The sequence below is a fragment of the Zingiber officinale genome, chromosome 8A (assembly GCF_018446385.1).
Source record: "Zingiber officinale cultivar Zhangliang chromosome 8A, Zo_v1.1, whole genome shotgun sequence".
Classification (NCBI taxonomy): Eukaryota; Viridiplantae; Streptophyta; class Magnoliopsida; order Zingiberales; family Zingiberaceae; genus Zingiber; species Zingiber officinale.
In genome coordinates, this window is record NC_056000.1 from 127,097,542 (window position 1) to 127,169,630 (window position 72,089).

Consider the following 72,089-nt stretch of genomic DNA (forward strand, 5'->3'; position numbering starts at 1 on the left):
AAGTTTATTCATGTGTTCAATGAGTCTAATTTAGATTATGACTCATTGAATCAATTTAATTAAATGAATTAGATTCATTATATTAAATTGGCTTGAATTAAATAGTTGGATTAGATCAACCATGAGAGAGATTAAGTCAAGTTTGACTTGACTTGGGAGGAAGAGGAAGAGTCAAGTTTGACTTGACTATTTGCCACATCATTAGTGATTTGGCATTAGGAGGACTAATGATGATGTGCCACATCATCAAAGTGTGCCACCTCATGGGGGTTACAAATCTATTCTCTTTAATGGCCACATTTAATGAGAATGGGGGTTACCTTTTTGGTTTTGAATGAGAATGAATTTTTCATTCACATCATCTTCTTCCTCAAGCTCTCTTTTTGCTCCTTCTCTTCTCTTAGTCGTGGGTTTCAAGCAAGGGAGAAGAAAGGAGAGTGAATCTAATCCAAGAAGAAAGGTTAGTGAAAGTCACATAGAGATTTTAGAGGAGTGTGTTCTCTTCTTTTTCTTTCTTCTTCTTCCAATCCCATCCGAGAGCTTCAAGAAGTGCTAGCACACTTGTGGTGTTCTCTTCTCCATCCTTGTGTGTTAGAGAACACATCTTGTTCGTGTGGATACTTATAGAGAGTTGTCTACTTTGACAACTAGAGATCTGGCATCTCCTTGGACAAGCGGGACTCGCGAAGGGCACGCATCGAAGGTATAAGATTTTCTCCATGTAGATCTAAGTGTAGATCTAGGTAAACTCGTACTCGTAGTTTTTTTCAAAAATTTTTCTTTGCATGGATCCGTTGGCTAGGGAGTTTCAGGGTTTCCGCGACGCGAAAAAGCGGTTTTCGCGGCCCAAAAAACCCAACACATAAATGAGCATATTTTACCTCTGTACAGTGAGGGACTGCGAGGTCACAGATTGTCTAGTACGCAGGGGGTAGCACTATTTTAGGTGGTCATCACTGAGGAAATACTGGCTACGATTTTTAGCATTGGGAGTCATAAAGCCCCAGGTCTGGATGGATACAATGTCAAAATCTACACCTCCACTTGGCACACAATGGGTGTCGAAGTCATAAATGCAATGCATGAATTTTTTTCTACATGAGCAACTACTCAAACAATTGAACCATACGCTGATAGCCTTGGTTCCAAGATCTAATCATGCATCTGGTATGTGTAAGTGATTATCGACCAATATCTTGTTGTATAATTTTCTATAAAGTGATCTCCAAAGTACTAACAGGGTATCTAGGGGGAGTCATGGATTGTTTATTGGATCCGACACAAGCATCTTTTCTCCAAGGTCATTCCATAGGTGAGAACAATCATCTAGCTCAAGAGTTACTTTAGAAATATACACACTTACGGATTTCTCCTCGATGCATGATCAAGGTGGACTTGATAAAGACTTTTGATACTGTGGATTGGGGTTTTCTTATGACAGCTCTTGTTGGTTATGGTTTTCCCCAATAATTCTATGCTTGGATTCATGAATGTGTTACTACATTAGCATACTCTATTAGACTTAATGGTGGCTTATATGACTTCTTTAGTAGGCGGCTTGGCTTGTAGCAAAGTGACCCACTTTCTCTTTTGTTATTCAAGCTTTGTCTTGAGATATTCTCATGGCAATTGAAGGTAGCATCAGATCAATAGGATTTGCACTTCCATCCTATGTGTGAAGCAATCTAAGTCACTTATTTAACATATGTCGATGATCTTTTGATGTTTACAAGGGCAGATGTTGTTGGTGCATGGAGCACTATAATCGAACCTATATTTTGATGTTATCAAAGGTTCAAGTTAAGTCTTATTTTTATATAATAAATTGATCAAGTGTGCAGGAAGCTCAACTTGAAAAGTCCTAATAAGTCAGTTGGACATGATACTAGGCAAGTGAAGTCTCAGCAGATTGTGGAACCAGGTAAGAAGTCTAAATGGGTTAAATGGACCTGACATCTAGCAGGTGGACTCGATAGGTTTGGAGGATCCGATATCGAGTCAAGTGGAAGCCATAGCAGCTGATCCAATATTGAGCGGTTAAGTCCAAACAGGTCTAGAGGACCCAATGTTTGATTGGTATGTTGAGGTAAGCTACTGGTGGTAGTGTAGTGAGGTAGTATCCCAGTAGGGACAAACCTTAGGTACTGATCTAACTAAAGAGACCAAAGGAGATTTCTAAGTTGAGATCAACATAGTCATTATTGTCTCATTCATGCATACTATATTTGCATTAATCTTGCACTATATGTTTATGTTCTAACTCTATTTTACAGGATAATTATTGTTTATGTTACTAATGTTGTTTTGCATAAAATAAGATTCCATCGACGAAACAAATGTGTTCAGTCGATGAATCGATGAAATCTCATAACAGTGAAATTTGAATCAGAGCACAAAAAGAAAAAATTATTCAGTTGATGGATAAAGTCTGATCAGTCGAAAAAACAATGTGATCTCAAGGATTGGGTGGATCAGATATGAGCAAATAGGGAAAGCAAGATTCAGTCGACGAATAAAGTCTGATCAGTAAATGGAACAACATGATCTCAGGGATGGGCGGATCAGATCTAAGCAAAAAAGGGAAACCAAGGTTCAGTCGATGAAAAGATCTTGATCCATCGACGGAACAACGAGATTTCTATAATCGAACAGATCGGATCACCGCAAACAAGGAAGGAACAGAGGATCCATTGACAAATAGAAGGATTAGACGATAGATAGGTTCAGTCGACAGAACCCTTTATTAATCGACGGAATGAGGCCTATAAAAGATGCCCTCGAGCTCCAAGCCAAAAATAACTTTCACCTTCTGATTTTCTTCTACGCTCATTTATTGCTCATGCAAGCTACGATTACTACAACGTCGAGAGGCTTCCGACAATCTACTCTTTATCTTGTATTTATTTGTTATTGGTATAATACTTGCATATTGTACTTATTGTAATATTATTTGATCATTTAGTGGATTGTTCAACAAAAGTAATCGACGATCATAGGCCTTAGAGTAGGAGTTGTCAAAGTCTCCGAACTAAATGAAAATAGACACTTTATTCCACTATGTACTCTAAGCTTTTATGAAAGAAAAACAAAAGTTTTTAAAGCTACGAGATTAAATCCCCCCCCCCCCTCCCGTTCTCTTATGATTCAACAGATGCATCCACCATCTCTATGATCGCCGATTGTTTGAAGGAATCTAGGGACAAAACGGGGTTTCAAGCTAACCCGTTGAAGTCCAATATGTATATGGTGAGTGTCGATGAAAGAACAAAGGGTGAGCTTCTACAATTACGGGTTTTCAATAGGGTACCTTCTTCTTTAGGTACCTTGGTGTTCCTTTAGTTGCGTCTAAGCTTTGGATTGCAAATTACGGATACTTTCTTGATGCGGTAACTAAGAAGATTATCTTTTGATCGAAACACACTTTATTTTATGCGGGACGTTTGGAGCTAGTTTGATTAGTGTTACAAGGCTTTGAATGCTATTGGTTATCTATTCTTCCCATTCCAAGTGGGATGATTGACAAGCTCTCTAAAATTTGTTAGTCTTTTGTTTGGTCCACCAAACATCAGTTAATCTCATGGGCAATTATTTGCTTATCTAAAGATGAAGGAGGCTATGACATTCGGGACTTGCATGTATGAAACAATGTTTTACCGTGTCAGACATTATGGAACATCCAAACTAAGAAGGATTCTCTATGGATTCATTGGATGCATCAACATTACTTCAGGAGTGTAGATTTTTAGCAGTGACAATGCAAAGCGTCGATCTCCCCTTTGATCAAGAAGTTGGTCTACATTTGTGACCAAATTATGCAGCGAGAAGGAGGCCAACATAAAGCTTTTGGAATGGTTTGTAGCAGAAAAGAATGACACAACTAATGTCTACCAATTTTTCCAAATCACGGCAGTGACTATCTCTCGAGCACCAATTGTATGGAAAGTTGGCTTGTTGCCCAATCACCGACTTTGCTATTGGATGCTTGCTCACCGACGATTGCGGACAATGGATAGATTGACGTTTAAACGTCACAAGCAGTGTTCCCTATTCCAACAAGATGTGAAGTCAAATGATTATATGTTCTTCCGTTGTCCTATCATGAGATAACTTGGGGACAAGGTTCCAAAATGATTGGGCATCTAACTGACCATCTAAGTAGTGGGAAGTTTGTTTAAAATTTTTCAAAGATAATATCGAGGTAAAGATTAGCTGATGAAGACTCACTATTTAATAGCAACTTATGTGACCTGTTTTTATCATAAATTCGAAATCAATTTTGTTTTCGAAGTCGAGGTAGAGGATGTTTCTCAAATTCATATTTATCTTTCTGTAGACATTTAGGTTACGTTTGGTATGGTGTAATCTACCTTATAATATAATCAGGATTGTATTACAAGATTGATTATTTTATTTGGTTTAATTTTAAACTTGTAATGTAATGTAATTTGGATTACAAAAGATAGTGAAGTTTTGTAATCTGGATTACAAAACAAATACTATGTAATCCGATTATATTACGAGATCACCGTTTAATCAAAATTTATATGTCAAATATATCCATAGTCTACTACGGCCGCCGCCCGTCGTCGCCCACCACCATCGGTTGTTGTCACCCACCGCCGTCGGCCGTCGCCGCCATCGGTCGCCGCCACCCATCGTCGTCGACCGTCGCCGCCCATCGTCGTCGACCGTCGTCGCCCACCGCCGTCGTCGGTCGCCGTTAGCCGCCGCCGCCCACCATCGTCGCCACCGCCTGCCACCCACCGCCGTTGGCCGCCGCCGCCCACCGTCACCGCCGCCGGCGGACATCGCCACCGCCGTCGGTGGACACCGTCCTCCACTGCCGCCTGTCTACGACCATCGCCGACCATCGCCCGTTGCCCGACGGCCGGCGGAGGAGGCCAACGGCGGCGACGACTGGTTGCCGCAAGTTCCGGCAGAGGTACGGCGATCGTCGGTAGAGGTCGCAGGATATTTTTGTCATTTTATAATAATATGAATTACATTGCTTATAAAAAATAATGGACAGCAAACAAAAGAATGTAATGACCTTTGTAATCAAATATTACATACATTACATTATCAAACGTAGTAATATAATCAAGATTATATTATATTATATTACAAATTTAATTACATTACAAGATAGATTACATTATATCCAACTAAACATATTTTTAGTACATGTAATATTCATATAATTTTTTTTTAATTTTGTTTCGAAGTCGAGGTACAGTATATTTCTCAAATTTATATATACCATTTCATAGATATTTAATACAAGTACTATTCATTTTTTTTTAATATCTGTATATTTTAAAATAGGTTCTTTATTATCTTTATTTTTTCAAATAAAAATATCAAATATTTTGTGAGAAAAATTAAAGTTTTAAGGAAGGAAGCCGTCCGCCCCATCTGGTCCCGATTCCATTCTCATCCGCCAATAGAAATATATAAATTACATAGAAGGGACAGACAAATAAAACAGCAGCCACGCGTAGTTTGAATCGGGCAACGCGGCGTATTAGGATCAGGGGCCCACACAAGACCCCGGCCAACCTGCCATGCAGCGTGCCAGCTGCCCACCACCAACGGCTATTCTGTTTCCTTCATCTCTCCGAGCGCATGTGCTTGTGTTTGAATTAGTACGTAAAGTTTCGCATTAAAGATTTTCATTTTCCCCCTTAACGTCCAATCAATTACATTTTACGTATAGACTATTAAAAATTGGAATGGACAAAAACAAAAATCCAAAAGAACGCTCCTTGACGCTTTTCCTATTAGAAATCAAAGTCATCTTTCAGTTTAAAAATACTCTTATTCAAATGCGATTATAACAATTATACCACTGTAACATATTAAAATAAATTATTTTTAATTCAATATTACAAAAAAAAAATACTTTCATATAAAACAATTAAATGGATATCCATCATTTACGTCTTCATCATATGGCCTTGAAATAAGTTATATGGACCTCTCATTTAAAGCGACCTATCCAAAATCATTTTACATTATTTGATCATTTGTTCATTCGTTTAAAAACTAATTACTATCTTTTTCATGTGTAGAAGCTAAATGTTATTATCTACATCTAGCTTCTATAACGTGTAGATGCAATCCACTCGGAGTGGACAATTACCTAGTGCATGAGGTGTACCCAACATAAGATCTAAGGGTTAATTCTTGACTAATAGTCAAGTTCTTGTCCTCCCTCGTGCATTGATCATTGCTTGAACTAGTAGTCATCATTAATTTACCTATTTTCATATAACTTGGGAATGAACCGATTCACATGGGATGAGTGTTATCATCTTTTGCCAAAATGAGTTGCTAACTTCTATAATATATTATCTGATCTTTCGGGCATCTAAAAGCTATATGCTAACTTCTCATTAATAACTTTAATATCATTTTGCTTTTGTTTATTTAAATGATATACTATATTAAAACAATATTTCAATGAGCAAATAAAAGATTGAGTCTTCATGATACTTATTATATTTCAAATAAATATTATGTAATCATGATCGACTGTATAGAAATTAGCATGTAGCTTCTACAACATGCATGAACTAGTTGTTATCTTCTATAACATGTAAAAGCTAGTTGTTAACTTTTACAACAATGACTTTTTATGATTTTGATTTTATTTTTTTTTAGTGATAACCTGATTAAAATAATATTTCACTGAGTAAATCAAATGTTGAATACTCCATAATACTCATTACATTTTAAATGAATATAATTTAATAATGATCAAACGTGTAGAAATTAGCATGTACTTTCACAGCATGTAGCAATCACCGACTAATTTTTACAATAACGTTGAATTTAATGATATTTTTGAAATAAAATTATAAGAGGAATGCTTATTTAACTTTTTTTTTTTTTTTGTTAAGAGAGCTAATATACTATTTCTTTTAATTTAAGGTGCCCTTTTAATTTTTTATTAAATTTTTTTTGTTAAATTATTTAATATTGCATAAAATTTGATCAAAATTACTCTTAAAAAATTAAAATTATAGTTAAATGATATAGTCTCTCAATAGCTGTTATAACTATTGTATTTGTAACCATTATTATTTGGCTATTACAAATATAATAGTTACTTAATGGTGGTTATAATACGTTTAATAATTATTATTTGATTACTATAATTATAATGTAGCACCACTTGATAATTTTAAATGATTTTAATGAAATTTTGACAACTTAATATAATATATTTTTAACTAAGTTGAATCAATTTATTTTAAAAATACACTAAAGCGTTGTTTCCACTTTTTAGTATAAAAATAAATAGAATGTAATTTTTTTTAATTATGAGGTCGAAGTGTAAAATAATAATAAATTCTGGTGCAAAGTATAAATTTTTTCCAAAATTAATTAAAGAGAGCTCTTTTCAACACGCCAATGCCTCAGCACCATTTCGAGTTTTGAAATAGTCCAAAAGCCTCTCTCTCTCCTAAAATTACGCCTCCATTGAGCTCCCGGTTCGCCCTTTCCCCAAATCCACAGCGCTCTCTCTCTCCCCTCCTGCTTTCTTCTACTGCATCCTAGTGACCAAACTCGTTGGGAACCTAACGGGCTTCTGCTTTCTTCCTCGGCACTCGCAACAATCGTCTGCACGAATCGTGCGTTTGTGTTCACGATGGATTGCTCACGTTCTCGGCCTCCGATTTTGGTACTTCTGCTGGTTTTCTTGCTTTCCGTTGAGAGCTCTTGGTCGCAGCAAGTCATGCCGCCGGCGCCGACGGCCGCTCCCACCCCTGCGCCTGCCCCTGCTCCGTCGCCGGAGTCCTTATGCAATGGGATATTCCTCTCTTACGTCCTCGAGCAGCGGGAGAGGATACACCCCTTCACAAGCAACCCAGCGGACCAGCCCTACTCCTTCCGCGCCACCGCCACCGTCCTCAACCACGGCACCGCTGACCTCGTCGCCTGGACGCTCCTCGTCCCGTTCCGTCACCGCGAGCTCCTCGTTTCCGTCGACGGCGGTGTTCTCGCCAACGCTTCTAGCTCCGTTCTACCCTACAACACCACTCTCGATGCTAATGTTACTGCCTTCTCCGGCTACCCCAACGCCGATCTGAAGACCCCGATCGAGACGGCCAACGATCTGTCGCAGATCCAAACTAAGATTTCCTTCGTCGGGACCCTCTTTGGCTCTCCGTCCCCGGCAGTGCCTCTGCCGGAGTTTCTTGATCTTGATGACCCCTCTTACATTTGCGCGCAGCTGCCCGGCTTCAATGACTCCGGCTCCGTCCAGAGGTGCTGCCGCCCGGACCCTAATTATGTTCCCAAGCCAGTGAACGCCACCGGCTTCCTAGAGCGCCAATCCGGGGACCTGACCATCACCTACGATGTGCTGCAGTCCTACGGTGACAGCTACCTCGCCCTCGTCACCATCGAAAACCATAACCCCCTCGGCCGCCTCGACAACTGGGAGCTCTCATGGGAGTGGGCTCGCGACGAGTTCATCCTCTCCATGAAGGGCGCGTACCCGACCGTCGTTGACGCTTCCGGTTGCATCTTCGGCAAGCAGGGACAATACTACCAGAACTTTGACTTCACCAAGGTGCTCAGCTGCAAGCAGAAACCCACCATCTCTGACCTATCGCCGTGGCGGTACAACGACACCGATCTTGGCCGCATCCCTCACTGCTGCCGCAACGGGACCCTTCTTCCACCAGAGATGGACCCTGAGCAGTCCGTCTCGGCCTTCCAGATCCAGGTGCAAAAGATGCCACCCGATGTCAACCGCTCCGTCCTCTTCCCTCCGGTCAACTGGAACATCTCCGGCTCCGGTCTCAACCCCAACTACCAGTGCGGTCAGCCAATTCGTGTCAGCCCTGCTCAGTTCCCCGATCCGAGCGGCATCGACTCGGAGAGCCTCGCGCTCGCCAGTTGGCAGGTGGTCTGCAACATCACCCGGCCCAAGAGCGCCAGTCCCAAGTGCTGCGTCTCCTTCTCCGCCTTCTACAACGACTCCGTCGTCCCCTGCAAAACCTGCGCCTGCGGGTGCTCCGCCAGTAGCCGCGCCCAGACCTGCAACGTCTCCGCCCCGGGGATCCTCCTCCCGCCCGAATCCCTCCTGGTGCCATTCGATAACCGGACGGAAAAAGCCCTCGCCTGGGCGCAGATCAAGCACTACAACGTTCCCTCCCCCTTGCCCTGCGCCGACAACTGCGGCCTCAGCATCAACTGGCACGTCCTCACCAACTACCAGAAGGGGTGGTCGGCCAGGGTGACGCTGTTCAACTGGGGCGAGGACCAGTTCGCAGACTGGTTCATGGCCGCCAAATTGGACAAGGCATATCCAGGTTACGAGCAGTTGTACTCCTTCAACGGGACCAAGATGGACGACGACACCATCTTCATCGTGGGCAATCCCGGACTCAACTATCTGAACGGGGAAACGAACGGCAACAGCTACAGCGACCCCAGAGTGCCGGGAAAGCAACAGTCTGTGATATCATTCACGAAGAAGTCAACACCGGGCATCGAAATCCTAGCTGGGGACGGCTACCCTTCGAAGGTCTACTTCAACGGGGAGGAGTGCTCAATGCCGGACATGTTTCCTACCAGTTGGGCATTCAGGAGTCGCCGTCCTGGAACCTTCACTGCTTTGGGCTTCCTTCTCCTCGTTGCATCTCTCCTTTTCTTGCTTCAGTAGCTACCACTTCCAGCTGCCATTTCCTTGATTCTTTCAGTGACCTCGCACCCAATTGCCCGTTTGACAATTGGAACAGACCACAGGTACAAACGCATACAAAAGGTTAGATTTTTCTCATACAATTGTTGCACGATATCTATTTTGTCAGAAGATTATGTATTGTGTGGCCCCTTATGGTCACTGTTGTAACTAGACTTGATTGTTTTAGTTTATGGACTTCACTCGTTTTGCTCCATTAATTGTTGTTTTGTTTGCTATTAATACAATGCGTGTGTCACATTTGCAATTGCTGAAGCAAACTTGGTAAGATAAGGGACATTTTTTTTTTTCTGTGAAGACTTTGTCAAACTGTTGATGCATGCCGGGATTGCTAGTTTCCTCACCAAATGCTGACCTTTTTTCATTTTATGTAATTTGACAAAGGTTTCTTGTAGCAATCTTCCAATCCATTTTCAGGTTTTGTTGAAATTACCTATGACAAAATGTTTGAGTGATTCAACTGCACAGGTTGATTGTTCATTCAATAATTTCAGAAGCACGCTCATTTCACACCTCTATATTTTTCAACCTACTACTATTCAGCCAGCTTTTTTTGCGCTGCATAGCAACACAGTAATGTACTTTGTCCATTCTCTCCGTCCATGTACACTTTTTGATTATATTCTACAAAAAATATTAATTTAACTTTGTTGATTCTATCAAATTTGGATGGTCGGGATTTGGTATTCTGACTCAGCTTTCTCAAATATAAAATTTATTTTAAATTTTATATTTTATATTAAAAAGTCTTTATATTAATGATAAATTAGAGAAAAATCTTCAATCACAATGTTAATTTTGCATGTAATTTTCATATCCAAAAAATTTTATTTTCACTTTTTGCATACAAAGTATTATTTATTTCAACTCCCTCATGCAAATATTGTTATCTAAATTGCCCCTCATATTTTTTTAAGTACAAAAAGTCTAAAATTGAATACAAAAAGTCCAAAAACGAGTATATTTCTTCTTAAAGTCAGTACTTTATATTAAAATCGAGTATATTTTCTATTAAAATTGTCTCTCTTATTTTTTAGGTATAAAAAGTCTAAAAACAAGTATAATTTCTGTTAAATTCAGCACTTTACACTAGAATCTAGCACTCTATACTAAGATCGAATATATTTTCTATCGAAATTAACCCTCATATTTTTCGCTATAAATAGTCTAAAAATGAGTATAATTTCTATTAAATTCAATACATTAAACTAAAATCGAGTATATTTTGAGATGAAAAAAGAATCGTACTCAATTTGATAGAAAATATACTAGATTCTAAGTTAATATACTCAATTTAAGAGGATTTATACTGATTTTTAGACTTTTTGTACCTAAAAATATCATGAGCAATTAGGTAAAGATGTTTGACTGGGAAGTGAAAACAAAGATTTTCATGGATGGGAACTGCATGCAAAGATTTGTTTGACAATTGTAAAATTATCCTTATATTAACGGTCTTAATTGGCTCTTTAAATTTAGATTTTATTAATAATATTTCTCTAAATTTAATAAATGAAATTTAATTTTTAAATATTAAAATATTATTTAATTTGAGAGAGAAAAATAAAGAGAATGAATTGGGTAATGAAAAATAAGATTGCTATAATATTTAAATTATGGTAGATTGTGGGGTTGATACAAATTTATGAGAATGAATCAATCTTATATAATTAAGTAGATTTTATTTTTGTTTTTCATTCTATTTTATTATCAAATTTATATTCATAATCATTGCAGTCATTCCAAGTAAATATTATATAGGGAGAGAAAAATAATTAAAAAAAAAAGAAGAAATAATAAAGATAATAGAAATTTTAGGATAGTTGATATAATGGATAGTAAAAAATAAGTTTTAAAATTTAATAAACTGGATGATTTATTTTAAATCTTAGAAATAAACTGATGTGTATACTGAGTGGTTAAGCACTCCCTCTGTATCTTAGAATTATGATACGCACAAGGAGAAATCTCAATCAAATGCTTAAAGATAGATACAAAATTCATAGTTCACTATTTCATTTTACGTGTCTATCTTTAAATATTTTATTAAAATTCTTTCCGTGAGCATATCAAGAAAATTATAATGGACAAAGTTAGCGTCGATTTTGAGATGAATAAACGAGAATGTTGATAAAAGGGGCGGATTGATGAATTAGAAATTGGGCTGGACTTTAGATGCGGAAAGGGTGATTTTTAATGGATTAAATAAGTATACAGATGTACAATTGAACCGGACAAGACAACCTTTACTTATGGCCGATAAGAAAGACCTTCCTTTTGATTACTTATTACCTTTTATAATCTCCATCGAGTAAGGCTCCTCCATTTTGATTTTTCTTCAGCAACGGTCCATGATTAGAGTTTTAAATATTTTTGTTTAATATGCCATATCATATACATACCGCAATTAAAATTTTTTCCTATAAATTTTAAGTCTCCTTGTTAATTAATTACTGGTTCCTCACATTCTTAATTTTGAGAGGAAAACTCATGTTTAAATTTTCACTATTACCTTTAAATTAAAAATCTCAAACTTCATGCCCACAATTATTTAAGCTTTTTTATTTACCTTTTTGGTTTGACAAACTTTTTCAAAAATCTTAATCTCACATTAGAAATGCTCTTATCTGTTTGTTTAATAGCAGTTTTGAGATCTCCTCTTTCAATAACACTTTATTATTAATGAGTATTAACGCTCGTCACTATTGACCGCAATTATTTCACTTGGCCTTCTTTCGAAACTTCACTTTTTTTTCTCATAACCCTCATTGCTAATGCTACGAGTCATTCATAAAGCTGTCAAACGGGTCAACTCGTGATGAAACAGATCGGTCCATGGCGGGCTAATCATTTGGCAGGACAGGACGGGCTAATCCACCAACTTGACGGATTGAGAAATTTCCAACCTAATCCATTCTAAGGCAGGTTGCGGGTTTGACGGGCCAACCCGCGGATCCATCAAATTTTTTAAAAAAAAATTAAAAAATATTTCATATATTCACCATTTTATTTCGAAAAAGTTTTCTACAATTAAATGTATACATAAACATGTATTTTAAATATAAATGAATACAAACGAGTACTTATGTTGGATGAAAAATATTATTTTTATTTCAAAATTATAATAAAGAAAGATAATAAATTGACCTAAAACTTAGCTTACATATGTTTTTCAACCCGCGGACCAACCCAAGCCCGAGCGGGCCGACCCGCGCGGGTCGCGGGCCTAGACAGGTCGGCCCATGGTGGTCCATCAAATAAAAATAAACGGTCTAATAACTTCACATTTAGCTAGCTCATCAGGCAAATCCAGGCACTCTAACTTGTCTGTATCACAATCAGATAGCTATTTAACTGAATAATAAACATACTTCCCCTCTATTATTCATTCCCTTGTCAAAACGAGCGATAGCGTTCTTTTCGGAATATTGTTATAAAACCTTTTAGAATATTTTCTATTTTTTAAAACAAAATAAATTAATTAATTAAATTGCCCTTCTAATACGTTAATAACATGCTTATTAATTAATTTAAACATGCAATGATTGCTGGGTTCGAGCAGTACCCTAAATCTCGATATTACTGATGGACATTTATGTCCATTGCTATTTTAGATATAGAGTTTATAATCTCGATATAGCGATAGACTAATTTATGTCGTCACTAATTATTAACATATATTTTTAAATATATTAGCGATGAAATAAATAATTCGTGGTTATATAGATACCGAATTTAAACTCGGTCTCTCTATATAGTGATAGATTGATTTATTTCATCATTAATATTTAAATACAACAATAATATTGGTAATGGAATATATAAGTCATCTAAGGAATGATGGAATTTAAAAGTCCATCTCTATTTTGAGACGGATAATATATTTCTGTCATTATTAATTCCATATTAAGTCTGTTTTTTATTATTAGCTATCAAATTAGAGACGGAAGAATAGTTATGTCTCTATTTAGAGATGGAATTTTAAGGCTTAGTTTGGAAGTTGGAAGGGAAAAGAAAATAAGAGAAAAGAAAGAAAGGAGAGAGAAAGGAAGAAAAGAGAAATGATGTGTTATTTTATTTGGGAGCGGAGGAAAGAAAAGAAAGAAAATTATTTTTTTTTGTTTGGAAGTTGTAAGGAATTGAAAGGAAAATACTTAATAATATATTCATTTGACTTTTATAATCTTTAATTTATTTTATAGCTCTAATTGTATGTTTGATATGGTGTATATCACCAATAAATTTATTAATCATGAACTAGTGAGAAAGAGGTAAATGATTAAATAAATCAATAAATAACTATGAACGAGTGAGAAAGAGGTAAATGATATCAACAAAATGAAAAGTAAAGGAAAATATTACCTGTTAATTGATTATGGTAGAAGATGTGCATTTTTCAATCTACCTCAACTAGTGAAGCTTTGTGCTCTTGAAGTCTTTGGAAAAGAAAGCAACTTTATCAAAGGATATATTTATTTTGTATTAACGTTTGAATGACATATTTGGAATAAAAATGAATGATTTTTCCTCCAACAAAAGTTTTCCACCATTTCCTCTCATTTTTTGGTGGAAAATCTTTTAATTATGAAAGGAAAACTTTCCCTTCCCTCACTTTCTTTTCCTTTACATAAAAAAACTCCCAAACGGTATTTTTTTTCATTATTCAATTCAAATCTTTTTCTTTCTCTCCAATTTAAAACTCTCAAACAAAGCCTAAGTCCATCTTAAATTTGAGACAAAATATTAATTCCGTTTCTAATACAGAGACGGAAATATATTTCCATCACTAGAAAACTGATTTTTTTAGTGTACTTATTACCTTTTATAATCTCCATCTAATAATTCTCCTCCATTATGATTTTCCTTCGACAACGATCCAATGTTTAAGGTTCTAAATATATTTTTTTTATAATTTTCAATATGTCACATTATTGATATAAAATTCTATTATTCTTCTCGCAATCAAAAAAAAAAAATTCTCCCTATAAACCTTAAGCCTTATTGTTAATTAATTACTGATTTTACTCATATTCTTAATTTCAAGAGAAAAAAATAAAAGCATCTTTTGAATTTGCACTATTGCTTTGAACTAAAAACCTCAAATTTCATGCCCACATTTCTGTTCAGCTTTTTGTTTTGACAAACTTGTCCAAAAATCTTACATTAAAGATGCTCTTACCCGTTCGTTTAATAATGATTTCAGAATCTTCTCTTTCATATAATTAATATGTACATATGATATTATTAGAGTAAATTTTATTAGAGTAAGTCTTATTCATATACATACATGTATGTATTTTAGGTGGCCAAATTCTAACCATTTAACATTACTCATTATTAGAGTAAATCTTATTGGCCAGAATCTGACCGTCTAGTCATTTAATATTATCCATATTATTAATGAGTATTAACCCTCATCATTATTATTGACCACTATTATTTCAATTACCTCCTTTCGAAACTTCACTTCTTTTTCTCGTAACCCTCATTTTTAATGCTATGAGTCATTCGGCTTCGAGCCCAATAACATCCGTGCCCCTTCTTTCTGGGCGCGATCCATCTAGACCCGATCTATGCTCAATTATCATGCTCTCTCCATATATCAAATTAGTCCTATCTATCTATTGCCCAGCTCTCCCAACTCTAACTTGTCTTTTATTTTTTTAATCAGATATCCAATAAACTATACGAACGATCTCATATTCCATCCATCAAATAAAAATAAACGGTCTAACTTTACATCTTGCTCCTCAGGTAAATCGAGACATTCTAATTTGTCTGTGATATATTCGTCCCTACTATTTTCATTAATCCATCCTAAGGTCAACACAAAAATAAATAATTTATCTGTATCATGAGCATATAACTATTTCACTGAATGATAAGTATACTTTCCCTCTATATTCATTCCCTTGTCAAAGCTAGCAATAGCCGTTCTTTTCTGAATGTTGTTATAAAACCTTTTATAATATTTTCTATTTTTTCAAGCAGAATAAATAAATTAATTAAATTACCCTCATAATGCGTTTAAGACATGCTCATTAATTAATTTAGACATATCTTGTACGTCCAAAACATGTAAAGATAGATTTGGGTAATGATGTAGTATTGTAGTGATATGTGTGTTAGGGATGTCAAAAATGGATCCGAATTTGAATTGATTGGAAAAAAAAAATTAAGTTCAGGTTGGACATTTTCAGGTTCAGGTCCGGTTCGGATTAGAGGGTTATAAATTTTCGAGTTAAGTCGGATCGGGTTTGGATTGATCTAAATATAGAGTTTAGTGTGTTTTTTAGGGTTAAATCGAATTTTATTTTAAAAATTAAGATATTTTTATAATATTAATATAATGTTTATATGATAATGATGGAGTATTAAGATAAAAGTGAAGAATTATAGGAAAAATAGTAAAAAAAAAATCGTTTTGAATCGAATTTTCGAATTATCCGAGTCAGGTTCGAGTTGGTCGGGTTGGTTGGATTTAGATTCGAGTTTAGGAATTTTAAGTTGAACTCGAATTCGAGATGGATTAAAAAAAAAATTCAATCTGATCCAATCCAATCTGACTCATCTGAATTGACACATTTAGATATGTATTTAGTTTTTAAAGCATTAAAGATGGAATCTTAATAAATTAAAATTTTCTTAATGGGTAGCTGTTATAAGAATGCTGATTTAATGGAGTGCCGTGAATATTTTTTTGATTTATTATAATGATCGATAAAATTTTTTATTAAGATCAGATTAATTACTTCGCGGGTATTTGATACCAATTTAAAAAATAATGATATTATACAATTAATATGAAAAAAAAACTATATATCTAGTTCGTATTATTGAATTTGTGTTTAAACAAATTATTAAAACATTCAATTGCAAACGAAGGAGGGTGGAAATTTAAGAATATTTTAAAAAATGATAAGTTATCTTTAAAAGACAAAAAGAGGGCGTGATTTAAATATTTAAAAAACTTAGGTGTCCGGTCCAAAAATTGGCGTATTTGTACTACATTTCAGAGTCGCCGACGGCCGTGTGTTCTTGCATTCTGAACGTTTGTGATCTTGATGGAAGCTGATGAAAAATTTGGCTCAAAATTCAAGTTTTAAAGCTCCATGATCCCATCCCGAAGCTGAATAAATGGACAGTCGGTGAGATAGTAAGAATATTGATAGAGAAAAGATTTCGAACTGGGAGTTACGAATCTAGAATTAGGAGTTGTGAACCTATGCATAACACAGGCAGAGCCAATGAAAATATTAGAGTGAGAATCAGGGAGAAATCTCTAGCGCATGCATTCTGATGCTCAAGTTAGACAGTAGCTAAGCGAAATAAAGAAGAAGATGAACGGTAGAATAATAATGTGGATGTATGTACATACACACGTCTCTAGGTAACAGAGAGGACACTTTTTTATACCGTCTCTTATAACCTCCACCATAATGAGGTGTCAGAGAATATCTGATGTCTAAATATGTCGGATAATTGAGGATATATGACAACCTTCCCTTAAGCATAGGAAGGTTTTGTTGCATGCATCTGTCAAGAGTAGCGGGAAATTCTCTGATGAATAAACTATTATTCTCTTTATGATACTCTGGTAATGTTGTCTCTTAGAGGGAATCCGATCGGCTTGAAGTCGATCGGATTTATACTAGGATCTGTATCTAACAGAAAGTGGGGAGCTAATCCCCGTAGGTTCGACCAGCTTTGGGGCCGATCGGGTTTATGTTGAAAGTCTTGCTTATGAGAAGTGAGGAGTTGAGTCCTGTAGATTCGACCGACTCTAGAGCCGATCGGGTTTATGCTAAGAACTTTGCCCATGAAAAGTAGGGAACTGAGCCCCGTAAGTCCAATAGACTCTAAGTCGATCGAGTTTATGCTGGGAGCTTTTTTTATAAGAAGTGAGAAGTTGAGTCCTATAAGTTCGACTGATTTTAAGGCTGATCGGGTTTATGCTTTAAGTCTTGCCCATGAAGAGTCGGGAACTGAATCTCGAAAGTCCGACCAACTTTAGAGTCAATCGGGTTTATGTTGGTAGTCTTGCCCAATAGAAGTAGAAGTCTGAACGACTCTATGACCGTATAAGTTTATATTGGAAGTCATGTCCATGAGAAGTGTAGAACTGAGCCTTGGAGGTCCGACCAACTTTAAGGCCGACTGAGTTTATGTTGGGAGTCTTGCCCATTATAAGTGGGAAGTTAAGCCTTGAAAGTCTGACTGACTCTGAAGTTGATCGGATTTATGCTAGGAGTCTTGCCTATAAGAAGTGAGGAGCTGGTCTTTGTAGGTCCAACCAATTTTGGGGCTGATCAGATTTTTGTTGGAAGCCTTACCCATGAAGAGTGGGAAACTGATCGAGCCTCGAATGCCCGACTGACTTTGGGGTTGATCAGATTTATGTTGGGAGTCATGTCCATGAGAAGTTAGAACTGAGCTCCAGAGGTCCGATGGTTCTAGGGCCAGTCGAATTTATGTTAGAAGTCATACATATAAGAAGTGGAGAACTCAGTCCCGGAGGTCCAACTAACTCTAAGGTCGGTCAAGTTAATTATGTTGAGAGTCTTGCCCATTAGAAGTAGGAAGCTAAGCCCCAGAAATTCGACCGACTCTAGGACCAATCAAATTTATAGTATGAGTTATACCTATGAAAAATAAAAATTTAGTCCCGAAGTCCGACCGACTTGTCGGTCGAATTAATATTGGGAGCTTTATCCATTATAAATAGAAAGCTATGCTTTAGCGGTTCAACCGGTACTAGAACAATCAAATTTATATTAAAAATTATGTCAATAAAAAAAAACGTAAGAAACTGAATTCTGAAAATCCGACTGACCCTAAAATCAGTTGAGCTTGTATTAGAAATCATGCTCTTAACTCTTACGTCATTTAAATTTAGACTGTCAAGTCAACTTGGTTATTAACCCACGTTACTTTTAGGTCACTCACAGCACACGCCGCCGTATCACTCCAGTTCGCACTTTATCCGATTTCGACACTCAATTAGTAACCATTTAGAAATTCATCAACAAACATGAAAGCATCCACGCCTAGAACTTCGTTTCAGAAATAGCCGCCTTTTCCCCGGTCCACGCCTTCACCTGTTCGTCTTTGGCTTCAGCAATCGATCGCTGGATTCGAGAGATCTACGAACGCGAAAAGGAAAAAAAAAAAAAGCAATCTTTTTGATAATTCCAGAGAAGGGGAAGAAGGAAGGATCTTTGATTCATTCAGGTGACGATGTAGATGGGCGCCGCAGCTGCCGCCCGGTGATCACCACCGGCGTCCCTAAGTCTCTGATAGGCCACCCCTGCCGCGGCCGCCGCTCCGACCTCCGCTGCAGCTAGCAGCATCGCCGCCCTCGGCCGCCTGGCTCCGCTGCTGCTCTCAGTGGTGTACACGGGCCACAACTGCGCGGTACGGGAGCGCCACCGCACGCTGGACTCCCCGCTGCCCTGGTGGCTCTGCTTCCAGAAGAGGAGGGCGGACCTCCACCACCACCCAGCGCCGCCGCCGCGGCGCACCCTGGCGTATCCCTTGAACAGGGGTTTTTTCAGCTTGCGGCGGAGCGAATCGAGCGGCCGCTGCAGCGCCAAAGCGAAAGGTCATCCCACGAGCGACCAAAAAAGAAAGGGAAGAGAACACGAGAAGCGTACCTGGAAGCAGATCTTCGCCGCCGCCATGACCAGAAAATTGGATCTTTGTCGGTGTTCTGCTGAAGATGAGGGAGGGAGAAGGGAGCAGCATTCAAATAGGCCTATAATTAGCTCGCACGAAGTGGAACGCATTAGATTAGATTCGTTGGTGGGCGGATCGCGTCTGACGTAGTCTCCTTGTCAGGGCGGCTCATGACCGTTGCGAAGATCCAACGCTCCTGCTGGACAAAAGGGATCTTCGTTAGATCCGCGGCCTAATGCTTAAATGGATCGATGAGGAATTGAATTTCCACACGTGGCATTCATTTATAATCACTGAAGAATCTAAAAGAGGATTAAAAGACAGATTATTTTCATGGACTATTTCTCTATGTTTTATTATTTAGAGCTTCGCCCGTGATAATTTAGTCATGACCGATTATAAATCTGGATAAAATAGAAGAATTATATTAGGTTATTAACTAATGTTAAAATTATAATAAATATTCAATAAATTAATTTATTAAATTATTGGGTTAATGTTAGATTATTTTTCGGAAGGAACGCATTGCAGGGTACAGTGTTAAATATCTTGGTAAGGACTGTTATCTCTCTATAACTCGGGTGTAGTGTTAAATATACGAGAGTTTATGTTGTAGGGTCCAACTGTAATGTATTGACAATGACCGCTACATCCCCATGAGAACTTGGGTCAGTTGGGTGTAGTGTTAAATAGACAAGAGTTCTCACACCAGAGGTTGGATAAGAACAAATATAATAGAAAATTAATAATCTAAGATTTAGAACATGGAACATAGAACATGAAACATAGAAACCCTTACTGGTAAATCAATAAAAGTAGTAGATATGATGATTAGAAGAAGAATTAGTATTTTGTATGTACAATAAACAAAATGGGTAAGTGAGAAGGCATAACTGATAGAAAACTCCAGTTTTAAGTTAATTATGATACACAGGAAAGAGTAAAGCAAGAAATGGATTAGATATTATTGTAGATAGTTCGTTAAAGAATGAGGTTGTAGCAGTAGTTAAAAAAGGGGATAAAATTATAGCCCTTAAGATAATAGTGGCAAAAAAATTATGAACATAATTAATGTATATTCACTGTAAGTAGGATTAGATGAAGTTATCAAATCAAGGTTTTGGGACGATTTAGATGAAATATTACAAAACATTTTATCAAATGAAATGATTTTAATAGGAGATGATCTAAATGAGCATGTCGGAGTGAAAAATGAGAAATATGAGAGAGTACATGAGGGTTATGAGCATGGAATGAGAAATGAGAAAGGGAAAACTATATTAGATTTTGCGATAGCATATAATCTTATATTAGCTAATACGTTTTTTAAGAAAAGAGAAGAACACTTAGTCATGTTCAAAAGTGGAAATACTAAATACTAAATTGATTTTCTTATAGTTAGAAGAATGATAGAAAGATTTGAAAAGATTGCAAAGTCATCCCTAAAGAAAATTTAACTACCCAACATAGGTTATGTAGGACCGTTGGGCCGGCTAGAAGGGGGGGTTGAATAGCCCTGAATAAAACATAACCCTTTCTCGAACGATTAAGCTAACACTTGAAAATAGATTAAGCAGAAAATAAAGCATAAAGACGAGGCACCGGATTTGGCTTGGTTACAATAGGGGAGGTTGTTAATCCAAGGAAGATGGTCGCACTAAGAACTCCTTCTAGCGGAGAAGCCTCATTTACAGCAGTGTAGGCACAGAAAGACAAAAGCTTATCTAAACAGTGGAAGCGCACAAGTGTTGTTTACAATTTCTGAATTGATGAAGAGCTTCTGGACCAAGGCTATATTTATAGCTTTGGTTGGGGCGCCTGGAAGGGTTCCGGGTGCCCTGGGGGGGATAAATTTTATCCCCCAACGTTCAGATCGAGTCAAAACTCGATCTGGTCAAAAACTCACTTCCGGGCACCCGGAAGGGTTCCAGGCACCCCGGGCTGGTCCGGGCGCCCCGGGCTGGTCCGGGCGCCCCGGGCTGGTCCGGGCGCCCCGGGCTGGTCCGGGCGCCCCGGGCTGGTCCGGGCGCCCCGGACTGGTCCGGGCGCCCCGGACTGGTCCGGGCGCCCCGGATGCTTAGTCAACTCCAGTTGACTTTCGTCCGAGTCCTCTGCTTGGTTGGGTGATCTCTGCTATCCGGAATAGGGCTCACCCGAACCCAAGTTCCGGTCTTCTCGAGCGGGCTTCCCTCCGGCTTCTCGTCCCTCGGAATTGTCGCGTATTTCCTTCTCGTCCGTCGGCGTACTCATCCGCAGTTTTCGTCCCTCGGACGCACCGCATGCCATCCTTCTTGATAGCTGAGTCTCTTGCTTCCCGAGCAATCTTCCGCTCCGGCTTTCGTCCCTCGGAACCACCGCACACTTCCTTCTCGTCTGCCGGTGTACTCTTTCGCAGCACCTCGTCCCTCGGACTGCCTTCTTACTCGATAGTTGCGTCTTCCGCTCGACTACCTGTGCTCCTAAGCTACTGCACACTTAGACACAAGGTTAGAAACACACATGACCTAACTAACACCAAAACAACTTTGGGGTTCCAACAATCTCCCCCTTTTTGGTGTGATCAACCCAAGTTAAGCTAGGGTAAAAATCGACATAAAATAAGATTAAGTAAATTAACTTAATTTTCAATTTAAGGGCAAAAAGATAGACAAGAAAAAAAATTAAATCTATCTACCTCCCCCTAGACTTATACTTTTCCTTCTCCCCCTTTGATCACAAAAAAATGGGGTTCCAAGAAAAACAATCAAGGGTTAAAAATTTAGTAAATTTGAAAAAAATATTTAAAAGAAATTCTAAGTTAATAACAATTCTAAGTTTTTGCAAAAATTATTTTGAGAAATAATTCTAAGTAAAGTTTTAAAAATCTGACTTAGGCAATTTTTTAAAAAAATTTCTAAGTAATTTGAGCATAAATTTCTAATTTCAGAAAATCTTTTAACTTAAGAAAAACACAAAAAAAAATTTCTAAGTTAAAGATTATTTTTGAAAGAAAATTTTCTAACTTAATCATTTGAAAATTTTTAATAAATTTTTTCCAAAAAAAAATGACTTAGTCAATTTAAAAAAAATTTAAGTAAGTAAATTTCTAAATTAAAAAAATATTTTGAATAACCTTTTTAAAGCATTAATTAATTCTTGCATTAATGCTTTATTAGTAAAATAATTAAACATTTATTTCAATATTTTGGCTTCCAGGTCGTGGCGAGGTACTAAGCCTTCTTAGTTATTGGAGCAACAACCACTTCCTTGACAAAGCCTCATAAAGAAATTCTTTGTTTAATTTTCTCACTTAAAGCGCTAAATTTAATTTTAAAATTAATTTAAGCATGACTATGGAACCCAATATAGGTTCCAGCCTACTGGATTAACCAAAAAAATTTTAGGGATATATTTTCTTGAAATGTTCTTAATTTGTCCCGGGTGATATTTAAAGTACCAATTTAAATTATTAAATCTTCTAAAATTGGTTTTAGATGAACATGCATAATTTTTCAAGTTATTTACTTGAATTTTCAAATCATCATTTTCAAGTTTCAATTTTTCATTTGCTAGTTTTAATTTATCTAATTCTTCTAAGGGACAAGACTTAGCTAAAATTACTTTTAATTTTTTATTTTCACTTTCTAATTTGCAACAATCTTTTGTTAAAAGTTTAATGAACTTAAACATTTTATCGGGAGGAAGAGATCGTACCTGACTTACCTTGTAAAATACGGTAATAAATAATAATTAAATAATAAGGTTTAATTGACAAAAAATCTTAACAAAATTTTTAGAAATTTTCTGGGATTTAATTGGAGCTCGTATGACGCATTTAGAGGGGATACACTAATGGACCCGATAAAAGCCTGTTAGGAATACCCGGAAGTAGGAATTGATTAAGGAATCAACTTAGGGTTTAATTGCACTAAACCTAAGTTTTTTTATAAAAACCCTCCAACCCTAAATTACGTACCCAACACCTCCTTCTTCGCTTCAGCGCCGAGCTTCTTCTCCCGAGCCACCTCGCGACACCGCCGACTTCATCTTTCCCCTCTCCCTAAACTCGTGCCCTAGCTTTCCCTCGCCGAACCTCCCCTTCCCGAGCCCTCATCCTTGCGACACCGTCGGACTCCATCTTCCCTGAGCACCGCGCAACCGCCGACCTCCTCTCTTCCCGAGCTCTCACCTAGCGTCGCCGATCCTCTCCCTCACACGAGCACCACAGCAGCCGCCGGTCTCCTCTCTGTGGGTTGTGCCCTAACTGATCTGGCAGGTAAATTCTCCCAAGTAGATATGAGATTTGCTTGTAAACCGAAACCAAAGTTGACCTTGATTTAGGGCAATAGGGTGTGCTAGATTTCTTCTTTGATCTAGCATTTCTTCTTCCCTTTGCTTCGTTCCGGATTTTTGAGTTGTAGGATGTTTCTTCTAGATGATTCATCGTTTCTAGTATTGGATGTGTTCTTTCCTATTGCTACAGAATCAGAACATTACTGGACAGATTGAAGTTGAGAATTGGGAGATTGAACATCGATGTCGATTTTATTTTCTTGCACTATCGTCGCGAGTTTTCAGTATGAATGTGGTATTTTGTGGTGCCAGATTTCTTGTAGTTCATGCCACTTGAAAGGGTTGTAGTTTTCTGGATAGATAGGAGATGCCGGATGGTTTGCATTGTGTTCAGTTGTTTTGGGTTGGTGTTGATTTAGTTGAGCAGATTGGTAGCGAGGTGCTGAATGGAATTGATGTTCTGATCTAGGCGTGGGCTTTGATTTGTGCATGACAGAATTGGTATTTTACTCTGTCACGCCCCAAAGGAGTCTCTGCCAGACAAAAATCCGGCAGCATCTCCCCTGTACCGGTGACAATCTGAAGCATCAATACAAGCAAAATACATCAGCCACATGCGGCTGGAATATTTATATACACAACCACGCAGTTATAATAACAGCCCACACGGCTGGAATGAAACAATCACAACCACGCAGTTATATATAAAACAGCCCACACGGCTGTATTAAAACACAGCAGAAAAACATAAAATAAGCTCATACAAAACACATCAAGACATTGCTAGCCGGCTAGGCTTTATACAACAACCACAACAACACAAATACAATAACAACACCAAATACACCAAATACACCAAATAACGAATACAAGTAAAACATAAGCGGAAACCCGAACGCTCTTCGGATGTGACGTAGGACCCGGCAGACAGGATACTCCGAGCGATACTCCAATCATCTACCTGAAAACATAAAAATATACATGCGGTGGTGAGTATAGGTAACTCAGCGGGTAATAGAAAAGATAGTGCATGGTCTATTCATAAACATAGAGATTAAAGGTATACAGTCTCAGTAGGAAATCAAAGAACATGATCCTACTATCATAATCAATGCATCTGAACATATCAGACCTACTAACCTGACATACATACTGTACAAACCACAACCGACATAATCATAGATACATACCCAATCTGGAATCAACACCTGGTACAATGGTCAGTAAACTCACCATATCTGCAACAGACCTACTCGTGACACCTGTGCAATATAAATACGACTGCAAATACATGTAAAATAAATGACATGTATGCAGCATGACAACCATATGCAACAATCATATCGCAAACAAATGCAACATACCACAAACACATGCAACTAGTATCTACTAGGCATGTATGCAAATATATCTCCAACGATGCACCGCGCATCAAATGCAAATGTGCATGCATGCTCCATGGTCACCCCCGCCACCTCTCTAGATACCACGACCCCTGTATGGCCGAGAGGCTTGGGTCCGTGACAAACCGTACTAGCCTCCAGTACATGCACCGCTATAGGCGGCCGAAGCGAACGGTCAGCTAAGCAGTTATATAACTACATAGCTAAGGGTCCCTGACCACTCACAACTCAAGCCCTATAACTACTGTACCCTCAAGACCCACTGCTTCAGAGTGGTCGAGGCTGACAGAACACTGAGCGGCTGAATGAGCACGACAGGACTAGCTCCACTCCTAGTTACCACTCTCCAACAGTGGCCGAATGGACAGCTATAAACTACTGACGACTCTCTCAATCACAAGGGGGACACTAGTCGTCAGCAATGCAATGAATGATGAACATGATATATATATATAATCATGATACGAACAACATCATCATCCATGCCACCCCCAAATCCACATAAGTACCCCACAACATGAATATAATCGTAATGATATATCCACATATCCCACCAACACATATATACAACTACACATGTATAATCAACCAAGAATCTCCAACAATCCCCCTAGATACATGCACACAGAACATAGGTACAATCAACATGTATCCTCCAGTAAACACATCAGACACGTGTATATACAACAAACATACAATCAACACAACTCCTCCAATCATCTCATCAGACAAAAGTATACACGACATACCAATGGACAAACCTCATATGAAGACCACCACCAAAGTATCCCCTACCATGCATACTCTACATGTAAAAATACCACAGAGTATAGATAACCAAAGTGCAGACTGTATAAGAATTAAATAGATCATCACAAGGGTCAAGCATAAGTATCAAGCAGGAAAGTAACCAACAAACACGATATAAGGTAAAGCAGCCTAAACCATCACATAATAACCATGCACTAAGCTCAATAAAAATCTACATAAAGCCAAGGAAGAAATACCCGCCTTTATACGTAGCTCGTGTCAAATACTCCAACGTCGAGACGCTCGTCCCGACCCCAAGTCTTGCGATCACATAATATATTGAGCTAATTACACAGGTAGCAAATAGCTAAATAAAACTCCCCAATCTAATTAGGGAACCCCTTAATCAAAATAATTAACCTAACCCTTTAATCCAATTCCGAATTAGATGATTTCTCCATCAACTCCCAGCTGAAGAGATTCACTGCCGAATCATTTGATCTCTGCCATCTAAACAATCACCTAAATCAGTACTAAATAAGGGATCAAATGTCCTAAAACAAAATCAATACATCCACAGCTAAGCATTAGATCCAATATTGATGCATAACCTCTAAACCAGCAACTTACCCCTGAGTCAATCTCTGGTTTCTGACCAAAACCATGTTGTTTCGTTGATACAATGCGGTTTGGAGGAGTTCTGGCCGAGAGCTTCACGTCAAACAAGAGGAGAGTCCCACACCAATCCTAGCAAGTAGAAGGATAGCCGGAAAGAAAAATTTGGTAGCTACAGCTAGCCACTAATGGTCCAAATCCTTGCCGAAGCTACAAAGATCGATCACACACCTAATCTTGACATCCAAACAAAACATGAATCAAATCTTGCTAATCCAATACGTTATAACACTCACCACAAATCCAGATCTACAGCTTCCTTTCCGACAACTTTGGTGTCGATCTAAGACAGAGGAAATCGGTGACCACACTAGGGCATCGAAAAGCAGTGGCGATGTCAAGCGCAGATCCGACACAATGGGCGACCTCCAGCAGATATCCAGCACCCCCGGTCGGTTGTGGATCGCCGACTAGGGCATCAGCTGAAGAGGTGAAATTGAGTGCTCGGCTCCTAGCAATGGCTTGATGTCCGCGACCAAGAATAGGAAAGCGACAGCCAACGTCGACAATCGGATGGAGGTTGCCTCAGATGACGCTCGCCCTAGCATCGGCTGCTCACGGATGTCCGGCGATCGGTGCGAAGCAAGCATCCCGCGATGCCCTAGTCGCAAAGCCTCCGCCGATCATGAGCAAGAACCCATCGAAGTGGCGATCACTCTGTCGGAGATGGTCGGAGCCGTCGAGATCCAACACCGCTTCCTCAGGCGATGCGGCGAGGATGAAATCACCGGAGAAAAATCGCTCCCCGTCGACGTCGGGTCGACTGCTCTCGTGAGAGAAAGGGGAAATCAACAGAGTTACAGAGAGGGAGAGGAAGAAAGACTCCATGCCTCGGGAGGGAGAGGGAAGAGGGAGGCTCGGCCGGTGGTTGTTCAAATGGCGCCGGCGATCGCGAGCCCGACGTCGGCAGTGGAGATGAATCGAGGAAGGTGGAGATGGCGCAAGAAATGGGAATCGGGAGAGGAAATCAAAAATTTAGGGCTTAAGTTTTTAATTAAATACCTTGGTTAACTTAATTAAATCTTAAGTTAACTTCTTAATTTACTCCCAACTTAAATGGGTATTTCAAATCGGCCTCCACTGTACCCCAAATTCATCCGCTCAAAATGAGTCATACGGACTCCGTTTAATTCCCGAAAAATCTCTAAAAATTCTAGAAAAATCCAATAAGATTTTTCGTCCAGTAATATTTATTATTTAATTTTTCTGGTATCTTATATTCTCCCCCACCAATAAAAATTTGGTCCCCAAATTTACTGGTCAACTTAGGGATCCTCATTCAAGGGTAACATCCAAGTAACAAAATCATATACCACTCACTCCAAGTATCATGAACAAATCTCTACCCCTAGAGGATGACTCTGTGGGTTATTAGCTCACCCTGCATCTGCTACTCCCACACTATCATCTAACCCACTGTGGATAAATCAGCTACCTCTGAAATCCATAATCCACTATCAGCAGATCCTCCAACATCTATATAAAGCGCTCCAACTATCCATCAGTCTGAGGGTAAAATTCTCTATTAAAGTAAAGCTCCTAATCCAAAGTCTGCTATGACCACAGTCAAAACCATGATGTAAAATCACTGATCTCCATCCAATACAACACTCAGAGATATACCATAAGGTCCGGTAATCTCTCTACCGTATAATCCTGCTACTCGATCCAAAGAATGCGTCCTACAAATCGATAAATAGGGAGCAAAATCATCACCCAACAATGATTACCCAAACCAAAATATTCTCTCCATGTCCTGGATAATCCCACAACAAAATCCGTCAAACATGCTCCCAACTCCACTCTAGTACCTGAGTCAACAGAGACAATCCTGCTAGTCTCTGATATTCAGCCTTCACGCGCTGACACACTAGACATCAAGCTACAAAATCCGTGATGTCTTCATTCATAATAATCCACAAATAAGAACACTCCAAATCTCTAAACATCGAGTGCCACCTGGGTGCATCTGTGAGATCTCGGAAAAATAAAATAAATAGGGTTATTTTGGAAATAGCCTTATAAAATTTTTTTGGAATTTTTAGAAATTTTCTGGGAATTTTTTGAAGCTCGTACGGAGGGTTTTGAGGGGATCGATCGACGGGTTCAGATAAAGCCTGTTTGGATACCCGTTTAAGGGAAGAAATATTTTTATTATATAATTCTTTTCTTTTATTTCCTCCCCAAATCGAAGTTTTCCCCAAACACTGCCAATCCCGACCCTCTCTTCCCCGACTCCTCTCTGCCCTATCCTCGTCTCTGCTCCGACGACGCCGACGCCAAGGAGTAGATCGCCGGCAACAATCTTCCTCTTCGGAGCTCCGTCGAACTCAAGCGCTGACCTTTCCCTCGCGTTGCCCTCGGTTGCTATGGCCGACATCAGATGCCAACCAACGAGCCGATCCTCTCTCGCGTGGACGACACGACGCCGATGATCGCCGGTGTAGACCTATCCTCGGAGCTTGCCGGAGATCAACCAAGGAGACACGGCTCATCTTGATTTTCTCTTCTCAACCCTTCCCTGATCTTGCCTCCCGGTTCTGCCGATCCTTTCTTCCCCGATTTGATGCCGGCTTGAAGATGCCCTAGGGTTTCGAAGGTAAGCTATTAAACCTAGCTGTGGATTTTAGAGCTTCGATTTTCTTCTCTGTTTACTGATCCTCATCTTCTTGGCGGTGGAATTAGGTCACGGATTTGGAGAAGTTGGTATCAGGGAGGTGTTGTTGGATTAGGGGAAGGAATCAGATCAGACTCGTGCTAGGTTTTCCCTTGATCGGATCAGTGAACCTCCACCTCCTTGCTGTTGACTGAGGTCCCGGTTTGAGGTGAGTTCTTGTTGGAATTTGGGTATTGCTTGATTAGAGATCTCCATTTCTTGTTGATCTGTGATCTCCTTGTTTGATTCCTTCTTGATCCTATTGATTTCCAGTGAGGTTCGGTTCTGATCAGTGAGGTGTGCTCAGGATTTCAGCAAGGTTGAGTGTTGTGAACTTTCTTGGGTTCCAACAGCAACTACCCTAACTGGCAGCAACATCTTGGGTGGTGATCTACTGGTGATCACCTTGGATTTGGATAAGTTTTTGGAGGTCAATTGTTACCTTGTTTTAATGATACGAATTAGGGTTATATTTAGTTGTTTATGTGTAGATTTAGGTATCATTTGGATTACATGATTACTAGAGGTTATAAGTAGTGGTTGATTGTGATTAGATTTGGTTGCTTAGATTAAACTAATGGAATGATTAGGGTTAAGGCAATTAACCCTAGTCAACTATTGGATTTAATCTAAGTTTAGATTTCTAATCTAAATGGTGATTAGGGTTTTGCCCTAATTTAGTTTTGAAGATTTTATTTAGCCATTCATTTGGATTTAGCTAAATAAAATATATATATTATTTGACACAGGACTCTAATTCCAGACAGGCGTCTCGACGTTGGATTTGGCGTGATTGTACCTTCTATTTGAGGCGGGTACCCTTTGACTTATCTTTTTGATATTGTCTTATGATATGTGTAGTTTATATATAATTAGTAGTGATTGGTAGATTTAACATTTCCCTGGTGTTAGCTTAGTTGATACCTGATACATGCTGCTACTGTTGTCTGCTATATGTTAGTCTAGTATATATATGACTAGTGGTATTGGTAGCTTTAGCACCTCCCTGGTTTAGTTATTTGATACTTGATACATGTTGCTACTGTTATCTGCTATACTTTCATCTGGTATACCTTTACTGCTTACCATGTGTACGTATGTTTATAGAGATGGATATTTATAGTGCTTATCTACACAGGATTAGTTGATGGAGATACTTGTTATATGTTGTTGGATTTGCGTTGCTTATATCATTGTTATACATATGCGTTTGTTTTATTGACACCTACGCATATGGAGGAGGATATGTTCAGGTATGACATACTGTAGCCGCACGCACCATATCGCATGATTGCATGCTGGGCGATTGACGACTCCATTGTTGTTGAGCTCGTCGGCCGGCTACATGGACCTCTACACACGTGACCACTGCATGGGTAGTGGCACAACACTTAGGGTGTGTATGGTAGGTTGCTCGGTGGTGCACCGCCGGGGTGCTCATGGGTAGCACGATACAGCAGGGTTGCAGCCGGGGTCCCTCCCCGTCATTGTGTACCGGGAGATGAGAGCATTGCGCTCCCTCACTATGTCTGAGGTAGGAGGATAGATGTACTCCGATAGCATCCCGTCCACTCGGTCACTCTTCAGGGGCAGTGATGGCAGAGTGCACGGTGTCACAACCCTACCCACTCGGTCTCATCATTGTGTGTGAGATGGCTGACTGGCTGACAGGGGTGACCATGCCATATTGCATCATATGCACATATTGCATTTATTGTGATTGTTGCATATTGGATGATGCACTTGGGTGACTACATATGATTGACATGCATACAGGATACATGCTTATTTGCTCTGACTATCTTTGTCTGTGTATGTCCACAGTCATTTGCCCAAGCCTCGCAGGTGAGTACAGTTTATTTCAGTTATGCATTTTCTTATTATTCTTGCTATAGACTGTACTTTATGCCTATTGCTGGTTATTACAGTTTATTTCAGCTATGCATATCTGTTATACTGTTAGGAGACTGTACCGTAGGTTGTACTGTTAGGAAACTGTACTGTAGGCTCTATGATTTAGTGTACTGTACCATAGGATGTTACTGGTGATTATATGTTGCTATACATATCTATTGGATTACCTGCTGAGTTCTTTGAACTCACCCCGTTGTTACTATTTTTCAGGTTGAGGCCGTCAGGAGAGATTCCAGTCGCTAGCCCCTTTATCGCCAGACTTTCCTGTTGTCGGGATCTGTTTTGCTTTTGTATCTTATATACTTGTGATGTGGGTTTTGTATTGTGGACTTTATATCGAACACTTGGGTTTACTACTTTCGGTTTTCCGCTGCGGATATATTTTCATTACTTCAGAGATTTTGTCTTTCTTCGTTGTAGTGGAGTAGGATGTCTACATATATCTTCGAGGATTCTATATTGTTCATTCTTTATATAACTGCGTGGATTGTTCATATTATATCTGTGTGGAAATGTTGAATATAACTGCGTGGATTGTTTCTTATTTGTATTGTATTATTCCGGCCGTGTGTGGACGAGGTATAGAGATATATGTATTCTGGATTCATATTGTCACCCGTACAGGGGAGATACTGCTGAAATTTCTTCTGGCAGGGACTACCTGGGGCGTGACAGCATCGCAAATCCAGATCAATGTATTTCTTGCGGTCACTCCTCCCGGATAAGAAGTAACTCGGAAACACGCATAATCTCCCACGGAAATAAAGAATCCAATTCTCATTACACGAGAATTCTAACCACTGGCACGAAACTACTCCGCTCATGCTACATCGAAACTGCACCAAACCCCATGTACAATACATCTGTGTAGAGTACAAATCCGTCTACACAAGAAAGCATAACTAAGACGGTGCAGTTAACAACTTTTCGTCCAACTCCCAAAACTAATCTCATAAGCATCCATCCAGGAAAGTTTTATTCCCTTCCTAGCCAGTCCAGTCAACGACATAATGCTGAATAAACCCTCAACTAATCTCTAATAATATCCAGCCAGACCACGAAAGGAACATCGAACCTCTAGTATAGACTACACCTACTCCCAACTGATAATAGCCTCTATCTCCTGTGGATCTACGGTATACTCCTACTGGTCACCACGTGTCCCAGTAATCTCATAGAAGACAATCACAATACCCGCTACTGAACTTCACATATAGATGTCCCCGTCAAAACATCTCTATATCTATGCTAAGATAGTGTACGTAAACCACCTCGGATCAGGAATAGATCACAACATCGTCAATGGAGACAATGAAAACTGATCTAAACACCCTAATAATACCAAATACATCGAGTCCATGAAAACATAACGTCTAGGGTACTGTAAGCCTAAGCGATAAAACCATAACCTCATAATATCCGTACAACAAGCACACCCAACCGTAAGATCCTCGACAAACCTATGATCTGATCATGCACTACAAATCAACAAATACAACACCAATACCATAGATATCACAGACATATCACTCCATATCACTATCAACATCAAACACCATATAATAGATCATCAAGTCAAATATCCACTAATAGATCATCAAAAGACAATCTATCACCACATCTGATCTCCCAATAACTACCAATCATAATCATCCTCAATATCAATTAATCATACTAGATAGTCTCCTAAACAATGATAGAGAAAAATGAAAGCATCCAACCCTCAACACCTACTGCCAACAAACTAAATGTATCCAAAAAGTCTATCAAATCTCATCATCTCATCTTTTATAATAATCAAATATCTACAGTAAAAGAATGTCAATCCCAAGTCAAAGGGTCCCACAACCTGTTGACTAAGAGTCTACCCATCAAGAAAGTATCTCCATAGCTCACATAATCATCCTATAAACATCCCTCGACAAATATATCGATAAAAGGTCGAACCCTCCAATCTGAAATATAGCCTACAAGACATGGTAAAATGATCATGGAGTCAAGGTCTTGAGTTACTTGATAGAGACAATGTTAGCTGAGTCGTCTAATCATTGTCTTGTACCCAATCGTACTGTGATTGCTCCACCCTGAGGTTCAGTAACCTCCAGTATCGAGCAATGAACACAAAGATAGAAGAACGCTACAACTAAATAGATGATCAGAATATCCGTCGGACCTCCTAGGTATTACTCAACTAACACTACTTCCTCCGCACCATTGTGGGGTATATATCCCTAAGTATATCATGGATATCTAATCATATCCAATAGTTCCATGAGTCAGGATCTCCCATGGAACAACATTAGGCGAGTCGACTGATCATCACCTTATAATCCATCATGCTAACGAAGAAGTAGAGAACTACTCTCTCTCCAAACACCTCAAGGAAATCACTAAGTGATGACCTGATCTCCAAAAACATTCTCTGCTTCTTCCTTCACGTGGTACCGGGTCACGTAAAGGTTAAGCAGCTAACTTCAACCCTCTCATGTCAGTACAAATCATATATCCAAATGTTCTCTCCAACTCATACACCCTAGTAATGGATGTATCTCATAAGTGTTAAGCAGGTAGCTTTACACTTTTCCACATCAGTGGAGGTATTCTATCCGAATGTACCTTCTAAGTCAATCAACTAGGTGCAGACAGTCCATGGTCAACGTCCCCATGAAATAGGATACGATAATCCTCTACAGGCTGACCCAGCCGATAATGGTATACGGCTAATTCAGTCTTTTCCACGATGGTACAAGTCATGTACTCAAATGTATCTCCCAAATATCTAACCAAGCACAAATAACCCCAACTATACCAGTCAACCATGTAAAACAATCCTCAACTAATCGAGCCAACAAGAGTAAACCGATACTCTACTAACTGAATCAATATGAGTACATAGATACCCTCCACTATCCGGCTAATAATAACAGAGACTGGTATGTGACTCTAAATCTCAACCAACTAGTAGTAGCAAACACCAAGACTACTAGTAGTATGATATGATGAATCCCCTGAGACTGTAATCCTTGATCTCCAGTAGTTCAACCATGATCAGTGATTGACCCAACACATGCAATGCATGCTACAAATAATAAGACAAGTACTAGCAGAAGAGTACTAACACATGTCATAACAACTATCATGGACAACAGTATATATACCAACAGAAATGTATGATAACAATATGCATGCATACCACCTATAGCCTGGAGATGTCCTACTGCTGCCTAGTCCCAAAACTCGAAAAGTCACATCAAGAAAATCGAATCACGAAATTCAAAACACGAATAACAGGCATCGAAAACCTACTCTGATACCAAAAATTAGTATCAGATAAATCTCGAAAATCCAGAACACATAGCAATGATCGTATACCTGCTCTGATACCACTAAATTGTCACGCCCCCAAAGGAGTCTCTACCAGACAAAAATCCGACAGCATCTGTCTCCCCTGTACCGGTGACAATATGAAGCATCAATACAAGCAAAATACATCAGCCATATGCGGCTGGAATATTTATATACACAACCACGCAGTTATAATAACAACCCACATGGCTGGAATGAAATAATCACAACCACGCAGTTATATATAAAACAGCCCACACGGCTGTACTAAAACACAGCGGAAAAACATAAAACAAGCTCATACAAAACACATCAAGACATTGCTAGCCGGCTAGGCTTTATACAACAACTACAACAACACAAATACAATAACAACAGCAAATACACCAAATACACCAAATGCACCAAATGCACCAAATAACGAATACAAGTAAAACATAAGCGGAAACCCGAAACGCTCTTCGGATGTGACGTAGGACCCGACAGACAGGATACTCCGAGCGACACTCCAACCATCTACCTGAAAATATAAAAATATACATGCGGTGGTGAGTATAGGTAACTCAGCGGGTAATAGAAAAAATAATGCATGGTCTATTCATAAACATAGAGATCAAAGGTATATAGTCTCAGTAGGGAATCAAAGAACATGATCCTACTATCATAATCAATGCATCTGAACATATCAGACCTACTAACCTGACATACATACTGTACAAACCACAACCGACATAATCATAGATACATACCCAATTTAGAATCAACACCTGGTACAATGGTCAGTAAACTCACCATATCTGCAACAGACCTATACGTGACACCTGTGCAATATAAATACGACTGCAAATACATGTAAAATAAATGACATGTATGCATCATGACAACCATATGCAACAATCATATCGCAAACAAATGCAACATACCACAAACACATGCAACTAGTATCTACTAGGCATGTATGCAAATATATCTCCAACGATGCACCGCGCATCAAATGCAAATGTGCATGCATGCTCCATGGTCACCCCGCCATCTCTCTAGACACCACGACCCCTGTATGGCCGAGAGGCTTGGGTCCATGACAAACCGTACTAGCCTCCAGTACATGCACCGCTATAGGCGGCCGAAGCGGACGGTCAGCTAAGCAGTTATATAACTACATAGCTAAGGGTCCATGACCTCTCACAACTCAAGCCCTCTAACTACTGTACCCTCAAGACCCACTGCTCTAGAGTGGTCGAGGCTGACAGAACACTGAGCGATTGAATGAGCACGACAGGACTAGCTCCACTCCTAGCTACCACTCTCCAACAGTGGCCGAATGGACAGCTATAAATGACTGACGACTCTCTCGACCACAAGGGAGACACTAGTCGTCAGCAATGCAATGAATGATGAACATGATATATATATAATCATGACACGAACAACATCATCATCCATGCCACCCCCAAATCCACATAAGTACCCCACAACATGAATATAATCGTAATGATATATCCACATATCCCACCAACACATATATACAACTACACATGTATAATCAACCAAGAATCTCCAACAATCCCCCTAGATACATGCACACAGAACATAGGTACAATCAACATGTATCCTCCAGTAAACACATCAGACACGTGTATATACAACAAATATATAATCAACACAACTCCTCCAATCATCTCATCAGACAAAAGTATACACGACATACCAATGGACAAACCTCATATGAAGACCACCACCAAAGTATCCCCTACCATGCATACTCTACATGTAAAAATACCACAGAGTATAGATAACCAAAGTGCAGACTGTATAAGAATTAAATAGATCATCACAAGGGTCAAGCATAAGTATCAAGCAGGAAAGTAACCAACAAACACGATATAAGGTAAAGCAGCCTAAACCATCACATAATAACCATGCACTAAGCTCAATAAAAATCTACATAAAGCCAAGGAAGAAATACCCGCCTTTATACGTAGCTCGTGTCAAATACTCCAACGTCGAGACGCTCGTCCCGATCCCAAGTCTTGCGATCACATAATATATTGAGCTAATTACACAGGTAACAAATAGCTAAATAAAACTCCCCAATCTAATTAGGGAACCCCTTAATCGAAATAATTAACCTAACCCTTTAATCCAATTCCGAATTAGATGATTTCTCCATCAACTCCCAGCTGAAGAGATTCACTACCGAATCATTTGATCTCTGCCATCTAAACAATCACCTAAATCAGTACTAAATAAGGGATCAAATGTCCTAAAACAAAATCAATACATCCACAGCTAAGCATTAGATCCAATATTGATGCATAACCTCTAAACCAACAACTTACCCCTGAGTCAATCTCTGGTTTCTGACCAAAACCATGTTGTTTGGTTGATACAATGCGGTTTGGAGGAGTTCTGGCCGAGAGCTTCACGTCAAAGCAAGAGGAGAGTCCCACACCAATCCTAGCAAGTAGAAGGATAGCCGGAAAGAAAAATTTGGTAGCTATAGCCAGCCACCAGTGGTCCAAATCCTTGCCGAAGCTACAAAGATCGATCACACACTATCTTGACATCCAAACAAAACATGAATCAAATCTTGCTAATCCAATACGTTATAACACTCACCACAAATCCAGATCTACAGCTTCCTTTCCGACCAATTTGGTGTCGATCTAAGACAGGGGAAATCGGTGACCACACTAGGGCATCGGAAACCTTTGAGTTATTCGTTCTTATATCCATACAGTCTCTTGTTGTCATGTATGATATTTAGCAGATACTAGATACCATGTTCGCATATTTTGATTGTTGTTTAGTTATGTTTTGTATTGGTCATGCTGGCTTCCTGTAGCATACCTGATTCTTGTTTATATAGATATATATGATAACTGTTGCATTTTGGGCATCATATCATGGCAGACATGTCAATGACCAATTCTCCCTTGTGGTCGAGGGAGTCGTTGACCAGGGTCGCATCCTTGGCCACTTGACAGAGTGGTAGCTGGAGTTGATGCCGCTTGTCCTGTCGTGCCGCACTCGGCCACTTGCAGTTGGTAGTAGCTGGAGTTGCGAGCAGCAAGGACCCCCTTCGCTGTGTAGCTAGTTAGCTACTCAGCACCTGCCCATCCGGTCACTCGAGAGAGTGGCGGCCTTTGGGTGGTACAGTTGTCATCGATCCGGCCTCTTGACCATACAGGGGTCGTGGTGCAGAGAGGTGGGTGGGGTGACCATCCGTGCATACGCTGTTATTATACTTGCTGTGGCTGCTGCTGTTTACATATGCTGTTATTGCTTACTTATGCTGCTGTGGTATATATATGCTGCCGTTGTTTCTTGTTGTTGTTCATTTATGCTGATATGTTGCCTTATGTTGAGATATATTATCATTGTAGGTGTTTAGACATTGGTTTATTTATTGGAAATGTTTATATATCTTACACATTATCTTTGTAGTTATGGGCAGTATTGTAGCAGATTAGTACCATTTCTGACCTTCTATATCTAGCTTAGGATATGGTTTCAGGTATGAGCATCTATTATCATTCTGTTTTAGTATCTGCTATTTCTTGTATGAGACTGTACACTCTTGGCTCACTTTCTAGTGGTATGTTATGTTCATGCACTATCTTTCTTTACCCGCTGAGTTCCAATACTCACCACCCCATGAAATGGTTTTTTTTCGCCAGGTAGCAGTAGATGAGTCATGGATGCTTGGAGAGATGCCGGCTGCCAATCCTGGATCCTGCGTTATATTAGTTTTATTTATGCGTTACTTGTATTTTTAGTATACAACAATTTTAGTATTGTATGAATCGGTTTGTGTTTTGGAGTTTGATTCGTAGTGTTTTGATTTCGTGATCTTGTGGTTGTGTCAGCCTAATTGGTTAGTAAGGTTTAGTCGTGGATTGTGGGTTCTCTCTTCGTTTTTCCGCTGTGCTTATATCCATCCGTGTGGGTTGTTGAATATATTATTATGTGGTGTATGTATGTATTTATTAAATATTAACTGCGTGGTTGTGTTTATGCTCCTATTTGTGCATGTATTCCAGCCGAGTGTGGCTGATGTATATTTTGTATGTAGTGATGTTTCAGATTGTCACCCGTACAGGGGAGATGCTGCAGGATTTTTGTCTGGCAGGGACTCCTCTGGGGCGTGACATACCTTGTCGATCTCGTTGTTCGTTTCTCCCCCTGAGTTGTTGCTTTCTTCCGACGTGTCTCCCCCTTCATCGATGCTCTCGATGCTCATTTCGGAAGAGCTTGAATCGCAGTCGTCGTCTTGATGACTCGCCATCAGTGTGAGTCCGGAGAATGCTTCGACTTCCGATTCGGACGACGTATCGTCCCACGTCGCCTTCAGGGCCTTTCGTTTTTGGATTGGCTTCTTACCCTTTCCCTTGTCTTTGTTCTTCAGCTTGGGGCAGTTGTCCTTGACATGCCCTTCTTCGTCGCAGTGGTAGCAGCGGATTACCCTTTTCTTTTTCCCTTGTAGATGGTTAGTAGATCTAGATTTACAAAGTTTCTTGAATCTTCTTAACATCATTACCATTTCCTCGTCATCGAGAGAAGATTCCGACTCAGGTTCGTCTCTCGAAGCTTTGAGGGCGACATTGTTCTTGGGCTCCTTCATTCCTGCACATCTTGACTCATGCACTTCAAATGTTGAAAAAAATTCTTCTAATGAAATTTTTTCTAAGTCCTTCGAAATGTAAAAAGCATCTACTAGTGATGCCCATTTTGAATTTCTTGAAAATGAATTTAACGCGTACCTGAGCGAATCTCGGTTACTTACCTTTTCTCCGAGATTCGTGAGTCCGGTGATGATTTCTTTTATTCTGGAGTGCAGATGTGAGGCTGTCTCGTCTTACCCAAGTCGCAGGCTGGTGAGCTGATTGCGAAACAGATCTCGTCTAGCGAGCTTGGCTTCGGACGTTCCTTCGTGCAGCTCAAGGAATTTCTCCCAAAGTTCCTTTGCGGAGTTATAGTTCCCGATCCGGTTGACTTCTTGAGGAGGAAGAACGCTTAGCAGATGGTATTCTGCCTTATCGTTCGCCACGAAGTCGGCCTGCTCCTTTTTTGTCCATTGATATATTTCCTTGTTCTCTGGAGCTTCAAAGCTAAGTTTCATTGTTAAAGTTAATTCAATATCGGTGGTAAAGAATACCTGCATATGCTTTTTCCAAGTGGCGAAAACCCCTTCGAATTTCGGCGGGTGGATGCTTGGTCCGGCCATATCTTTGTTGCTTCAGACGACGGTTAGTCCTTTTGAGGCGTCTCGACTCTGATACCACTTGTAGGACCGTTGGGCCGGCTAGAAGGGGGGGTTGAATAGCCCTGAATAAAACACAACCCTTTCTCAAACGATTAAGCTAACACTTGAAAAATAGATTAAGCAGAAAATAAAGCATAAAGACGAGGCACCGGATTTGACTTGGTTACAACCGGGGAGATTGTTAATCCAAGGAAGATGGTCGCACTAAGAACTCCTTCTGGCGGAGAAGCCTCGTTTACAGCAGTGTAGGCACAGAAAGACAGAAGCTTATCTAAATAGTGGAAGCACACAAGTGTTGTTTATAATTTCTGAATTGATGAAGAGCTTCTGGACCAAGGCTATATTTATAGCCTTGGTCGGGGCGCCTGGAAGGGTTCCGGGTGCCCTGGGGGGATAAATTTTATCCCCCAACGTTCATATCAAGTCAAAGTTCGATCTGGTCAAAAACTCACTTCCGGGCACCCCGAGCTGGTCCGGGCGCCCCAGACTGGTCCGGGCACCCCGGGCTAGTCCGGGCGCCCCGGACAGTTCTGGGTGCCCCGGATGCTTAGTCAACTCTAGTTGACTTTCGTCCGGGTCCTCTACTTGGTTGGGTGATCTCTGCCATCCGGAATAGGGCTCACCCGAACCCAAGTTCCGGTCTTCTCGAGCGGGCTTCCCTCCGGCTTCTCGTCCCTTGGAATTGCCGTGTGTTTCCTTCTCATCCGCTGGCGTACTCATCCGCAGTCTTCATCCCTCAGACGCACCGCGTGCCGTTCTTCTCGCTAGCTGCGTCTCTTGCTCCCCGAGCAATATTCCGCTCCGGCTTTCATCCCTCGGAACCACCACACGCTTCCTTCTCGTCCGCCGGTGTACTCTTCCTCAGCACCTCGTCCCTCGGACTGCGGTCCTTCTCGCTAGCTGCGTCTTCTGCTCGACTACCTGTGCTCCTAAGTTCCTGCACACTTAGACACAAGGTTAGAAACACACAGGACCTAACTTAACTTGTTGATCACACTAAAATAACCTTGGGGTTCCAACAAGTTAGTAGTATTGGATATACGCCTCAAGCATAATATCAATAGAAAGAAAATATATATGACTTCTAGAATTAAGTGGTGAAAGTTAAAGGATGAGAAACAAAATATATTCAATGAGAATGTAGGAGTACAAGTATTAGGTGAAATATATGGTGATTCTAATACAATATGGGATAAGTTGATATCAAAGTTGAAAATACTAACTAAGAGTGTACTCAGTGAGTCAAAGGGACATACACCACTAGGTAAGGAATCTTGGTAGTGGAATGAAAAAATACATGAGAGAGTGAAGGAAAAACAGATAGTTTATAAGGAATTATATATTTGTAAGAATGAGGAAAAGCTAAAAAAATTTACAATTGTTGGTGCAAGGTGCACTAGAATTAAACCTGAGTTTTAATATTATCAAAGGTTCAAGTTAAGTCATGTTGTAATCTAACAAGTTAACTGAGTATGTAGGATGTTTACTCAACCGAGAAAGTCTTAATAGATCATGGAAGCCAGGCAAAAAACCCAAGTGGGTCGAGAGGACCTGACACTTGGCAGAAAAACTCGATAGGTCTAGAGGACTGAAGATCGAGAGAAAGTTCTAGTGAGCCAATCTGATGCTAAGAGGGAAAAGTCCAAACAGGTCTGGAGGACCAATATTTGGCAGGTAGGTTAAGATAAACAACTGAAGAATAGCGATTGTGAGGACGTGTTCCGGAAAGGAACAAACCTTAGGTCGCTGATCCAACTAAAGAAATCAGGAAGGTTTCCAAGTTGAGATCAAGATAGTTCTACTGTTAAATAGCATTCATGCATTGTATTGTGCTAACTTGGTTTTGTAGGAATATTTGTCTTAACTCTGTTTTGTAGATTCAACCTAATCGGTCGACTGAACATAAGGATCATTCGACCGAACTAGCATGATATCAAGCAAAGATCTGTTCAATAGCAAAGTTGGTAGGTTAACTGATCGGTCGACCAAACCAAGTCGACGTGGCACATATTAGATTGATTAGAAGAAAACTTGGAAGCTAGTCTGATTGGTCGACCGAACCTAGGGATTGGTTAACTGAACATTAAATGCAATTAAAGGCTCATAATTACATGAAGATTAAATCTCGATGAAGAAGGAAAGCACACTGTTCGGTCGACTGAAAGAGGGTTCAGTTGACCGAACATATCAGTCGACTGAAGGGTTTATTAGTCGATCGAACATAGCATAAAAAGGGGAGCTCGAGGTCTGAGGTAGGCATTTATTCAAATTCCAGTTCACTTAGTGCTAAAGCTTTCATTCGTGCTGTTCTGCTACTCAACTTCAAGCAAGCTACTGCTCCGACAAAGTGTCGACGATCTTCATCGCTTATTATTCGTTTCAGTATAATTTTATTTAGCTTGCTTTAATCTCATGTAAGATAGTAGGTTGTTACTATCTTATATTTTTCATTGCACAAATTACTTTTTTCCAAAGATTTCTAAAATAAAAATTATAGTGATTTGTCTAATGATATGATCAAGGATCACTGTCTTAGAGTAGGAATCGACATAGGCTCCAAACCAAGTAACCACTTGAGTCACTTGTATTGTTTTTCGCTGCCGCTTTAATATTGGTTCTACAAGTTGATACGAAATGAAAGTTTTAAAATGTGATATTCACTCCCCCCCTCTACCGCATCTTTTTATCCTTCAATTAGTACCAGAGCTTGATAGCTCTGAAGTTACTTAACCATTTTTCGAGTAAATTTTAAAACTTTTTCTTTTTTCCTTAAAGAGATTTTTCTTTCAGTTATTTCTTTATACCGCACTATTAATCCCAAGACGAGAGTCTTGGAAATATTCTTTTTCTTCTTTGATTGCAAGAATGTCGAACTCCTACCAAGAAGGGTACAATATCGTCCGGCCTCCACTGTTCAAAGGAAAGAACTTTAGCTATTGGAAAAACAGAATGGAGTGCTACCTCAAGTCCGACATCGAGCTTTGGTTCACCATACTCAAAGGATACACCCCTTCAATGGTAGATGGAAAGCTGATAGAACCAGAAGACTAGACTCCCCCGATGATCAAGAAGGCACAACTAAATTACAAGGCAATCAACACCATCCAATGCGGGCTAACCATGGAAGAATTGAATCGAGTTAAGCCCTACGAAAACGCAAAAGCACTGTGGGATCATCTGGTAAAGCTACACGAATGAACTGATGAATCTAAAGTAAATAAGAGATATTTACTGTTAAATAATTTATTTAATATTAAAATACTTCCCAGAGAGACGACCACATAACTGCACACACAGCTAAAAGATATTATCAATGGCCTACATCTGATCGGACACAACCTAGAAAATCATGACATAATAAGGTACACACTAATTGCCTTCTCGAGAAATGCTTTGAGGGCATCAACAGTAGATACATATAAAGTTTCAAGGGGTCTTTCTATTCTTAAATTAGATGAACTTTTTTATGAATTAGAATTACACGAACAATCTAACTTGAGTCAAGTCAAGAACGGTATTGTTGTTGGTTGATACTCAGAATATCGTACCGGTTCCCCTATACAAAAATTTTGTACAAGTCCTGAACTATTCCTAACAACCTATTGTGTTCTTTAGAAATTAAATTAGGAATCACAAGCGAAAATTAACATTATTGATTCCAAATTTAACTTATCTGTTCTTAGAGGTTTAGACTTGGATCGCAAATGATACTTAACATTATTGATCCAAATCCACCCATGTTACAAATTCAATTAAATATTAATTTCAGAGATTGGCTTCCAGGTTAAACATGGCGAGGCACTAGACCTTCTTGGGTATGGGAGCATCCACCACTTCCTAGACAAAGCCTTTCAACGAAATTTAATATTTAATTTCCTTATAGTAACCCTAGGTTTAACCAAAAGGAACAATTGAATCACAAGATCAAAAAAAAAAAAAAAAACAAAAGAACACAAACTCGAATCACAAATTTGAAACCTAGAATCATATACCTCTTGTGTTTGGTATTTCAAAATCTATACAAAGAAAACTAGTATGATGCGGAATAGAATTACTAGTTATACCTTTCTTTGTAAGCAACAACCTCTTGATCTTCTATCGTATTCCTCTTCTTATCTCGGATGTCGTGTGGGTGACGATCTACCGAGACGAGAACCACCCAAGCTTCCTTCTTCTCCAAGCAAGTTTCAGACACCACAAGAACTCCAAGAGAAGATGAGGTTCGGCCACCACCAAGCTCCAAGGGATGCTAAGAAACAAGACCTCCTATCTCTCTTTCTTCCTTTAGCAAGATCTGGCCACCAACCAAGCTCCTTGAGATGAAGATGCCGCTGGCCAAGGAAGAAGAATAGGAAAGGGAGAGGAAGAGAGGGGCTGACCACCAACCAAAGAAGAGAGGAACTAATAGAAGAGATATTATTATGAGGTGAGGCACCTCTATCCTCTCTTTTATATTCCTTGGTCTTGGCAAATAAGGAAAGTTTTATTAAAACTTCCTTATTCTCTTTGCCAATGAAAGGAAAGTTTAATAAAATTTCCTTTTCAAACTATATATGGCCGGCTACCTTAATCCCTCCAAAAAAGGAAAATTTTAAACACAAAATTAAAACTTTCTAATTTGTTTTCGGAAATTTTTAAATAAAAATTTCTCTTTTGAAAATTCCCTTCATGGTTGGTCTTAAAAGGAAAATTTTATAAATTAAAATATCTCTATTAAAACATGTGGATGATTTACAAAAAGGAAAGTTTTCTCTAAAATTAAAATCTTCCTTTCAATCTACAAATAAGGAAAGATATCAAATCTTTTCTTAATCTTTTGTAGAAACTATAAAAGGAAAGATTTAATTTTAAAACTCTCTTTTAAAATCATGAGGATGGTTACAAAAAGGAAAGTTTTATCAAAAATTAAAATCTTCCTTTTAACTACAAATAAGGAAAGATATCAAACATTTCTCTTAATCTTTTGTAGAAAACTATAAAAGGAAATATTTAAATTTTAAACTCTCTTTTAAAACCATGGCTTCCACATAAGAAAATATTTTAAAAAATAAAATCCTTTTTATTTTAATGTGGTCGGCCACACCAAGCTTGGGTTCAAGCTAGGGCCGACCACCTAATGAAACAAACTCACCTTGGTTTGGCCGACCCTAGATTGGGTTCCAAGCTAGGCTTGGCTGGCCACCTTAAGTTGGGTAAGAAGTGTTAGTTGCTACTCGGAAAACCTAACGGTTCCACTGTACAAAAATTTTGTACAAAGGTCTGAACCTTTCCCTAGCTACCATGTGTTCTTTTAAATTAAACTTGGATCGCCTGCGGAACTTAACACGTTTGATCCTAAGTTTAATTTATTTGTTCTTTTAGGTTTAGACTTGGATCTCCTGCGGAACTTAACACGTTCGATTCAAATCACCTAGGTCACGAGGACAATTAAATATCTATTTTCAAAATCGGCTTCCAGTACTGCATGGCGAGGCACTTGACCTTCTTGGATATGGGAGCAACCACCACCGACTAGACAAAGCCTTTTAAGGAAATTAAATATTTAACCTTCCCATAGTAACCCTAGGTTAACCACTAAGAACAATCAAATCACAAGGAAAAGAAAAAAAATAAAAGAACACAACTTCGAAAACTAATTCGAAAAACTAGAATCGCATGCCTCTTGTATTTGGTATTTTTACAAAGAAACAAAACTAACATGATGCGGAAAACAATTATTAGCTATACCTTTCTTTGTGAATAATGACCTCTTGATCTTCTACCGTATTCCTCTTCTAATCTCGGATATTGTGTGGGCAACGATCTTCCGAGACGAGAACCATCTAGTACATTCTTCTCCTTCCTTCAAGTTTCGGCCAAATGAAGAACTTTTTCCACCAACCAAGCTCCAAGGGATGCAAGCTTTCTCTCCTTCTTCTCCAAGCTAGAATCCAGCCACCAATTAAAACTCCAAGAGCATGAAGAGGTTCGACCACAAAGAGAAGAAGAAGAGAAGAAGGAAAGTGCCGGCCACACCACCAAGGAAAAGAGGGAGAAAAAAAAAATAGAGGTTGTTGTCTATTTTTGAAGGCACCTCTACCCCCTCTTTTATAATCCTTGGCCTTAGCAAATAAGAAAATTTAAATAAAAAACTTCCTTAATTCCTTTGCCATGAAAAAGAAAAATTAATTAATTAAAAATTAATTTTCTTTTTCCAACTTATTTGGCCTGCCACTTTCTCCCCAAAACAAGGAAAGTTTTAATTAAAACAAGAATTATAACTTCCTAATTTGTTTATGGAAATTTATAAAAAATTTCTCCAATAATTTTTATCCCTTCATGATTGGTTAATAAAAAGGAAATTTTATAAATTAAAATCTTTCTTTTAAACATGTGGATAATTTCTAAAAAAGAAAGTTATCTCTAAAAATTAAAATCTCCTTTCAATTTACAAATAAGGAAAGATATTAAATCTTTTCTTAATCTTTTGTAGAAACTAATAAAAGAGAATTTTTAATTTTTGAACTTTCTTTTAAATCATGAACATGATTAAAAGGAAAGTTTTTATCAAAATTAAAATCAACCTTTTAATCTACAAATAAGGAAAGAGATTTAGCTCTTCTCTTAATCTTTTGTAGAATCTTATAAAAAGAAAGATTTAAATTTTTAAACTCTCTTTTAAATCATGCTATCCACATAAGAAAAATTTTTAAAATTAAAATTCCTTTTTATTTTAATAGGGCCGGCCACCTAAGCTTGAGTTCAATCTAGGGCCGGCCACATGAATTCACCCATGAACCTACCCATGGCCGACCCTAGCTTGGTCTCTAAGCTAGCTTGGCCGACCCCTATAAGATGAGTAAGAAGGTGGGTATAGTACTCTATAATTTAAGAGGCTACGATAGGGACCGAGAGGAGAAATTGGTTTTGGTCTCCTGATAAAATTAAACAACCCGTGTTCGCCCCGAACACACAACTTAATTTTATCAATAATAATTCATTCCACTATAGAACTATTATTGAACTACCGCACCAATCCCAAATTACATTTTTGGGCTCCTTCTTATTATGAGTGTATTAGTCTCCCTGTGTTTAAGATGTTGAATGCCCATTAATTGAGTTACTGACAACTCATTTAATTAATATCTTAGTCCAAGAGTAGTACAACTCAACCTTATCGTTATGTTGGACTAAGTCCACCTGCAGGGTTTAACATGACAATCCTTATGAGCTCCTTTTGGGGACATTCTCAACCTAGATTACTAGGACACAGTTTCCTTCTATAATCAACAACACACACTATAAGTGATATCATTTCTCAACTTATCGGACTTATTGATTTATCGAACTAAATCTCACCCATTGATAAATTAAAGAAATAAATATCAAATATATGTGCTTGTTATTATATTAGGATTAAGAGCACACACTTCCATAATAACTAAGGTTTTTGTTCCTTTATAAAGTCAATATAAAAGAAACGACCTCTAATGGTCCTACTCAATACACTCTAAGTGTACTAGTGTAATCATATAATTAAGATAAACTAATACCTAATTACACTATGACCTTCCAATTGTTTGTTCCTTTCCATCTTGGTCGTGAGCTACTGTTTATAATTTATAAGGTACTGATAACATGATCCTCTGTGTGTGACACCACACACCATGTTATCTATAATATAAATTAATTGAACAACTACATTTATCATAAATGTAGACATTTGACCAATGTGATTCTTATTTCTAGATAAATGTTTATATCAAAAGCTAGGCTTTTAGTATACATTCTAACAATCTCCTACTTATACTAAAAGACTAAGCTGCCATATCTGCTACCATACATCTGAATCCCAACCCTTCAACAAGCCCATCAAAAGCTCTTGCCTTAAGGGCCTTAGTGAAAGGATCTATAGGTCATCATCTGATGCAATCTAGGCAGCAACAACTTCTTCTCGTTTATACGATTTCTCGTATTGGGTGGTACTTGCACTCTATTGTGTTTACTTGCCTTATAGACTCATGGTTTCTTCGAGTTTGCTACTGCACCACTATTATTACAATAAATTGTAATAATCTTTGGACAAACCAGAAATCATATCTAAGTCTATCTTGAGGTTATTGAGTCATTCACCTTTTATGGCTAGCTCAGAGGCTTGCCATATACTATGGTGGAGTCGGAAAACACCTATGCTTATCACTCTTTCATAGTTATGACTTTACCTCCTAAAGTAAACACAAAACCCCAGGTTGACTTACTATTGTTCTATCAGATTAGAAGTCAAAATCCGTCAGACCAGGGGACAAATTAGCGCCTTGTAGCTAGCATATAATCTCTTGCCTCAGGTACTTGATATATGCTTTCTGCGATCCATGTCCTTGTCCAGGTTAATTTGATATCACTAACTATGCCCTTGCGAAATAGATTCGATCTGCATAGCATACATTAAGCTTCAACAATGATCGAGCATAAAGAATCGCCCGTTTCCTCTATCTCCTTTGATGTCTTGGAGACATCTCTTTAGATAAAGCTACTAGCCCAAGGTAGAGGAGTTCTGCATGCTTAAAACGAGCAAGGATTTTTTCGATATATGAAGCTTGAGATAAGTAAAATATTCTTTTCTTGTGATCCCTTATTACTTTGATCCTAAGAATATATACATTCTCCCAAGTCCTTCATATCGAATTGTTTGGACAACCATATCCTTACTTTTGACAACACTTTGATATTGTTTTCAACTACCAAAAATGTTATCTACGTATAGTACAAGAAATACCACCACGTTTCCATCACACTTTTTGTATACACAAGACTTATCCGGTTACTAAATAAATCCATAGGTCTGGATTACTTTGATAAACCGGATGTTCAGAAGACTTTGCCTCGATCCATGGTGATTGAGCTTACTGACAAGATGCTCTTTGCCTTTTCAATTTATGCTTGCTTTATATGGATGCTTTTTCAAGACTTTCATTAAGGAATCGTCTTGACATCCACTTTCAAATAGATAAAGAATCGGATAGACTTAAGCATGACTTCGGTGAAAAGTTTCCTTTTCATCAAGCCTTTCTTTGAAAGTTTCCACCTTCTGTCTATCCTCTCAACCATGAGATCGAGGTTGGATGAATGATAAACATGATATATATATATATATATATATATATATATATATATATATATATATATATATATATATATATATATATATATATCATCAGTCCACTCGGCTGGAACAAAACCAACACAATGGAAAATGACAAAAAAACCAATACAAACCAAAACATAAAAACTGCTAGCCGGCTAGGCTTACACCACACAACAACACAAAACACTCCAGGCACAACACCGGAATACAAAGCCAAATACACAAATTCCGTATATCAAAGCAACATAAATACAAGCGGAGACAGATGTACACACCACATGTAAATGCACGGTCAATGAGATGACTCTATAACACATACCCACCTATATACCCATCATATACCCAATCAAGATGGTAATACCAACCCGACAATCCCTCTGAGACATACTCTACACGTGTAATCACAGAGTAGATATCAAGTGGGCGTATATCAATTAAATAGATCGGGTCAAGCATAAGTATCATGCGGAAAAAGCGAATCATGATATAAGATAAAGCAGCCTAATTCATCCAATAAAAACCATGCACTAAGTACAAGAAAATCTACATAGAGGCCAAGGAAGAAATACCCACCTTTATCTGTCGACCGTGTCAGATAAACCAACCTCACGTCGATACGCTCGCCTCGAAAGTCCTGTGATCACATAATATATTTAGCTAATTACATAGGTAGCAAATAGCTAAATAATTCCTCAATCTCGAAATAATTAACCTAATGATTTAATCCAGTTAGTTTTAACTAAATCCACAATTCTTTACTTCAGTCCTACTCATGAGTTAACCAATTTAATCATGGACATCTTCTAAAATCAATATACACTAATCAAATCCAATCATCCATAACATCTCCTTATCCCCAACATAATATGATATAAATCCTTATGCATCCATCTATCACATAAATGCAACTAAAAACTCCATACTTAGCTTACCTTGATCCAAAACAGATTCACACCCTTTTGATAAAGAAATCCAAAGTTTACTGTGGACAAAAATGGAGCTTCCCCACCCATTTGCAGATGGTCCGGCATAAACAGAGGAAACAAGAAGCTTAAGGCATTCCAACAAACACCTATCATGCACAAAAATTGCCACTACCCTAATCAACACTGCCAAATTAAATTAGGATTTACAATCATGGCTTGCCTCAAACAAACTCACCCAAATTAACCGTGACCACTGGTGGAACATGACCGGAGGAATTCACTATTGCAACTGGATCGTCGGAACCGTGGATCACCAGCAATCTTACACCAAATTATGCTTCAGCAGTCCATCCACTCTAGGATCAGCAGCCAATCAACACCAATGAGAAGGAGGAACCGGAATCCAGTGAAGTGGACCTCCTTGATCCAAGATCCGATAACGAGAAGGCACTGGACATCCACGAGAGACGGCTAGGGCTTGCCTTTACCCTCTCTTAGCCGACGATTTCCCCTCATGCGACCAGCTACCTGGGAAGAAAGGCAAGAAGCCTCGGCGATGGGTCAAACGACATCGCACGATTGGAACTGAGGAGGGACGGTGATGGCCGGTGATCAAGCAACCCGCGATTGTCGGCGATCAACGAGGCGAAGGAATCGAGAGGAGTGGAAGAAGAAGCAACGCCAAGGTCAAATTGCTTCGGTGGTGATGAATCAACCCCCTTACATTCGCGTGGACAGAGGAGAACGAAGACCGGGTTGCCGGCGTTGATGCTCGGTGACCGGCGATGAGATCGCGAGAGAGAAATGAAAAATCGGCACGGTGCGACGAGTGCGAAGGGAGGAGAAGAAATGGGTTTCAGGTGAGAAGGAATCGGGGGAAATCAATTAAATACCTAGGGTTAGCCGAATTTAATTCTAAGTTCATTCATTAATCAACTCCCACTTAAATGGGTATCCCAAACAGACTTCCACTATACCCCGAATCTATTCCTTCAAAATAAGTCATACGGACTCCATTTAAATCCCAAAAAATTTATAAAAATTTTTGAAAAATCAAATAAGATTTTTCGTCTAATAACATTTATTATTTATTTTGTGATATCTTACATTCTCCCCCACTAATAAAAATTTGGTCCCCAAATTTACTGGTCAACTCAGGGATTCTCATCCAAGGGTAACATCCAAACCACATACTCATATACCATACACTCCAAGTATAATAACCAAACAGCATCCTCATCCACTACTCCACCCTAGTATCGTAAACATATCTCCCAACATGACATTCCGCCTCCAAGTGACTAGCGACAACTCTGTGAGCTATGAACTCACCCTACTCCCACTACTCCCACTCTGCAATCTAGCCAACTGTGGATAAATCAAACACCTCTAAAATCCAAAATCCACTATCAATAAATCCTCCAACACCTGTATAGAGCGCTCAAACTATCCATTAGTCTGAGATGAAAATCTATACTAAAGTGAAACTCCTAATCTAAAGTCTGTTATAACCATAATCAAAACCATGACATGAAATCACTGATCTCCATCCAAAACAATACTCAGAGATACATCATCCAGTCCGGTAATCCCTCTAGAATCCTGCTACTCAATCCAAAAGAATCTGTCCTACAAATCGATAGCTAGGGAGCAAGTCATCTCCCAACAATGATTACCCAAACCATCATATCCTCTCCATGTTCTGGATAATCCCTCAACAAAATCCGTCATAACATGCTCCTAACTCTACTCTAGTATCCAAATTAATGGAGACAATCCTACTAATCTCTGATGTTCAGCCTCCACTTGCTGACATAATAGACATCAAGCTACAGAATCCGCGAGGTCTTTCTTCATATCGTTCAACCAATAAGAGTGCTCCAATGTCTCCACACATCAGATGTCACCCGAATGTATCGCCAATCCAGATCAAGGTGTTTCCTGCAGTAACTCCTCCCGGATAAGAAGTGACTCGAGAATACACATGATCTCCCACGAAAATAAAGAATCTCATTCTCATTACACGAGAATTCTCACTACTAGCATGAGACTACTCCGCTCATGCTATATCGGAACTGCACCGACTCCCAGATACGATACATCTGTGTAGAGTACAAATCCGTCTACACTAGAAAGTACAACTAAGACAGTGCAGTTAACAACTTCTCGTTTCAACTCCTGAAACTGATCTCATAAGCGTCTATCCAGGAAAATTCCATACTCATCCTGAATAGTCCTGTCAACGACATAACAATACTGGAGAAACCCTCAATCAATCTCCGATAACATCTAGCCAGATCAAGGAAGCTACGAGTCTCCTGTATAGATTACGACTATTCCCAACTGATAACAACCTCTATCTCCTGTGGACCCACCGATATCCTCTACTAAACACAACGTGTCCCAAAAACTCAAAAAAGGCAATCACAATACGTACTACTAACTTCACATATAGATGTTCCCATCGAAACATCCCTAGAACTATGCAAAGATAGTGTACGTAATCCACCTCAAATCGGGAATAGATCACAACATTGCCAATAAAGACAATGAAAACTGATCCAAACACCCTAATGATACCAAGTACATCGAGTCCATAAAAACATCTAGAGCACGGTATGCCTAAAATGGTAACACCAATGACCCATAATGTACGTACAATATGTTCACTCAACCGTAGGATCCCCAACAATAAATCTGTGATCGGATCACCAACTACAAATCAATAAATCCATATATATCATAGACATACCACACTCCATGTCATTATCAACCTCAAGTATCAAACAGTATATCATCAAGTCAAATATCCACTAATAAATCATCAATAGACTGCATATCACTACACATGATTTCACAATATCCACCAATCATAATCATCCTCAACATCAATCAATCATACCATATAGTCTCCTAAACAAAGATAAAGTCAAAGGAAAGTATCCATGTAACAATCCAATTTTCCTCATTAGGAGTTCTAAAAGTTCTTAAAAATATTTAGAAATATTTTAGAAATATTCTAGAGATTTTTAGAAATTTTTAGAGTATTTTTATGTAATTTTTGGAGGTCGTTTGATATTTTTACTAAACGAAGGAAGTTTCGACAAAAAAATGTCCAAGCCGAGAATTGAACCCACGACCTTTGACTCGGTCAAAACCCGACTGACCAGGTGGGCAAACAAGTTTTTCTGTTTAGAAAAGGTAACGAATATATTTAAGATAGTTAATAGAATATTATAAAAGGGATAAGTTGATTTTGGATTTGTCTGTTTAGAAAAGGTAGCGAATTTATTTAAGATAGTTAACAGAATATTATAAAAGGGATAAGTTGATGTTGGATTTGTCTGTTTAGAAAAGTTAGCGAATTTATTTAAGATAGTTAACAGATTATTTAAGATAGTTAACAAAATATTGGATTATAAAAGGGATAAGTTGATGTTGGATTTGTCTGTTTAGAAAAGGTTGCGAATTTATTTAAGGAGTTAACAGAAATATTAAGTTATAAAAAGGGATAAGTTGATGCTCTGTTTTCCCGTGACTTAAACCATTCTCCTTCTCTTCTGCGTATGATGGCAGAGCTCGGGCAGAAAATGAAAGGGAGTTAGGGCATCATCTCCGGCGGCCGACCAAGGTCCTAGAAGCCCTTTTTGTTTGGTTATGAGTCCAAGAAGTAAAGTAAGTGCTTCTCACCTGCAGTAGGAGTAGTTTCGGACCTTTGTTCTTCTTGAATTCGAAGCATAAGAAGCGCTTATAGTGTAGATTTTTAATTAAGCCTATAGTGCAGATTTTAATTAAGCTTATAATGCAGATTTTTATGTAGAGCTTATATTGCAGATTTTAATTAAGCGCTTATAGTGCAGATTTTTAATTAAGCCTATAGTGCAGATTTTAATTAAGCTTATAATGTAGATTTTTATGTAGAGCTTATATTGCAGATTTTAATTAAGTTTATAGTGCAGATTTTTAATTAAGCCTATAGTGCAGATTTTAATTAAACTTATAATGCATATTTTTATGTAAGCTTATAGTGCATATTTTTAATTAAGCCTATAGTCATATTTTAATTAAACTTATAATGCAGATTTTTATGTAAGCTTATAGTACATATTTTAATTAAGCATATAGTGCAGATTTTAATTAGGCTTATAGTGTAGATTTTTAATTAAGCTTATAGTGCAGATTTTAATTAAGTTTATAGGTGCAGATTTTAATTAAGCCTATAGTGCAGATTTCAATCAAGCTTATAGTATAGATTTTTATGTAAGCTTATAGTGCAGATTTTAATTAAGCTTGTAATGCAAATTTCTTAAGAGCTTATAGTGCAGATTTCTTTAAAGTTTATAGTGCAGATTTTTGGTGGAACTTATAATGCAGTTTTTAAAGAAAAAGATTATAGTGCAGTTTGGTTAAGTATTATAGTGCAAAATTTATGTTTGCATAATATGCAGAAATAGTATAGCATAGAATGCAGAATCTTGATTAGAATAGTATGCAGAATTTTGATTAGCATAGTATGTAAATTTTTGTTTATGCATTTCAAAGTTAGAATTTGTTTAAACATTTCAGTTTTTAAAGAAGCATTCTTTTATTAGAAGTATTAACAAGTATAAGAAAGATAAAGAAAAGAAAGAAAAAGGCCAAGGCCTTAAGTAGATCCCAAAGTCAAGACTTTAGGGATTTTGGCACACAAGGTGCTCGTTAAAATCCTAAGTATTAAAAGATAACAAGTATTTTACTTTTATCAGTGGCACTGTACTGGACTCTCAGTTGTCCTTGGGTTGAGCTCCCATAGTCGTCCCTAGGTTTAGATAACCTAGTATGCAGGACTCTCAGTTGTCCTTGGGCTGGGCTCCCATAGTCGTCCCTAGGTTTAGATAACCTAGTAAACCCTACTAGATTCGGGACCAGCTATCTCGGGTCTAGTTAGGGATGCGCGCATAGCAAGTACAGTTGCCGGGCCCAAGAAGAAAGTTGATTATTATTTTGAAGTATTAAAGTATAAGTTTTCAAACAAAAGAAATAAGCTTCACATAAGTTTAAAATTCAGCAAGTTTAGCTTTCTTATATACTGACATGTTGTTTAGATTTGCTTACATGTTTAGTATTTCAGTATGCTATGTTTCGTTTGCTATTAGATGAGCATTCAGTTTCTAGATTTCTTTTAGCTTACATGCATACTCGAGTTTTGTGAGTTAGATAGCGCTTACTAAGCAATTTTGCTTATAGATGCATTTCCTCTTACTGCAGATAAAGGAAAGGAAAAGTTATAGCAAAGGAAGGCGACAAGGAGGTGCGGATGGATGTGTGATGCCTGGACTATAGAAGCCTTGGGATTTAGCATAAGAATTTATTAACAAAGAGTTGAGTAGAATGTATTAGATGAGTCATTTAGTCTTCCGCTGCTAGTTAATTGTATGTTTTGAGTTTCTCCGAGAGTTTTAGGAATTTCTATCAACATGTGAACAAGGATAGTTAAGTAAAGTTAGTAGTCCAGTAGTCCTCCGCCCTCACAGACTAGTAGCAAGGAGGGTGGGGTGTTACAATCCAACCTTCAACCCCCACTACCAACAAACTAAACGTATCCAAAAAGTATGTCAAATCTCATCATCTCATCTTTTCTAATAATCAAATATCTACAGTAGAGGAATGTCAATCCAAAGTCAAAGGGTCACACAACTTGCTGACTAAGAGTCTACCTAACAAGGAGATATCTCCACCACCCTCATCATCATCCTATATATGTCCCTCGACAAATACCGATAAAAGGTCAAACCCTCTAATATGAGATATAGACTACAAGATCTGGTAAAATGATCACGTGGTCAAGGTCTTAAGCCACCTGATAAAGACAATGTTAGCTGAGTCGTCTAACCATTATCTTGTAACCCATCATACTGTGATTGCTCCACCCTGAGGTTCAGCAACCTCCAGTATCGAGCAATGAACACAAAGATAGAGGAACGCTACAACTAAATAGTTGATCAAAATATCCGTCAATCGACGCTCTACCCTTCGAAGATCATCATCTGAAATTATACCTAGTTATGATCGGACCTCCTAGGTATTACTCAACTAATACCACTTCCTCTGCACCATTGCGGGGTATATATCACTAAGTACATCATGGATATCTAATCATATCCAATAGTTCCATGAGTCAGGATCTCCCATGGAACAACGATAGGCGAGTCTACTAGTCATCGCCTTATAAACCACCATGCTACCGAAAGAGGTAAAGAACTACTCTCTCTCCAAAACATCTCAAGGAAATCACTAAGTGATGACCTGATCTCCAAAAACATTCTCTCCTTCTTCCTTCACGTGGTACCGGGTCACGTAAAGGTTAAGCAGCCAACTTCAACTCTCTCATGTCAGTACAAATCATATATCCAAATGTACTCTCCAACTCGTATACCCTAATAACGGTTATATCTCATAAGTGTTAAACAAGTAGCTTTACATTGTTCCACATCAGTGGAGGTATCCTATCCAAATGTACCTTCTAAGTCAATCAACCAAGTACAGACAATCCATGGTCAAAGTCCCCATGGAATAGGATACATCAATCCTCTATAAACTGACTAAGTCAACAATGGTATACGGCTAAATCAGTCCTTTCCATGACGGTACAAGTCATGTACTCAATTATGTCTCTCAAAATGTCTAACCAAGCATGAGTATCCCAAAGATAGGAATATCCAAAAATAGAGTATGATGATATCCTAATGATCGAACTGCTAAATAAATCGGTCGTCAACTAACAAATCTAATAAGGGTAAATCAATCCTCGTCAAAAGCAACTAAGGTAAAAAAAATCGATCCACCACTACCCAAGTCAACGAGGGTAATCTACAACCCTAACCAACAGGAGTAAATCAATACTTTACTAATCAAAATAACAAGGGTATGAAACCAACTAAGATAGATCAATCCACAACGACACAAGTCAATCAAGTAAATCAATCCTAAACTGATCTAACCAGCTGGAGTAATACAAACTGAGTCAACATATGTATACAGATATCATCCACTATCCAGCTAATAATAATAGAGACTGTATGTGACTCTGCCTCTCAACCAACTAGTAGTAACAGACACTAAAACTACTAGTAGTATGATATGAGGAAATCTCCTGAGACTGTAATCCTTGATCTCCAGTAGGTCAACCGTGATCAGTGATTGACCCAACACATGCAATGCATGCTACAAACAAATAGGCAGGGACAAACCAAAGAGTACTAACACATGTCATAACTAACTATCATGGGCAACAATACATACACCAACAGAAATATATGATAACAATATGCAAACATACCTCTATAGCCTGGAGATGTCCTGCTACTGCCTGGTCCCAAAGCCCGAAAAGTCACATCAAGAAAATCGAAACACAAAATCTCAAAACATGAAGAATAGGAATCACAAACCCGCTCTGATACCAAAAATTGTCACGCCCCCAAAGGAGTCTCTGCCAGACAAAAATCCGACAGCATCTCCCTTGTACCGGTGACAGTCTGAAGCATCAATACAAACAAAATACATCAGCCACATGCGGCTGGAATATTTATATACACAACCACGCAGTTATAATAACAGCCCACTCGGCTGGAATGAAACAATCACAACCACGCAGTTATATATAAAATAGCCCACACGGCTGTACTAAAACACAGCGGAAAAACGAAGGAAAGCCCACACAACACAAATAAATACAATGCATGCTGGCACGGCTTAAACACAAATACAACACCAAAACCATAAGATAGCCACATGGCTATACACAAATACAATGCCAAAAATAATAAAAAGATACAAAAGAAAACAAGCACAGTCTTCGGATGTGACGTAGGACCCGGCAGACAGGATACTCCGAGCGACACCAACCATCTACAAACTACCTGAAAACATATATAAAGCGGTGATATACATAATGATATAGGTAATCAAAAAGTGCATGGTCCATAAACAAAGAATGAGATCATACTGTCATAATAAAACACATCTAATCATATTCGATACAATAACTATACATATACATACCTGAAACAATAAACGCACATACCACAATTACATATACCCGACCGGAATAGACACATGGTACAATGATCAGTAAACTCACCGATCAGCAATATACCCGTGACACATGTGCAATATAAATACGACTGCATATACATGTAAAATAAATGACATGTATGCAGCATGGCAACCAAATGCAACAACCATATCTCAATCAAGTGCAACAAGGCCAATCACATGCAACTAGTATCTACTATGCATGTATGCAAATATAACCGCTAGATGCACCGCGCATCATATGCAAAAGTGCATGCATGCTCCATGGTCACCCCCGCCACCTCTCCAAATACCACGACCCCTGTATGGCCGAGAGGCTTGGGTCTGTGACGACTGTACTACCCTCCAGCCCACTATATAGTGGTTAAGGCGGACAGTCCGCTAATAGCTATCTAGCTACATAGCATCAGGGTCCCTGACTGCTCACAACGCCGGATCTCACAAAACCTCATGATCGGGTGGCACGACAGGACTAGCAGCAACTGCTCCAGCTACCACTACCCATGAGTGGCCGAGTGTGCGGTGCTATTCCCAAACCAACTGATGACTCTCTCAACCACAAGGGAGATAATGGTCATCAGATGCAATGAATGATAAACATGATATATATATATATATATATAATCATCATCCATGCAACAACCCCAAACCTCATAAATACCTCCAACAAGAGTATAATCGTCATGATACCTCCACGTATCCCACCAAACATATATACACACTACACATGTATAATCAACCCAAAAATCTTCAATAATCCCACCAGACACACGTACACAAAATATAAGTACAATCAACATGTATCCTCCAGTAAAAACACAACAGACAGGTGTATATACCCCAAACATACAATTAACACAACTCCTCCAAAAGTACATGACAAATACGTATGTACACACCACATGTAAATGCACGGTCAACGAGATGACTCCTATAACACATACCCACCTATGTACAGTCCACATCATATACCCAATCAACATGGTAATACCAATAATCCGATAATCCCTACAAGACATACTCTACACGTGTAATCACAACAGAGTAGATATCAAGAGTGGAGACTGTATATCAATTAAATAGATCATCACAAGGGTCAAGCATAAGTATCATGCAGGAAAAACAGCAACCGATCATGATATAAGATAAAGTAGCCTAATTCATCCAATAAAAACCATGCACTAAGTACAAGAAAATCTACATAGAGGCCAAGGAAGAAATACCCGCCTTTATCTGTCGACCGTGTCAGATAAACCAACCTCACGTCGATACGCTCGCCTCGAAAGTCCTGTGATCACATAATATATTTAGCTAATTACATAGGTAGCAAATAAATAAATAATTCCTCAATCTCGAAATAATTAACCTAATGCTTTAATCCAGTTAGGTTTAACTAAATCCACAATTCTTCACTTCAGTCCTACTCATGAGTTAACCAATTTAATCATGGACATCTTCTAAAATCAATATACACTAATCAAATCCAATCATCCATAACATCTCCTTATCCCCAACATAATATGATATAAATCCTTATGCATCCATCTATCACATAAATGCAACTAAAAACTCCATACTTAGCTTACCTTGATCCAAAATAGATTCACACCCTTTTGATGAAGAAATCCAAAGTTTGCTGTGGAGAAAAATGGAGCTTCCCCACCCATTTGCAGATGGTCCGGCATAAACAGAGGAAACAAGAAGCTTAAGGCATTCCAACAAACACCTATCATGCACAAAAATTGCCACTACCCTAATCAACACTGCCAAATTAAATTAGGATTTACAATCATGGCTTGCCTCAAACAAACTCACCCAAATTAACCGTGACCACTGGTGGAACATGACCGGAGGAATTCACTATTGCAACTGGATCGTCGGAACCGTGGATCACCAGCAATCTTACACCAAATTATGCTTCGACAATCCATCCACTCTAGGATCAGCAGCCAATCAACACCAATGAGAAGGAGGAACCAGAATCCAGTGAAGTGGACCTCCTTGATCCAAGATCCAATAACGAGAAGGCACTGGACATCCACGAGAGACGGCTAGGGCTTGCCTTTACCCTCTCTTAGCCGACGATTTCCCCTCATGCGACCAGCTACCTGGGAAGAAAGGCAAGAAGCCTCGGCGATGGGTCAAACGACATCGCACGATCAGAACTGAGGAGGGACGGTGATGGCCGGCGATCGAGCAACCCGCGATCGTCGGCGATCAACGAGGCGAAGGAATCGAGAGGAGTGGAAGAAGAAGCAACACCAAGGTCAAATTGCTTCGGTGGTGATGAATCAACCCCCTTACACTCGCGTGGACAGAGGAGAACGATGACCGGGCTGCCGGCGTTGATGCTCGGTGACCGGCGATGAGATCGCGAGAGAGAAATGAAAAATTGGCACGGTGCGACGAGTGCGAAGGGAGGAGAAGAAATGGGTTTCAGGTGAGAAGGAATCGGGGGAAATCAATTAAATACCTAGGGTTTGCCAAATTTAATTCTAAGTTCATTCGTTAATCAACTCCCACTTAAATGGGTATCCCAAACAGACCTCCACTATACCCCGAATCTATCCCTTCAAAATAAGTCATACGGACTCCATTTAAATCCCGAAAAATTTATAAAAATTTCTGAAAAATCCAATAAGATGTCTAATAACATTTATTATTTATTTTGCGATATCTTACAAACATTTTAAATCCTAAGAATCACAAAAATATTTGGTCAAGATCAATTCTTTAAAATCTCTATGAATTTTGTATGCCACGATAGTGTGGACGTATACAAAATCAAAGAGGAGATTTTATCCATTAATTTTATTATCTTGTCAACTTTACTTTATGACGAATAAAATTAATAGTTGATCTGTCTTTGATCAAATATTTGGTCAAAACTTTTTGAATTTAAAATAACATTGATTCCTCAAACAATATTATTTAAATTCACCAACACCTCAAACACCGTGAATTTTACATGCCACGATAGTGTGGATGTATACAAAATTTAAACATTTGTAAGAGGAGGGTTTTGCCCATTAATTATCTTGTCAATAAATCTTTATGACAAAATAAAATTACCTCAAACACCATGAATTTTGTATGCCACGATAGTGTGGACGTATTCAAAATCAAACATTTGTAAGAGGAGTTTTTAATTTTATTATCTTGTCAACCTATTTATTTGACAAATTAATAGTTGGTTTTCTTCGGTCACACAAATAATAGCAGTGACCCCGATGGAGAGGATACTATTAGACGTGCCTAAGTGTATACCATTACTTGACACTAAGTCCATTAATAAGATTGTGCCTCTTCAGATGGGGAAGATGACACGCTCTTAATTAACTTCCTATAGTCATCCAAAATGGAAGTTTAAGCAAGTGATCCGCAAACAAGCTCATCCGATATGGAGGAAGGGACTCAAAGCCAACGCGCAAGCTTGTTGCATCACTTATAAACCAGTAATGGAGACCGTGGAATTTATTTAAAAAATAAATCCCTCTCCCACTTAGTTATTTAAAGTGAGGAATTTTGACTATGCTAGCCTACTTAGCATGCATACTAACAAGCACACACAACACAACATAAAAAGCAATAAATAGAAAAACTAATTTTCAACTATTATGGCTTTTATCTATTGCTGTCCTCCGTGTGTCGCCAACCCTAGTTGCTGCCATCTTTGGCTACTGCCACTGGGTCTAGTTGTCGCATCCATCTTGCTCCTTGTTCCGCTGCGCCTCTGGTCCTCAAAAGGTTCCACGCCTTGCAAGATTCGATCCGCGACATAAATAGAATTTTACATTTTTCGATCCTATATTCCTCGAAGGAATGTACATGTAAACTAGATCGAACATAAAATAAAATTTACATCCATCGATCCTATATTCCATAAAAGGAATGTACATGTAACTAGATCAAAAAATAAAATCCTAATAAAACTAAATACAGCTCCTGCTGTATTTTATAATACAATCATGCACACACAATAAAATGCCCTTGACATGTCCAAGGGTCCAATCATACACACAATATCTATAAGCCATAATAGTTGGATCCTGCATCCACAAAGTTAGCACAACCTACTATTATCCTGCCTAAATTATGTATGACATGTGCATAATTAAACTAATACCAAATACACAGAGGCAAAACCCTAGCTCTGATACCAATTGTTGGTTGCTACTCGGAAAACCTAACAGTTCCACTGTATAAAAATTTTGTACAAAGGTCTGAACCTTTCCCTAGCTACCATGTGTTCTTTTAAATTAAACTTGGATCACCTGCGGAACTTAACACGTTTGTTCCTAAGTTTAATTTATTTGTTCTTTTAGGTTTAGACTTGGATCTCCTGCAGAACTTAACACGTTCGATCCAAATCACCTAGGTCACAAAGACAATTAAATATCTATTTCCAAAATCGGCTTCTAGTACTGCATGGCAAGGCACTTGGCCTTCTTGGATATGGGAGCAACCACCACCGACTAGACAAAGCCTTTTAAGGAAATTAAATATTTAACCTTCCCATAGTAACCCTAGGTTAACCACTAAGAACAATCAAATCACAAGGAAAAGAAAAAACAAAAGAACACAACTTCGAAAACTAATTCGAAAAACTAGAATCGCATGCCTCTTGTATTTGGTAATTTTACAAAGAAACAAAACTAACATGATGCAGAAAATAATTATTAGTTATACCTTTCTTTGTGAATAATGACCTCTTGATCTTCTACCGTATTCCTCTTCTAATCTCGGACATTGTGTGGGCAACGATCTTCCAAGACGAGAACCACCTAGTACCTTCTTCTCCTTCCTTCAAGTTTCGGCCAAGCACAAAACTTCCAAAGGATGAAGAACTTTTTCCACCAACCAAGCTCCAAGGGATGCAAGCTTTCTCTCCTTCTTCTCCAAGCTAGAATCCGACCACCAATTAAAACTCCAAGAGCATGAAGAGGTTCAGCCACAAAGAGAAGAAGAAGAAAAGAAGGAAAGGGCCGACCACACCACCAAGGAAAAGAGGGAGAAAAAAATAGAGGTTGTTGTCTATTTTTGAAGGCACCTCTACCCCCTCTTTTATAATCCTTGGCCTTGGCAAATAAGGAAATTTAAATAAAAAACTTCCTTAATTTTTTTGCCATGAAAAAGAAAAATTAATTAATTAAAAATCAATTTTCTTTTTCCAACTTATTTGGCCGGCCACTTTCTCCCCAAAACAAGGAAAATTTTAATTAAAACAAGAATTAAAACTTCCTAATTTGTTTCCAGAAATTTATAAAAAATTTCTCCAATAATTTTTATCCCTTCATGATTGGTTAATAAAAAGGAAATTTTATAAATTAAAATATTTCGTTTAAACATGTGGATAATTTCTAAAAAAGAAAGTTATCTCTAAAAATTAAAATCTCCTTTAAATCTACAAATACGGAAAGATATTAAATCTTTTCTTAATCTTTTGTAGAAACTAATAAAAGAGAATTTTTAAATTTTTAAACTTTCTTTTAAATCATGAACATGATTAAAAGGAAAGTTTTTACCAAAATTAAAATCAACTTTTTAATCTACAAATAAGGAAAGAGATTTAGCTCTTCTCTTAATCTTTTGTAGAATCTTATAAAAGGCAAGATTTAAATTTTTAAACTCTCTTTTAAATCATGTTATCCACATAAGAAAAATTTTTAAAATTAAAATTCCTTTTTATTTTAATAGGGCCGGCCACTTAAACTTGAGTTCAAGCTAGGGCCGGCCACATGAATTCACCCATGAACCTACCTATGGCCGGCCCTAGCTTGGTCTCCAAGCTAGCTTGGCCGGCCCCTATAGGATGGGTAAGAAGGTGGGTATAGGTGGGTATAGTACTCTATTATTTAAGAGGCTACGATAGGGACCGAGAGAAGAAATTGGTTTTGGTCTCCCGATAAAATTAAGCATCCCGTGTTCGCCCCGAACTCACAACTTAATTTTATCAATAATAATTCATTCCACTAGAGAACTATTATTGAACTACCGCATCAATCCCAAATTACATTTTTGGGCTCCTTCTTATTATGAGTGTATTAGTCTCCCTGTGTTTAAGATGTTGAATGTCCACTAATTAAGTGAGTTACTGACAACTCATTTAATTAATATCTTAGTCCAAGAGTAGTACCACTCAACCTTATCGTCATGTCGGACTAAGTCCACCTGCAGGGTTTAACATGACAATCCTTATGAGCTCCTCTTGGGGACATTCTCAACCTAGATTACTAGGACACAGTTTCCTTCTATAATCAACAACACACACTATAAGTGATATCATTTCCCAACTTATCGGGCTTATTGATTTATCGAACTAAATCTCACCCATTGATAAATTAAAGAAATAAATATCAAATATATGTGCTTGTTATTATATTAGGATTAAGAGCACACACTTCCATAATAACTGAGGTTTTTGTTCCTTTATAAAGTCAGTATAAAAGAAATGACCTCTAATGGTCCTACTCAATACACTCTAAGTGTACTAGTGTAATCATATAGTTAAGATAAACTAATACGTAATTACACTACGACCTTCCAATGGTTTGTTCCTTTCCATCTTGGTCGTGAGCTACTGTTTATAATTTATAAGGTACTGATAACATGATCCTCTGTGTGTGACACCACACACCATGTTATCTACAATATAAATTAATTGAACAACTACATTTATCATAAATGTAGACATTTGACCAATGCGATTCTTATTTCTAGATAAATGTTTATACCAAAAGCTAGACTTTTAGTATACATCATAACAAGAAGGTGGGTATGGGTGGGTATAATACTTTATAAAAAAGAGGCTACGATAGGGACCGAGAGGAGGAATTGGTTTTGGTCTCCCGATGAAATTAAGCTTCCCGTGTTCGCCCCAAACACCCAACTTAATTTCATCAATAATAATTCATACCACTAAAGAATTATTATTGAACCACCGCACCAATCCCAAATTATATTTTGGGCTCCTTCTTATCATGAGTGTGTTAGTCTCACTGTGTTTAAGATATAGAATGCCCACTAATTAAATGAGTTACTGACAACTCACTTAATTAATATCTAGCTCCAAAAGTAGTACCACTCAACTTATCGTCATGTTGGACTAAGTCCATCTGCAGGGTTTACATGACACTCTTTATGAGCTCCTCTTGGGGACATCATCAACCTAGATTACTAGGGCACGATTTCCTTCTATAATCAACAACACACACTATAAATAATATCATTTCCCAACTTATCGAGCCTATTGATTTATCAAACTAAATCGCACCCTTTGGTAAGTTAAAGAAATAAATACTAGATATATGTACTTGTTATTATATCAGGATTAAGAGCACACTTCCATAATAACAAAGGTCTTGTTCTTTTATGCAGTCAGTATAAAAAGAACTTACCTTAAATGGTCTAGCTCAATACACTCTGAGTGTACTAGTGTAATTTTATAGTTAAGATAAACTAATACCAAATTATACTATGACTATTCCAATGGTTTGTTCCGTTCCATCTTAGTCATGAGCTACTATTTATAATTTATAAGGAATTGATAACATGATCTTCTGTGTGTGACACCACACACCATGTTATCTACAATATAAATTAATTGAACAACTACACTTAGTATATAAATGTAAACATTTGACTAATGTGATTCTTATTTCTAAATAAATGTTTATACAAAAAGCTAGGCTTTTAGTATACATTCCAACAATATCTCACTTATACTAAAAGACTATGCTGCCATATACCCTGCCATACATTTGATTCCCAACCCTTCAACATGCTCATCAAAATCTCTTTCCTTAAGGACTTTAGTGAAAAGATCTTCTGGTTATCATCTGATGCAATCTATGCGACAACAACTTCTCCTTGTTATACGATGTCTCGTATTGGGTGGTACTTGCGCTCTATGTGTTTACTTGCCTTATGGGCTCATGGTTCCTTCGAGTTTGCTACTGCACCACTTATTATTACAATACACTATAATAATTTTGGGCAAACCAGGAATCACATCTAAGTCCATCATGAAGTCTTTGAGCCATACAACTTCTATGGCTGCCTCAGAGGCTGCCACATACTCAACTTTTATGGTGGAGTCCGAAAAACATCTATGCTTAATACTCCTCTATTGTTATAACTTTACCTCCTAAAGTAAACACAAAACCCCGAGGTCAACTTACTATTGTCCCTATCTGATTAAAAGTCAAAATCAGTGTATCCCATAGGGAGCAAATCATCTGCCTTGTAAACTAGCACATAATCTCTAGTCCCTCTAAGGTACTTTAATATATGCTTTACGGTAGTTCAGTGTCCCGATCCTGGGTTACTTTGATATCTGCTAACCATGCCCATGGCAAAACAGATATCTGGTCTCGTGCATAGCATACATTAGGCTTCCTATAGCTGAGGCATAAGGAACTACCTTCATGTCCTCTATCTCTTTTGATGTCTTCGGAGATATCTCTTTAGATAAAGCTACTCCATGTCTAAAAGGTAGAAAACCTTTCTTGGAGTCTTGCATGCTAAAACGAGCAAGGATTGTATCGATATATGAAGCTTGGGACAAGCACAACATCCTTTTCTTGCGATCCCTTAGTACTTTGATCCCAAGAATATGTGTGCATTCTCCTAAGTCCTTCATATCGAATTGCTTGGACAATCATACCCTTACTTCCGACAACACTTTGATATTATTTCCAATTATCAAAAATGTTATCTATGTATAGTACAAAAAATACCACAACGTTTCCATCACACTTCTTGTATACACAAGACTTATCTGGACACTGAATAAATTCATACGACTGGATTACTTTATTAAACCGGATGTTCCAAGACCTTGAAGCTTGCTTCAATCCATAGATTGATTTAGCTTGCACACTAGATGCTCTTTTCCTTTTTTAATGAACCCCTCTGGTTGCTTTATATGGATATTTTTTTCAAGACTTCCATTAAGGAAAGCTGTCTTGATATCCATTTGCCAAACCTCATAATCCATATGAGCAGCAATAGATAAGAGTATCTGGATAGAGTTAAGCATAGCTACTGGCGAAAAGGTTTTCTCATAATCGATTCTCTCTTTCTGAGTATACCTTTTCGCAACATGCCTTGCTTTGAAGGTTTCCACCTTCCTGTCCATCCCTCTTTTCCTTTTGTAGATCTATTTACATCTAATAGCTTTTACACTATTTGATGGTTCTACCAGATCTTAGACTTTATTAAAATACATAGATTCTATTTCTGAATTCATTACTCTTTGCCAAGATTCTGCTTCTATATTTTGGAGTGCTTCGTCATATGTTCGGGGATCAGGTTCATGTTCACCAGGGATCAAGTCCGATGACTCTCTCAAAACATGAATCTTTCAGATTGCCTAAAAATCCTCCCACTACGACGAGGCACTGTCTGTGGTTGTGTATCATTTGTGATACGTGTTACAGTTTCTTGTGATATTTCATCTTGTACTGTTTGTACTAGACTAGACGTGTCCTCTCTAATTTCTTCTAGAACAATTTCACTCATGGCCTTATGGTTCATTACATAATCTTCTTCTAAAAATCAAGCATTGGTGCTAACAATGATCTTCTGATTTTTAGAATTATAAAACAAACCACCTTTCGTTTCCTTGGGATATCCTACAAACAGACAAACTTCTGTACGTGATTCCAACTTGTTAGTATCTCCCTTCAGCATATGTGCTGGACTACCCCATATCTGAATATGACTTAGACTAAGCTTACACCCATTCCATAATTCATTGGGAGTAAAGGGTACTGATTTAGAAGGTATCATATTCAGAATGTACACTGCTGTTTCCAGAGCATATCCCCAAAATGAATCTGGTAATTCTGAATAACTCATCATCGATCTAACCATTTTCATAAGAGTCCTATTCCTTCGTTCTGCCATACCATTCTGTTGGGGTGTACCAGGTGTAGACAATTGGGATTGAATCCCATTCTCTGATAAGTAATTCCTAAACTCTCCAAAGAGGTATTCACTATCACGATCAGACCGTAGTGTCTTGATACTTTTACCATGACGTTTCTCCACATCAATCTTGTACTCTTTGAACTTATCAAAGCACTCAGACTTGTGGCGCATTAAGTAAATGTACCCATATCTCGAATAATCATCTATAAAATAGACGAAATATTCGAAACTACCTCTTACCTGGATAGTTATAGGACCACACAAATCAGAATAAACCAATTCCAACATATCTTTGGCTCTATACCCCTTGGCCTTAAAAGGTCTCTTGGTCATTTTTCCTTTTAAGCAAGATTCGCAAGTTGGAAAGTTTTCCAACACTAATGAACCTAAGAGTCCTTTGAATCCTAGTTAAGTTAATATGACCAAGCCTTAGATGCCAAAGATATGTTTGGTTCATTTCCGAAGGTTCCTTTCTCTTATTAGAATTAGAAGATGTGCTATTAATTTCCATTTGTTGCATTGTGAGAGTTATTGGATTTAGAGTATACAAATTGCCAACGAACGTACCAGGACAGATAACTTCCCTATTTATCTTGATAACACCTTTGCTATCATAAATAGATAGAATATCCATCCTTGTATTGTTTAGAAACTGAAATCAAGTTCTTTCTAAAACTTGGTACGTAAAGACAATTTCTTAAAACCAATATTTTATTCCTATAAACATCTCCCACTGCAACAACTGCTACTTCTGTAGCATTGCCCATGTAAACAATGATTTCTCCTTCGTGTAGTTGTCAGGTTTCCTGGAACCCCTACAATGATTTGCAGACATGATCAGTGGTTACTGTATCTACACACCAGGTACTGGTAGATAACACCGCTAAACATGTTTCAACTACTAAGATATACCTATATTGTTCTCTTCCTACGAGGACAGACCACCTACAAATGTCTAGACTACTTGCAAATGAAGCACTTGCCTTTCGACTTCTTCATTCCTACTTTTAGTCTAGTACCTAGAGATCATACAGTCTTGCCTGCCAACCCGATTCTAGTGTCCAAAGAGTTCCTTAAGATTGTACATCATGGCATGGCCAGTAGGCATGGTTTGATGCTGATGTTGCAGCACATTTGATATAAAAGTCAAATGTAACTCCGCGCTATCTCATCTGCCTTGACCTATTTCCTATGATACTCAATCTCCTCTTCACTAGAATCACTATTAGGCACATTAGGGCAGACCTTTAACAGTATAAACTTATAGCTTTCAATAGTTAGGACAATGTCCAGGTTTCTTTTCCAATCTATGTAATTTGGACTAGTAAATTTGTTCTCTTTCAGTATAATAACCAGTGGGTTGAAAGTCATCCTAAGAATCACAAAATAAACTTTGGTCAAGACTCTAAATTTAGAATAATATTGATTCCTCAAATAATATTATTTAAATTTACCAACACCTCGAACACCGTGTATTTTGCATGCCATGATAGTGTGGACATATACAAAATCAAACATTTGTAAGAAGAGGTTTTACCCATTAATTTTATTCTTATCAACCTAACTTTATGATAAATAAAATTAATAGTTGATTTTTCCTTCGGTCGCACAAATAATAGTAGTGACTCCAATGGGGAGGATACTATTAAATGTACCTAAGTGTATACCATTACTTGATACTTAGTCCATTAATAGGATTGTGCCCCTTCAGATGGAGAAGATCACACACTCCTAAATAATTTCCTATAATCATCCATAAAGGAAGTTTGATCTAGTGATCTGCAAACAAACTCATCCGATGGGGAGGGAGGAACTCAGAGCCAACACGCAAGTTTGTCGCATCACTTACAAACCAGTAATGGAGACCGTGGAATTTATTTACTAATCCCTCTCCCACTTAGTTATTTAAGGTGAGAAATTTTAACTATGCAAGCACACATCACAGCAAATAAAGCAACAAATATGGAAAAAATAATTTTCTAACTATTATGGCCTTTTCCATCATTGTCCTCTGTGTGCTACCAACCCTAGCTGCTGCCATCTTTAGCCACTACAATCGGGTCTAGTTGACGCATCTATCTTGCTTCTTTTTTCGCTGCGCCTCTGGTCCACAAAAAGTACCACGCCTTGCAAGAATACGATCCGCGATAAAAATAGAATTTTACATATATCGATCCTATATTTCACAAAGGAATGTACATGTAATCTAGATCAAAACAAAAATGTAAAATCCTAAAACTAATACAGCTCCTGCTGTACTTAATACATACAATCATGCACACACAAAAATGCCCTTGACATGTCCAAGGGTTCAATCACACACAATATCTATAAGCCATAATAGTTAGAGTCTGCAACTACAGAGTTAGCACATCCTACTATTATCCTGCCTAAATTATGTAGGACATGTGCATAATTAAACTGAAAACTAAACACAGAGGCAAACCCTAGCTCTGATACCAATTATTGGTTGATACTTGGAATATCGTACCGGTTCCCCAGTACAAAAATTTTGTACAAGTCCTGAACCATTCATAACAACCTATTGTATTCTTTAGAAATTAAATTAGAAATCGCAAGCGGAACTTAACATTATTGATTCCAAATTTAACTTATCTATTCTTAGAGGTTTAGACTTGGATTGCAAATGATACTTAACATTATTGATCCAAATCCACCCATGTTACAAATTCAATTAAATATTAATTTCAGAGATTGGCTTCCAGGTTAAACATGGCGAGACACTAGGCCTTCTTGGGTATGGGAGCATCCACCACTTCCTAGACAAAGCCTTTCAACGAAATTTAATATTTAATTTCCTTATAGTAACCCTAGGTTTAACCAAAAGGAACAATTGAATCACAAGATAAAAAAAAAACAAAAGAACACAAACTCGAATCACAAATTCGAAACCTAGAATCATATGCCTCTTGTGTTTGGTATTTCAAAATCTATACAAAGAAAACTAGTATGATGCAGAATAGAATTACTAGTTATACCTTTCTTTGTAAGCAACAACCTCTTGATCTTCTATCGTATTCCTCTTCTTATCTCGGATGTCATGTGGGTGACGATCTACCGAGATGAGAACCACCCAAGCTTCCTTCTTCTCCAAGCAAGTTTCGGACACCACAAGAACTCCAAGAGAAGATGAGGTTCGGGCACCACCAAGCTCCAAGGGATGCTAAGAAACAAGACCTCCTATCTCTCTTTCTTCCTTTAGCAAGATCCGACCACCAACCAAGCTCCTTGAGATGAAGATGTCGCTGGCCAAGGAAGAAGAATAAGAGAGGGAGAGGAAGAGAGGGGCTGACCACCAACCAAAGAAGAGAGGAACTAATAGAAGAGATATTATTATGAGGTGAGGCACCTCTATCCTCTCTTTTATATTCCTTAGTCTTGGCAAATAAGGAAAGCTTTATTAAAACTTTCTTATTCTCTTTGCCAATGAAAGGAAAGTTTAATAAAATTTCCTTTTCAAACTATATATGGCCGGCCACCTTAATCCCTCCAAACAAGGAAAATTTTAAACACAAAATTAAAACTTTCTAATTTGTTTTTGGAAAATTTTAAATAAAAATTTCTCTTTTGAAAATTCCCTTCATGGTTGGTCATAAAAGGAAACTTTTATAAATTAAAATCTCTCTATTAAAACATGTGGATGATTTACAAAAAGGAAAGTTTTCACTAAAATTAAAATCTTCCTTTCAATCTACAAATAAGGAAAGATATCAAATCTTTTCTTAATCTTTTGTAGAAACTATAAAAGGAAAGATTTAATTTTAAAACTCTCTTTTAAAATCATGAGGATGGTTACAAAAAGGAAAGTTTTATAAACAAATTAAAATCTTCCTTTTAACTACAAATAAGGAAAGATATTAAACCTTTCTCTTAATCTTTTGTAGAAAACTATAAAAGGAAAGATTTAAATTTTAAACTCTCTTTTAAAACCATGACTTCCACATAAGAAAAGATTTTAAAAAATAAAATCCTTTTTATTTTAATGTGGCCGACCACACCAAGCTTGAGTTCAAGCTAGGGCTGACCACTTAATGAAACCAACTCACCTTGGTTTGGCTGACCCTAGCTTGGGCTCCAAACTAGGCTTGGTCGGCCACCTTAAGGTGGGTAAGAAGGTGAGTATAGGTGAGAATAATACTTTATAAATAAGAGGCTACGATAGGGACTGAGAGGAGGAATTGGTTTTAGTCTCCTGATGAAATTAAGCTTCCCATGTTCGCCTAGAACACCCAACTTAATTTCATCAATAATAATTCATACCACTAAAGAATTATTATTGAACTACGCACCAATCACAAATTACATTTTGGGCTCCTTTTTATCATGAGTGTGTTAGTC

General features: G+C 38.2%; 2 protein-coding genes and 1 long non-coding RNA gene across 3 annotated transcripts; 1 reads left to right on the forward strand and 2 right to left on the reverse strand.

Moving 5' to 3' along the window:
• The first annotated feature begins 7,421 nt into the window (after nucleotides 1-7,421).
• LOC122010182 (COBRA-like protein 7) lies at nucleotides 7,422-9,914 on the forward strand. Its single transcript, XM_042566620.1, has one exon. The coding sequence runs from the start codon at nucleotides 7,655-7,657 to the stop codon at nucleotides 9,677-9,679; it is 2,025 nt and encodes a 674-aa protein (XP_042422554.1). The 5' UTR covers nucleotides 7,422-7,654; the 3' UTR covers nucleotides 9,680-9,914.
• Nucleotides 9,915-18,583: 8,669 nt separating this feature from the next.
• On the reverse strand, nucleotides 18,584-19,566 carry LOC122012794. Its single transcript, XM_042569432.1, has 2 exons — nucleotides 19,372-19,566; nucleotides 18,584-19,299 (listed from the first exon to the last, which is right to left on the reverse strand). The coding sequence occupies exons 1-2, from the start codon at nucleotides 19,501-19,503 to the stop codon at nucleotides 18,946-18,948; spliced, it is 486 nt and encodes a 161-aa protein (XP_042425366.1). The 5' UTR covers nucleotides 19,504-19,566; the 3' UTR covers nucleotides 18,584-18,945.
• Nucleotides 19,567-34,709: 15,143 nt separating this feature from the next.
• On the reverse strand, nucleotides 34,710-50,591 carry LOC122012795. The gene is made up of 4 exons (XR_006120326.1): nucleotides 49,960-50,591; nucleotides 49,731-49,870; nucleotides 49,372-49,432; nucleotides 34,710-34,928 (listed from the first exon to the last, which is right to left on the reverse strand). It is a non-coding gene; the product is annotated as an uncharacterized LOC122012795 (long non-coding RNA).
• Between the last annotated feature and the right edge of the window lie 21,498 nt (nucleotides 50,592-72,089).

Bases quoted from the DNA above. Each gene is read 5' to 3' on its own strand.
- LOC122010182 (XM_042566620.1), top strand. From the start codon at position 7,655: ATGGATTGCTCACGTTCTCGGCCTCCGATTTTGGTACTTCTGCTGGTT.
- LOC122012794 (XM_042569432.1), bottom strand. From the start codon at position 19,503: ATGCGTTCCACTTCGTGCGAGCTAATTATAGGCCTATTTGAATGCTGC. The intron at 19,300-19,371 runs GTACGCTTCTCG...TTGGCGCTGCAG, and splicing joins CGGCGAAGATCTGCTTCCAG to CGGCCGCTCGATTCGCTCCG.